Consider the following 59,570-nt stretch of genomic DNA (forward strand, 5'->3'; position numbering starts at 1 on the left):
AATCTACTGCTGGAGCCTGGGGAGTGGTGGGGGGGGGGGGTGGGGTGGGGTGGGAAAGGATTCCAATGGGATTCCTTGATAAAGAAAAGCCATTTAGAAACAGCGCAAATTAGGCCCAAATATGCAATGTATCTGGGGTGAATCAATCAGATTTTGAAAGGAAGGCAACACCAAGCCAATGGTTTAAATGATTTTTTGCTGTAGAATTTCCTCCCCCTCTCCCCCCACACTCTTCCAATACCGTGGATGAGATGTTTAACATCCAACAACAACAATAAATTACACTTGCATGCCGCCTTTCAGGTCAGGACAGGGCACAGATGGGTTTAACGTCTCATCAGACAATGCAGTGCGCATACACACATACACACCACCAAACTGCACTGCATTTGTTCACAACAATGAACAGGAAGGTTGAGTTCAGGTAACAATGAACAAACAGACACCGTCACAGATCTAATTCACAGTTAATTGGCACCAATTATGGAATAAGATGTTGCGTCCTGCCTAGCGATTCAATCCTCTCATACCTCAAACCGAGTGAGCGTTCAGCTCTCTCACTGTGTGCATTTGAAAGTATTGTTCTGTTAGATTGGGAATTGAGGAAGTAAACTCAGAACAATACTTTCAAATGCTCTGAGGCAGCAGAACACAAGAAAACACGGGTTTTTTAGAGCAGTAAAGAGGCAATTTCAGGACAGAAACCAGGAAGTGTTTCCTTCCCCTAAGGAGAATTAACGACTTAAAGAAGAATGACTCAGATTCAGATTCTTTCACTTCATGGCTGTGAGCACATTAAATTGGCTGCCATGTTGGTCTAAAATAAAATATAATAATAATCCTTGCACTTGATACTTTGACACCTCAAAGCGCTTCACAGAATATACTGTAAATAATAATAATAATAATAATCCTTGCATTTGATATAGCGCTTTTCACGTCGGGAGGACGTCCCAAAGCGCTTCACAGAACACACTGTAAAGTGAATTGACTGTATATTTGTGGTTGAAACCCGGCTGATAATAGCGCACAGCAGTGTGGATTGAGTGACCAAATCATTAATATTATTTTGTTTATTTATTTTGAAGAGATTATTACCCCAGAAAGCGATCCGGCCAATCGACTAACAACCATGTTCCTATTTACTGCTAGATAAACAGAGTCGTTTGGAGTAAGGAAACTTGCCTAAGGTTTCGCCCTGCCCGGGAATTGAACCCAAGCCCTCTCGCTTGGAGGGCGAGTGCTCTAACCACTGAGCTACAGGACTCGGTCTTCAAACAAAATCTCTACACTTTACGATCAAACTCCTGTGAAGCGCCTCGAGACGTTCTCCGGACTTGAAAAGCGCTGTATCAAGTGCAAAGATTGTTATTATTATTTAAAGAACAAGACACACCACACTCCTCCTCTCTCTCTGTGTGTGTGTCGGGGCGCGGTGTGGTTTATCGGGCGCTCAGTTCACTATGTTGAATTCATGTCGTGTTCTGCAAAGTACAATATTCCAATTATTTTTGGAAAGCGAGCTTCTGTTTTTAACATGGCCGCGAGAAAAAAAAAAGAGAAGTTCTTCCATCTCGCTCATTAAACCCAGAACAAGTTTAGGTTCGCTCGCTTCGTGTTTGAGGGGCGATCGTTAAAACCAGAGAAGAAACCAACAACTGAACCCGAGAGGTTAGGATTTTTTTTTTTTGGTCTCAAGAGGAAGCTTGCTCCACCGAAGCCAGTTGGTGGCCTGCCATGTGCTGCCCTCGTTATTCACCTCCTCAGCCTCGCGCTCTGGTCAGATATTCATTTTCTTTTAAAAACGCAAGCGATTGGGGAAGTGGTCGGAGTAGAGAGAGTAAAGCTTAACCCCGGCAAGGCGATGTTCAGCAGAGTTAATACTTTGGGTCTTTGCGTACGCTTACGTGAATAGATTATTAGGGTAACAACCCCTCCACTTTTATTTTTGAATTTGGTCACTGCTGCGCGATTTTGGGCAGCCGAGTTTCGCCCCCAAAATACACAGTCAATCCACTTACGGTATATTCTGTGAAGCGCTTTGAGGCGTCTCAATGACTTGATAAGGCGCTAAATCAAATGCAAGGACTATTATTATTATAGTCTCGCTCCCACCCCCTGAACTGGCCCCCTTCCCGCCACCAAAAACCCCAAGCCAGAAGCTGCTGTGTCTATTGTGTGTGTGTGTATATATATATATATATATATAAAAAACTCATCTGTTTTTCGCATGAGCTGCTCACCTCTGCCAAAAAAAACAGCAAGACGGCCACGGAATTATAATGTCACTAAAAGGAAACGCGATGGTTCAGCGAGGATGAGGGAGGGAGCGGTGAGAGGGGGAGTCAATCAAACCGAATTATCGACGGACGCAGAGAGAAAATAAAATAGTTGGTCTGAAAGACTAACCAAACAATTTGTCATTAGGTTGGGCTCCGCTGATGAACTGTTTGAGTCTGTCGTATTGCTGGGTGGAGGGAGGAGATGGTGGGGGTGGGGGGGGGTGGTGGGAGGGGGTGGTGGGGAGACTGGAAATCAGGCTGTGATTGTTGTTGGCAGATCCCAGCTCTGACCAAGTGGCTTCGATTCAGGAAAAGTGGCTGCGCTGTTGGCTCAGAGTCTCGTCTCGTTTCAGGAGCCAAAGCCGTTTCCTCAGCAACTCCTGTTGCCACTGTTTGTCTCGGATCGTTTCCGCAGAGAGCGCACACGCCCGTCCTGGGAGAGCCGCGAATTCTTAATGAAGCGATTCACAGGAGCGATGACTTGCATTTACACAGCGCCCTTCACTTGGGGTCATGGCTCAGAGCGCTGGACAGTGTCGGGGACGGACGCCGAGCGAGGGAAATGGGTAACTAGCTGACAGGGAAAGGTTTTCAGGTGGGATTTAAACACAGATTGAATTGAAAGGGAGTGGGGGTGGGGGGGGGCAGCAAGGCGGAGGGGTTGAGGATGGGAGTTCCAGATATCAGGGGTGTTGAACCGCCCTCGTCAACAGTTCCCTCGTTCACTTCATGGCTGTGCGCAGGAGCGTTGCTGTGTGCCAAATGGCTCGCCTGTAAATACACAGTCACTACCCTTGACAGCTCTATCCTGCGAAGTGCCTCGAGGTGTTTCATTACGACGACAGCTTGCGTTTATTTATAGAATGCCTGCCACGTAGCACAACATCTCGGAGTTTCACAATGACCTTCGAGAAGTATCATTTGCTGGGATTATTGAAAACCCCTTGAAGTGTTGAGTATTATCCACCACACTCCACCTCCTCCCGGCTCTCCAATATATCCTCAGTGAAGGACGCCAAGTCACAGAGGCCTGCCAGTTGGAGGGCTTTACCTTTCCAGCTATAACACCATCACACTCGGCTTCTCACGTCTCAGGAACAAGAGTCAGTGATGTTTCAGCCCAGATCAGCTACATCGGCCCACAGTCAAACAGCCTGAGCACATTCACTGTGAAAGGCTTCCTCCCGTAACAGTGAATGGAGACTCAGCCAAGGTACTGGAGGCCTGAAATGACTGCACCCCGGGATTCTCCCACCACCCCCCCTCGTACCCCACGATGGAAAAAGTTGACGAGGATTAAAACCCAAACTATAAGCACAGCACAGTCCCACTGACAGCCATGACCGAGTGACCAATTTTATTTGGGGGATTCTTGGCCCAGGACACCGGGAGAGAAAAACTCCCTTCTCTTTTCAAATAGTGCCATGCGATCTTTGAACGTCCACCTGACAATGCAACTCACCCCCCAGCACTGCACTGGAGCGTCACTGTAGACGATGCGATTCCGAGTCCCGACGTGGGGCTTGAACCCACGACCTTCTGACTCGGGAGGCGAGAGCACCACCACTGCGCCAGGTTGACGCGCCCGCAAACACACGCATTGGTAAAGATCGAACAGGAAGCATCGATTATAAAAAGGTGGCAATGGCTTTGATTAAAACATCAATTACTCAGCGCTGCGTTTGATATTTTCCCCCAGCGCAGCTGTGTGAGAAGCAATCCCTCTCCTCTTAAATGTGACTTATTGGTTTCACTTCCAAGGCTCGCTGGCTTTGAAACAAAATGAGTATTTCTCTCGCTGAGCCCTAACCGCCCACCCCACCCCACCCCCCTCACCGCAGTCCATGGCTCCCATGCACTGTGCGTTGCAGAGAAATTTTGTTTTTAAAAAAAATCGTCGAAAGCAATCTGGGCGGATGCGGCTTTTATTGAAGCTTTCAGGCTGTAATAAGGTTTTTTTGGTGGGAAACTGGAGATGGTTTGCCCGAAGGTGAATCAAAGACAGCCCTCGCTTGATAAATATTATGTTATTTCATTGCCAAAATGTGGTAACTGAGAAACATGGTAACAAATTGATTTCTCTCACAAACCAACTTGGGTAATGGTAATAATAATAATAATCCTCGCATTTGATATAGCGCTTTTCACGGCTTCTCGACGTCTCAAAGCACTTCACAGAATATACTGTAAAGTGAATTGACTGTATATTTATGGGCGAAACACAGCAGCCAATTGCCCACAGCAGTCAGTCACGCTCAGAGTCAGAAAGTTGGGGTTTCAGGTCGTAACAGTGTCCCACAAACAGTTGTGGATTGAATGACCAAATCATTAGTTTTATTTTTAGGGATAATTATCCCCGGAAAAGTGATCCAGAAAACCTGCCCGACATTTCGCCCTGCCCAGGAATCGAACCCAGGTCTCTCGCTTGCGAGACAAGTGCTCTAACCACTGAGATACAGGATTCCTCTTTGGGTAATTTGCATTATTCCACAGTATCTGTAGAACTTGTGCCAGATTTCATCTCATTTGTATGTTTCCTCTGGAGCATCAGCGGAGACCGTGAACTCAAAAGTTCCAAATTAGGACCTGAACTCGCAACTTTCTGACTCAGAGTGTGACTGACCGACCGACCCCTTTGCTTTGCACAGTTGAACTTCTCTTTCTCTCTCTTTAGCCCAGTCGGTCAGAAAGTGGGGCCATTGAGGGCGAAGGGATTGCTGGGTGCCTGGCTGACTAGGCTATGTCCTTGAAACGTTCCTTATAACCAGGACTAATAAACTGCTCTTCCACTCAGAGAGCGAGAAGCCCTGGTAAACACGGCCTTGATTCTCCTAACATACTTTCTGGGTTCCTTCCAAAAGGCACTACTGTGGCATTCTCACTCTATCTGTAAACAGGATTGCTAGTCCGCTTGCCCCCTGGGATATATATATAGGCTGCTTAATCGTATCCCACTGAAGTGCGACATATTTCTCTGAATCAGTGAGTGCGGTCATTCTACATTGCGTCTTGGGCCAAGGTCAGCCTGAGTAGCCTTCACTTCCATTGCACCAGATTAGAAATTCCACCCTTCCTCCAACCCTTCCTCTCTGACCCCACCCCCCCGCGCCCCACACACCCCACACCCACTGTTGAACTGTTTAGGACGTGCTTCTGATGTGAAAGTTAAATGTATTTTTTAAATAACTACATATAAAAAAAATGATTTCACTTCCATTGAATAACAAACGCAAGAAGGAGGAACGGTTCGGGGGTTCCTGGCGACTCAGGAGGTAAAGAGCGAGGGGAGTGCGTGTGTTTGTGTGCATGGGTGTGCGCAAAACACTGTGACATAACCCAGATACGTTCAGCGGAGTGATGCTCAATCGCAGTGGTTTTATCTAATCTTTGGCTCTGCAATGGACATCGTCCATTCACACCCAGGGATTGACTTGCCAAACCACAGATCGCCTTATTTGGCGCCTCTGACGGACAGATTGCCATCGCTGTTTTTCCACAACGTCAGTCGGGCAGGTTAAAAAAAAACATGCACTTAAACACGTGTCATTCGGTCACCCTCTTATCAGCACCACTTCTCACCCACTGCACATTCCCTCCCCCATCCCGATCCCTCCTCACCGCCATCGGTGGCTGTGCCTTCATCCGCTACACCCCAACCTCTGGAACTCTACGCCTCAATCCCTCTGCCTGGATCCCTCCCTCACTTTAAACCCTGCCTTAAGACCCACCTCTGGTCATTTCCCCCTTCCACCCTCCTCCTCTCCCACCCTCGGTATCCAATCCTGTCTTTGTAAATTGTTCCGAGGCATTATACACACACACACACACACACATATATATATATCTCATAATAATGCAATTGATATAGCGCCTTATCACGTCGTCACGATGTCTCAAAGCGCTTCGCAGAAAATTTTACGAAGTGGAGTAACTGTGTTATTTTGTGGCCATTTTGTATTTTGTGTTATCCAAGGTGAAGGGAGTTGTTGGGGATCAAACCCCACTTGGAGACTTCGAGCTCAGACTAACGCGAGAGACCCCAGCCCCCAGTAACAGAGGACATGCTTTTTTACAAAGCATTTCAGACTTTGAACAAAGCGACATCTAGATACTGAACACACTGATAAGACACGGGGAGAGAGGGGGGGGGGGTGCGGGTGGGGGGGGAAGAGCAGGATTAGTGTGGGAAGTGGGAGGGTCAATGGCTGTGGTAGATATAAGGAGAAAAATGAGGCGAGTGATACCATATGCTCCTGCTGTGAAACTGGTCGGAGACTGACACGTACATACACACCATCACTGGAAATTCCTTGGATTGGAAGGGGGTGGGGGGTGGGGGGGGGGTGGGGGAGAGAAAACAGAAAGATTGTCATTTTACATCTGAAGAATCTTTACCAATTCATTCCTGTGTAAACTCAGCAGCTGTGAAAGCACATCCTGCAGTGCCAAGCATCAACAGCTCTCAGAGATCTTCAGGCTGTTCTTACCCATATTTTATATACATATATATACACACACACACACACACACACAAATAAAGCTTTTGGTTTCCAGACGGCTTGGTTACATTGCTTTATCACTTGGCCTGAAACCAAGTGTCCTGTAGCTACTGACTTTATCCGTGTGTGTGTGTGTGTGTGTGTGTGTGTGAGAGAGAGTGTGTGTGTTGAAAGAGCAAAAAAAATTTGCACCAAAATCCCTTCACCCTTCCTGTTTTGCTCCCAAAATATACCGTCAATCCACTTTTACAGTATATTCTGTGAAGCGCTTTGAGATATTTCAACGTCATGATAAGACTCTATCAAATTCAAGGATTATGATTATTGTATTCAGCCTCTCCCCGAATGGTGTCTGTCTTGAAATTGCCCCCTTGCAGCTCAAAACCCCCATGTTTTCTTGTGTTCTGCTGCCTCAAAGTGTTTGAAAGAATTACTCTGAGTTTACTTCCTCAATTCCTAATGTAAGGTCTCGTACACGTTGAGGGAGCTAAATGTTCTCTCGGTTTAAATGTACAGTCAGAGAGGGTTGAATTGCCGGGCAGAATGCACACCCACATCTTATTCCACTGTTGTGCGCAATTGGCTGCCACGTTTCACCAACAAATAGTCAGTCCACTTTTACAATATATTCTGCAGAGCGCTTCGAGACGTCTCAACGAAGTGATAAGGCGCCATATCAGCTGCAAGCATTATTCGGTCATGACGCACTGAACAGTGGGATAAAGTTTCCCTTAAGGAATAAGAGAATTACATCATGGAGAGAGACGATTCGTGCTTGTGCGGATCAGTAAGTCTCCTCGAAAGCCCTTCAGAATATTGAAGGCCTCTCTCTCTCTCTCTCTCTTTGTGTTAGAGCCGTCTCTGGAAGTTGTGGAAGGGGTTGAGGAGGGGTGGAGTGGGGAGACTTAATCCTTGATGCCAGTACAGTGGGGGGGGGGGGGGGGGGGGGAGGGAGGAAGGGAGCAAGGGGGTGGTGGTGGGGGGGGAAATGGAGTTGGGGGAGGGGAAGGTTGTTTACTCTGGTTTGTCTGAGCTGCTCTGCAATCCATTGCTGGCCTCGGTCCAACATGAAAATTGGCAGTAAACAAAGCAGGGGAGATTATGCTAAGGTTTGATCGAGACAACCAGGATGATGCAAACTGAACACATCTACCCACTGTTTGCAATGACGGTCCTCAGTCAGTGATTTGCCATCAGGCTGCCAAACACCAGCTTAACACAGCTCCTGTGGGTTTCTCTCTCTCTCTCGCACACTCACTCTCTCTCGGTTCTTTCGCAGTGTCATATTACAAGCAAGCGGCTCGCCCTGCAACCATTTACTGCCTGCCCTGATGCAAATAATAATCATTGCATTTGATATCGCGCCTTATCACGTCGTCGAGAGGTCTCAAACGCTTTATAGAATGTAGCTTCCCACTGGGAGCTCTCTACTCTAATCCCATTCCGTGCTTTCTCCCCATCGGGTATGTGCTGTTGCTCACTCCCCCACTAGAGCTCTCTATTCTAATCCTCTGCTCTGTCCCTGTACCAAGTCATTCAATGTACCCCATTCCGTGTCTGCATCCGGTTCAGGTGGATGTTGAAGATCCCACAGCACTGGTGGTAAAGAGATGGAAGGTCCTCTCTCCCGATGTCCTGCCTGACAATCCCTCAGCTCATAGCTTCTTGCAGGACGCTGGCTACATGCAAACTTGCTGCCGTTTCAGCTATAAAGTACACACTCACTACATTTTACAGTAAAATCCTGATGACGTGATAGAGTAAAACTCCCATAAATTTGATCTGTATAAACTGTACAATCGCCTAAGCCCGAGTCCCGTTCAAGAGGTTATATCCTACGCAAGTTTGACATAACTCACACTTCGCACAAGTCACATTAAATGTACGGTTCCAACTGATATGACTTATGTGAGGTTTACTGTACAATGTTTTATTGGAGAGCGAGGATTACTGTTGTGTTTTCAGCTGCGCCGTGTGCTTATACCAGAGCCGGCGATTACGGGTTGTGACTGCGCTGACGATCATGTTGTTTGTTTGGAAGTCCCGTGAGCTGCAAAGGGGCGGTTGGGACACTGGGGGACCAGTCAGCGAGGAGGGAATGAGCGCTCCCACCCCTCTCTCTCTCTCTCTCTCTCAGGTCGCTATCTCACAGAGCAGAGTGTTATTCAGCTCCTGGCAAACTCTCACATCCCCTCTGGCAACACCACGATAACAGGAAGCATTTCGAAACTTTCACAAAACCAGTTTGGGCCGGATTCCGAACTCCTCTTTTTTTAAGTCAATGTTGTGACTCGCAACAGCATTGAGGAACTCAGCTCCGGCGTTGCTTATTTCCTTGCAAACGCATTCAAGGTCGTAAAGTCACCAACTGAACCGAGAGGACAATGCGACTGCGAGGGGTTGGGTATCTTTGCAATCGATGAGAGTAGACAACTGAGCCACGCAGTCTGAGGACAGCAGGGAAAGGGCGTGATTCCCCCCCTCCCCCCCAACGAGGGGAATTTCAGGTCCGTGGGGGTTCCGACCTCTGGAACGCTGCTCGGGAGAACGTTGGGGTGAGATCGGCGTTCCAAGCAATCCCGGAGTGTCCAAACACCGCACAACCAGGGACTGGCAGGGTGTGAAGCTCTTTCCCCTCCGTCCTGGGGTGAAGAGATTTAGGTGGGAGTTGAGGAAACTGAGTTGTTTAATCATCAAACCTCACCGGGTCTCGGTGCCAATTCAGCCAAAGGTACAGAACATCTCACTCATTCCATGGAATGAACGCAGAGCAACAGAGCAATAACAACAACAACTTGCTCTGTTGCCTGCGATGTCCACTTTATATAGCGTCCTTCACACAGGGCAGCGTCTCAGAGCACTTGACAGAGCAATAACCATATAAACAGGTCTCTTTCTTAGGTATCAATCCTTTTGCGGAACAGCGTACATCAAATTAGACTACTTTAGGCAAATATTTGCCCAAATACTGAGGTATTTTCACTTGTAAACGGGAAACTATGCAAAATACAAACTTTGAGCTTGTCGCAGACACAGAGTTTCTTGGCTTGATAGACTTCTCCCAGATGAACGTTTCACAGCCAAATGTATTTTTAAAAAAATAATAAAAATCATTTACCGTCTGTCTCTCTCTCTCGCTCTGTTGCATTTGCTCCTGGAATCCAAGCTGAATTCGATGACACTCAGCTCAGTGACGAATTCGATCCCAACAACAACTTGCATTTACATAGCGGCCTCTCAGGCAGGATAGCTTCCCAGAGCGCTTAATCCCAAGCCTTAACCGTCGGCAAACACAGATTGATGCTTTCAGATGCACTGGGATAGCAGAACACGAGGAGGCAGGGTTAGATGTTACACAAAGGACAATTTGGGGGGTGGGGAATAGACACCAGGAAGGTTTTCTTCACCCAGAGAGCAATTAACGAGGAACAGGTTGCTGGGAAGGGTCCCAGCACACTGGGATTGAGACTCATTTAACTAAACAGCTCGTTGGGAGGAAGGTAGGGTGTGGTTTCTGGAAGCATGAGATCAAATGGCTTTCGTCAATAATCTTATATTTTCGAATTATTTTATAGCGATTCCTATATGGCTTCCCCACTTCGCAGAACACATCCACACCTTTGCTCGTAGAAAGCCCAAACTTCACAGGAGCCAATTGTGCAAAGATACCTACAACCTTAAAGTTGTAACAGTTAAAAGAGACGGGAGGGAGAGAGAGAGAGAGAAAATGCGGGGGGGCGGTGGGGAGAAGAGAGGGGAGTGGGAGGGAAAGTGATGTGAAATGAAAGTGATGTGATCAGCATCACTTGTTACATCCCCTTTCTAAGTATTTGGTACAACAGATTCTGTAGCCTTTTGGGGGTATTTCCTTTCAAGAAATCAATGGGAGAGGTTGCCTGGGTGTGGAGCAGTGCGTTATGCAGTGCCTTTGGGGATCATTGGTAGTCAATGAATACCGAACCTAAATAGAGACAAGCTCCAGGTGGAGAATAAATCAGCAGAGAAAGAATGGTATTGACTGGGAAGGAAGCCACAGGCATGTTAATGTTTGGGAGAGGAGTGGGGTGAGGGAGGGAGACAGAGGTAAGGGATTGCTTTTGTTAATGATTAAAGTACCGAGTTAGTGGATGAATTCAGCGGCTGTTGTTGAAGCCTTCGTGCCCAGGCTCAGGGTGAAGGGCTTTTTTCTCCAAGCCCAAGACATTTGAAAATGATTCACAGTGACTGGCACAAGCTGCAACAGTAGGAAGAGATGACAGTCGGGCCTTGTGTTGATGAATTGTTGTGTAACATAAATTTGCAATCAGTGTGTGTATAAACAGCGTTCGGTTGCCAACAGGCGCAGAAGCCAATGTCTGAGACTGGATCCAAGTTCTCAACACATTGCCCACAGCAGGCGACAGGCGAACTGGTGTAGAATTCTCTTCTTTTAAGGGTTTGGATTGACCCAGAAAGGGGAGATGGGGTGGGAAGAGGGTGAAATTTGTGACAGTTTGTCATCCAGTGAGTTGTTGGAGGCAGCCGTGAAGCGAGTGACCAAATTTTATTATTTCAGGGGGATTGTCGGCCAGGACACCGGGAGAGAAACTCTCTTCTTTATCCGAATAGCGTCGTGGGATCTTTAACGCTCACCGGAACAGGCACAGACGGGGAACCCAGTTTGACGTCTCATCTGAAGCACGCGCCTCTATAAAATTGCAGTGCCACCCCCACCCAGCGCTGGATTGGGGCATCAGCTTAGACTGTGCGTTCAAAGCCTTGACGTTTGATGAATCAATAGGAAAAATTGACTTCCTCTTTGCATTCCAAGCCGAACAAGGAAAGTGGCAGGAAACTGCACTCAGTAGGAAGAGGAAACCTGGCAAATCAAACAGGCTTTGATCGAGTTGTTTGTTAGATAGACAGACTGCCGATACCTCATCCGTGCTGAATATGAATTTGCAACCTCCCCCTAACAAAGCTAGGGGGAGGGAGCAGAGGAATGGGATTAGAGTGGAGAGCTTCAGTGGAGCCCACAACCTCCTGACTTGGAGGCCAGATAATCCGCCAGCTGTTTATGGGACTTTGCCGTGCACAAGTTTCCCACATGACAGTCGCTGCCCTGAATAGCGAAGCGTTTGGTAGATGTTAAACCAGTGAATGATAAAGTTCAAGGAGGGTTTGGGTTTGGCCCACAAGATACAGTCAATTCGCTTTACAGTATATTCTGCGAAGAGCTTTGAGACATTGCAAAGACAGCACTCTATCAAATGCCAGGATTAGTATTATTAGTAGTAAAGACACATATTAAAAATGCAAGTTTTTTTTTATTTCAAAATAATAATCCGTGCATTTGATCTCACATCTCAAAGCGCTTCACAGGATATACTGTAAAGTGAATTAACTATATTTATTTTCTAAAATGAAACCATCATCTGTCCCATCTCTTACTGCTTCACTCTCCCCCCCCCCCCCACCCACCCACCGAAAACTTCTGGAGGTTTAATCTTTTTTATATTCTATATTCTATTAAATTGCCTCGTCAGATATTATTAATTTCAAGCAGATTGGTTTAGAAAAGAGTGGAATCTTTACTGTGATGAGTCTCCAGGGCAAAGGATCAGAAATGAGTTTTGTTTTTTCTGTTAAACTCCCCTCTTGCTGTTTGGGAAATCTCTGATTTATTTGACTCTCGTCAAATCGCCAGAGTGTGTGGAACACAATTCAACTGCGTTACCTCTGTCCTATCTGCAGGTTTTCTCCCGCTCACCCAGCAGAAGACAAAATACTGAGGAAGAAACCCATTTTAGTGTTACATTGACAACAGTGACAATTAAGTGCTTTTGGTTCGCTAAACTCACAGACCCACATTTATAAGGTACAAATTCCTTGCACTACACTGATTTATGCCGATGTGTCTGACATCTACCTGCCCCCACCACGTTCGCTCACTGCCACTGGCTCCTCTTCCCTCCCGCCCCATCCTGCCACAAATTAAATTCAAGATCCTTTCCCTCTCCTTCAAATCCCTCCATGCCCTCTGACCTCCGTGACGTCCTGCTACCCTACTGCACCCTCCACTCAAGTCTGCTTCGTGCCCCTCCACCTCCCTGCCACCTCTCCAACCCAGAGAACATTCCAGAGTGCGATTGAGTGTCTGTTAAAGGTCAAGTCATCCCAAAAGGAAGGAAGAGCGCGGGCCTGGAGACAGTTGACTGGATGACCGGAGGAAATTGGATGACAACACTTGACTCCCAATCATCGACCTCAGTGTTATCTGAGCAGAATAGGTTCAGCTGTAAATGTGCCGAAATGTACCCAGCTCTTGTTCTAACAAACGTATCTGGAATAAGAGTGCAGAAAGTGGAACAAATTTGGACCTCTCTCTCTCTCTCTCCCGTTGACGAAGCTCCATGGAGCGTGAACCCGAGGCTGCAAGTATTGCCCAATAATCCTCCTTGAACTTTGCAGAGCGCTTTTCCATTCGGCAGACATGTGAGCTCACAGGAATGGCATGTGGAGCAGGGAGGCAGGCACCTAGCGCAGTGATGGGCAGGGGTGGGGGGGGGGTTGGATTCTGAGCTCGGGCCTGAATGAAGGGAAGTGGAGTCAATGGGCGTGAAAGGCTCCTTTTGTGCAAGGAGGAGGCAGCAAGGCAATGGCAAAGGGCTTCCTCTCGCAGCTAGCTTCAACACTGTGCGTGCAAGGCAGCGAGACAGTTTAACACTGGTCTCAGAAAAAAAAACAACCACAGAGAAATAGATTTCAGTCAAACTACTAGCTGTTTTCCACAATCTCTGCGGTTACTTGTTGCAACACGTCAGACCGGACGGACATGCAGATTCACATTCAGCAACAAAGAGAATCAAATTCCACAGCTAACTCGTGAACCCGCAGCCTTCTCACTCATGGGAGAGTGTGACTGTCTGGACTGACCTGGGCCGACACCTGGAAACACAGCTCAGAAAATAACTAATAGGTGCTGGAGTAAGATGAGCAGCTCAAGTACAAGGTTGGGGGGGGGACATCTAGAAAGACGAGGGAGATGGGCTGACAGGTGGCAAATGTAGACAGATGCAGTGATGAGATTGGGGAAGGAAATTCTATGCTTTGTCTTTACTGTAGACAGATGGGTGGGGGAATGTGGTTGATACAACAACAACTTGCACTTATATAGTGCCCCCCCCTACACTGGGTAGCGTCTCGGAGTGCTTAACAGCCTGACTGAGTGGGTGGCCAAAAGCACAAGTCGAAGAGGAAAGTTTTCAGGCAGGACTTGATAAAGGGGAGAGGGAGAGGGGTGCAAGCCGGAGGGATTGAGGGAGTGGTTCCAGAGTTTCAGGCATAGTGGCTGAAAGCGTGACCTCCGATAGTGGGGTGGAGGGTGCGAGGGACAACCAGGAGGCTGGTGCCAGTCGAGCGGAGGTGCTGGGTGGTGGATTGCGGGGTGAGGAGGTCGGAAAGGTAGGGAGGTACCAGAGAGTGAAGGGATACCAGTACGTTTTGCTGTGGATCGGATCTTGAGATGCTATAGGGATAGAGTGCATTATCAGGAGAGATACTGAGCTTGCACAAGGCACTGGACGAGCCTCATCTGAAGCTCTGCATACATTTCTGGTTGTCCTATTACAGTGAGGATATCTTGTCGCTGGTGACGTTAGATCAATGCCTGGAGTTGGGCACTTGAGTCACGAGGCCGGAGAAGGTGCAGGGGAGAGTTTTGGTGAAGTGTTTCAAGCCGGTTTGCCCACAAAATACACAGTCAATCCACTTTACAGTATATCCTGTGAAGTGCTTTGAAACACCTTAACAATGTGATAAGGCGCTGTATCAATTGCAATTATTATTATACAGTCCCAGGATTGCAGGTTAAAACATTACAGTTATTAGGATTCGCTTTAACACCATCAACAAACCTAAAACAAAAGTGGGGGGGTTGGAGAGGGTGAAGGGAGACCGAGTCAAGCTCAGGGGAAGTGAACAGATTTCAGACTAAATGTCTTTCTGCACAGAGCCTGCGGAATAAACACAGACCGAGGGGAAGGCAGTGCAGGCAGGATTATGTCAGAATTCAAGAGGATATGTAGCTACTGTATTTGGCAAGGAATTCAATTGAGGGGGCCTGAGAGATAAGAGTGCAGTAGGATTATTTTTTAAAAAAATCCAATTATTTTCTTTTCACTTTGGGATCAGGAAGACGGATTAAGACGGTCATTCCCAGCCCCTGCCTTTTACCCCCGTCCCTTCCTTCCACATAATATTAGTATCAATGACGAGCAGCAGGGTGAGTTTATCAGGTCAGCGTATGAGAGGGTGAGGAGAGAGGGAGGGTGGGGGTGAGGAGAGAGGGAGGGTGGATGTTAATTTGATGCTCCATTCTTATTGCCTGAGGGTAAGCACCACCTTGTATAACAGTGATCTTATCCAGTTTAAAGCAGTGCACTCCACGTACTCATGTTGGCCTGAGTCCCTGGTATTTGGCAGCAGGAAATAGGTTTATTTCTTTGTTCAGTATGCTCCGCATAACTGCCTGTCACCACTCCATCCTTCACCGTTTCTCTCTCTCGCGCCACTGCTACAGCCTTCAACCCCAGCCAACCTTGGCTAAGGGAAGAAAGGGGAACAGAGGCAGATTCAAGTGACTCAGAACAAGGGCTTCTCATAACTGCACTTCACAAGTAATTATTTTTTTTAAGTGCACGTGCGCACACACACATCCACCAAGGTCCTTGTGATGCAGATAAAGGTTTAATCCATATGGAGAGTCTTTGGGGAGCAATTCGTCTCTCTCACTGAATAACAATGTGTGTGTGTGTGTGTGTGTGTGTGTGTGCGCGAGAGCGCACATCCTACACTTACGTTTGGTTGGTCCCCGAACTTTAACTTCCGATCAAACAGGACCTCGGTTCAACATCTCAACCAAAAAAATCCAACCCTACATCACCCTCTCTCTCTCTTTCCACTACCCACCTCACCCTCCACCACCACATTGGAGCATCAGCCTGGACTGTGAGCTCAAGTCCCAACTTAGTACTCGAAGAAGCCACTTTGCTCTCGCCCACCCGAAGGCGAAAGAAACACGATCGACCAAGCTAAGTCAAGCCGACAGCTGGAAATGCAGTTGACTTTAATGTGCTCTTTGATGAGCCAACAGAAGCTGGGTTGGAAGATTTTTCTTTAGAGTTTTGTCCAACTAATCTGCATGAGGCGGCCAAAGTAAGTAAAGGAAATAAAAAGGATCGCTGCTCAAGGAACCAGAGACCTGACATTCCACCCAGACTTACTCCGTGAGACCATTTTGTCTTAAAAATTGCAATGACAAACCGTGGAAAATTCCTTAATTCAACCTGAATTTGAAAGCAGAGTTCTCTGTGTACTGTGTAACATTAAAGCAAAATGGCCCTTGCAGGCTTAAAACTAGGTAGGATTTCAGGGTTTGAGATGTAGGCGTGGAGGCGGTTGTGAGAGGCAGTGACGAACTTCTCTCCTTCCATCTCCCCCGGCAAATAATAAATCTTGCATTTGATATAGCTCCTATTTCAAATGCGACGTCTCAAAGTGCTTCACAGGATATAGCGTGAAGTGGATTGACTGTGTATTTTGTGGGTGAAACGCAGCCCCCCCATAGCACACAGCAAGGTCTCACAAACAGAGGAGTGAGTGACCAATTTTATTGGGGGGGGGGGGGGATTGTTGGCCAGGACACCAGGAGAGAGTAACTCCCTCTCCTTTCGAATACTGTGATGGGATCTGTAATGTCCATCTGCGCAGGCAGACGGGACCTTGGTGTAACAGCTCATCTGAAGGGCAGCACCTCCGACAATGCAACACCCAATTGACGTTTGTAAATGCAAGTCCTGCATTGGAGGGTCAGCTTAGACTATGTGATTCGAAGTCCCGACATCCGGCTTGAAGCCACGACTGTTTGACTCTACCACCGAGCCAGGCTGACACACAACAGGACAAATCTAGTCTCCATTTACACATCAGTCTGAGCTGACGGAATTGAACCTATTAAGAGCTTCAATTCCCCCCGTAACAGCATCGAGTGGGTGGGGCGCTCAGGCAGGATCCACCCCAGCTCAGTCGGAATGTGGGAATCCCACCAGAGGGCTCGGGACAGACAGCAGCAACAGGCTTGGCTGGAGTCTGAGGGAATCAGGCCGGCTGACGGTGAGATCAGGCTCTAACAATAAAACCCAACGTGTGAGGGCCCAACCGCAGGGAGACTGAATCTCACACGATTTACAACAAAGACATTGCAGGGGCAGAGAGAGAGAGAGACCGCGAGATGGGGAGGGAAAGAGAAAAGGTAGAGCGAGGGAGGAGATAACGGCAGACTACAAGCTACGACTGGCCCTGGGTGAGGGAGGGGAAAATCATTTCCCGTGCACTAAGATGTCCTCAAGCCTCTGGGTGGAACCCTGATGAGGCTGCGTATTAATTGCCTCTCTTTCGCCCTCTCCCTATCACCCACAGAGATCAATAGACATCACTACCCTCTGGCTTTAGAGGCATCGGTAAACAGCAGGCAGGAAGGAGTCAGTGGATGCTGATGTGATCACAGCCCACAGAGAACCAGCCTGTGTCAATTGCACAAGGGCAGAGGGTAGTGAATGTCTAACGCCAGCGTTACAATCTAGTCTTCATTATTCCCTCCCCCACAACCACTCCACACACACCCCCCCCTCTACCCTCTACAGGTTTAGACAAGGAAGTCCATGACTCAGCTATCTGGAATGCGTGTCCAACCAGCTGCAGATGTTAAGACCGAAAGCTTGACTGCACAGATAAAACCCATCATACTTCTGGTATTTGCACCGTTTGTAGCACTGCACTGGTGAGAGAGTTAGTTAGATATAAATAGAGGTGCTAGCTGATCGGAAACGATCAAAACACGCAGCAGCACGGACAGCAATAAACACAACTTGCATTTACACCCTTACACACCTCAAGAGCGCTCGACACCCAGACATGTTGGGAGCACGTATCAGGATCGTGACTGTGGGGTGTTATACAACTTTGACGTAAAGAAGCACTTTAAACCTTTCAGGGATTATTGTGTTGTTTAATAATAATAATAATCCTTACAATTGATATAGCGCCTTATCACGTCATCGAGACTTCTCAAAGTGCTTCACAGAATATATTGCAAAGTGTACTTTGAGGGCAAAAATGCAAGATTTTTTTGCAGGCGATAAACTAAACGATAAGAGTCCAAGGAAGGGTTAAATTCATAAAAGCTTTGCTGGAACTAAAAGCTATTAATATTAAATAGCTAAATTAACTGGGAATAAGGCAGCAAATTTAACTAACAAGCTCCGATTACTTCAACATTTATAATTGCACTGTCTGGATACACGGAATTAAAAACTGATATTTACTTTACTTGATTAAGTCTATTGTCTTGTTTCAACTGAAAACCTTATCTCAAAACTTCAGTGGCAGTCTGATTATTGCGGCTTCGTCACAGCAAAGCTAATTAAATAAATTAGATCCAATCAACCGCACAAAAATAAGCTTCAACAAGCATCACAGTGCAAGCCATGGTTGATGTGGGGGATGTTTTTCACTTCACATACTGCTCAAGTTAAGCATTCATCCATTAGCTAGAAAAATATTAAGGTGAGAACTGGGATTCCAATACACATCATTCCCATTAAATGTAGTTATTTTATGCACAGCATCCTCTCTCTAAATTTTATATCTTATTTTTCGAGTGAATTATTACTCACTCTTTGGCTCTCTTCCCTCATTCCTCCTCCCACTTCCAACCTGACATTGCAATGTCCAATCTAACTGCTAAATATTTACTCGCACAACACGGGGGAGGAAAAATAAAATGATGTTCCTGGAGCCTCGCTTGCAACGGAAGCAGCCGACCGACCGCTGCCATCTCTTCCCCAGCATCGCAGTTCGTTTCAATCTGGCAAACCATCAGCAAGTTACATTTACACAGCGCCTTTCACATTGGAAGAATGTCCCAAGGTGCTGGACAGTCAAGGATTTGGACCCGAGCTGAGAGTTGGGATCAGGAGGGTAGGGATAAAAAAAAAACAGCAACAATACGAGGCGCTCAATTCCAGCCTCTGATTCAGGGATTCAGACTCGAGAGGTTTCATTCGCAAAGTGGTCCAGTCTCTGAACGGATCGGCTGACGCAGGCTACATTTTGCCACTCCTGCAGGTTTCTCTCTCGCGCGCGTTTGGGTAATTCAGTTCATTAATGTAGAATTAGTACTTCCGAGAATTAACTTTTGGGGAGAAATCAAGCGATACTCAGAGGCTTAGGTTTCTGTGAATCATTTCAAGCCACAGTGAACGCGTGTCAACATTTTGTTTAAAAGCGTCATCATATCAGCAGCAATCAGCCATTGCCTTTATACATAAGAGACGTCTGTGATGTGATAAAGCGCTATATCAAATGCAAGGATTATTATTATTGCAGATTCAAAACCCAAACTGTGCAAAATGTATCCAGACTGCTGCAGAATGGGATAGTCACACAATTATTTTGCTAACAAAATGAATGCACGAGATTAGATGCTGAGCTCCAGGGAACCACAGAAGCTGGGAACGCTTGGGAATATTGATTGAGGAGTGAACTTACTGAAGTCTTCTCACTCCTGGTGGCCAGAGATAAGCTGGACACCAATCACTAATCCCTTGAATCCAGTCAAAAGGTCCACAACAAAGAGATCATGGCCGTAAACTGAGACGTGTTTTGTGTAGGTGTGTGGGGGCGGCCGGGGTGGGGTGGGGTTCAACAGTCGCTTAGATTTGATCACTTTTTGCAGAGGTTCATTAACTTACAGGACAGTTGGTACCAATAATAAACATTTATACAGCGCCTTTAATGTCGTGCAGGCTGCCTAGTGATTAGCGGATTCACCTCGTGAGGTGAAACCAGAGGCAGCCTCGCTTACTCTACACACCTCTGTTTACCGAGAAGCAAGCAGGAACCCAGTTGGTCAATTAGTGGATCACTTTCCAGGAGTAATAATTCCTCCCTGCTCAAGAAGAGCACACACACACACACACACACACACACGCCACAAAAGTCTTTAAAGTTGTCATCCGGATTTTAATCCTCCCCATCTTTCACCATCATGGGCTCATGGAGTACAGTGGGGTCTGGGGGAGAGAATCTGGTCAGATCCAGGCCACGATTAATAAAACTTTGACAGCGTTAAGCAGCTTCTTAAAGGTGGCCTTGAAACCCTTTTGAGTAAAACCTCTCCCAACACCTGCCCTCAAAACACTCTTCACTTTTCCCCGGTACAGCTACGTACGGGTTGGACTTTAGATATAGAAACTCAACCTTTTGTCTCAGCAAATTAACAGAAACAAGCTGAAAGACAAATCGGCAATTTATCCTCAGAATTTCTCAGGACCTTAAAGCGGGGGCAATATTGGTGGCAAATTGCTGCGGTACATAATTGGGATTATTGCATGCGTGCTTCTTCCTTTGCTCAGCTTTTGATTTGATACTCATGCATCATTCACAGGGAAGCAGCAATTTGTTAAGATGCGTAATGACTGGAATAGCGAGGGGCTCATCTGGCCATTATTCAGGATCAACGGGCTTCGAAATTGAAATGAGCCATTAAAGCTGATTTAACTGCTGTGTATTAAATATACATTCTGAAGCAGTGATATCTAACCCACCATGTCACACATGGTGTGCTGCACAGAACCTTTCAGTCCACGTTAACGCTAGCCTTCAGTAAGCCCATAAGCACGTTAGGGTGGGTAAATGGATCTCAATGGTACATCGTGTGCAATGTAGAGCTCTGGAGGGAATGAGGGGAAGGAGGGTGGGAGTAAGCATTTGAGATTGAAGTTAACCAAATGCTTATACAGTACCTGGGCAGCTCTGCGAACAAGAGCATTACTGGCTCATCTCTAGTCCTGGTTTTTAACCTTTCTCCCAATGAGATCAGCGCTGTTCCCCCTTGCGAAGGACCAGCTCTGCTTGCTAGTCTTGATTTAATGTTCGTGGTGGGGAAAAAAAAGTTCAGTCGCACGTGTGTCAGCCTGACTCAAGTCTCGTCTCCGAGTGAGAAGGTTGTGGGTTCAAAACACCACATCAGGACTTGAACACATAGTCCAATCAATGCAGTGCTGGGGCTGTTGCGTTGTCACAGAGCATGGCACTATTCGAAAAGAGGAGGGAGTTTCTTCTGGTGTTTCGGTCAACAATTCCCCCAAAATCAGTCATTCCAATGTCTTGGCTTTTTGTGAGATATTGCAGTGTGCAAATTGGTCATCATGTTCACCCCAAACAAGTCACTTCACAGAACCTCACTAATCCGGTCATTCAAATGACTGGGCAAAAGCGACCTACTTAGTGAGGTGACCTGATGACTGAAACAGGTCGGGTGATTCAGGTCGCTGATGTAATGTTAAGGGCATTGGTAATGGGCGAGGGCGATACACACTCAACAACCATACATGGCGATCTCATTAAAAACAAAGGCATCGTCACATTCGATACAAAAGCTGTCATGTCGTCAGCCTACATTTTGAGAATGAATCCAACTTGTGTTCAGCCAATGCCATAGATCACTGCTGACGTCTATGACTTTTGCTCTTACTTGTTTTTGATCCGACTCCACTCTCTCACGGAAGGACAACTCAGGTTAGGCCGCGGGAGGCCGGCCGAAGTCGATTTCCCGCTCTCGCCGCTTCCGCCATCCCAACACTCCCCCGCCCTGCGCATGCGCGACCGGAATCCACTCAGCCCATAGTAGCAGCGTCGAGGAAACAGCGCGAGAAACCCCAGGCCTAGCGCACTGTGTACTGTACAGGTTAGTGGCTGAGGGGGGGGGTGTTCGTGCCGAGTTTGTAACGGGGAGGGCATTGTAGCGGCTGCAACCAATGACCGTTGTCCTGAATAGTGAGGTGCCCGTTTACTGAAGCAGACGGTCTATCTTTTAACATCGGCAATGAAAAGAGACCGAAAATGTGCCCGCAATTGTGAGGTGGTTGGATGACTGAGGTGACCGCAAACCGGGTTTCTAGTGTATATCCTGTGAAGCGCTCTACAGGCATGATAGGCGCAATACCAAATGCGAGGATTATTATTAGTAAGTTGTCATTGCTTGTGCATATGGAGGTGGGCCAGGATTCAGCAGCTTTTGATTTTTGTAACAAAAAAGCTAGACTGTTGACGACCTGCGAATTGGGAGCTACACATTGGGCACTGGGTCCAAAGATTCTATTGCCTACCACAGCCATCACTTTGATGAGCACAAAATTCTCCAACATATACACAATGATCTAAATTGGCATTCAACACAGCATTGAGTGTTCGCATTCAGGCAGAATCACAGTTTACAGACACACAGGCTAATTAGGCAGCATCTGAGTCATACACACAGCAAAATTAACCACTGCCAGTCTAAATCATTGATGACAGTTTCTCAGGGGTGACAGAGCCCCATGACAATTAGATGCTGCCTTTCCCCAAGAAAGACCATCAACTCCGAAACCAGTTATAAATGGTCCAGTGTACAACATCATTTCGTCAGGCACCTCACAACAGTTTCTTCGGGTTTGACAGCCAGGTAAATGCTTTGGTGGGGGAAAAAAAAACTGTGCGTAGTGTTAATATAACGGAACTAATCAGATGCCACTTGAAATAGAGACCACAAAACAGTTATGCAAAGAAAATTAGATGATCATTCAATGTTTAACTGAAGGTGGTTATTGCCAAAACACGCACATAATTCATTATGTATGAAAAGGTACATGGGAGGGAAATTGCATTTCATTCTTTCCATCGGGGCTATAAACATATCAATCTAATACTGAACCACTCACTGAATTTGCACCTCGGGATTGGCTACAGATCTCAAAAGGTCAAATGTTGCTGAAGAGGTCCAACTTATAAACTTTATAAAGCATGGAATGCCTCTCGCCACCTCCAATTCAATCTTATTCTTTCTCCACCGGTTTCCAAGTGAGTGTTTGCTGATAAATTGCCGTTCGTTGCCACAAAACCAATATTAACAACTTGTTCCAATTATGAGGATCGTGAAGTTGTTTGACTTTGCTCGATAAGCAGGGTAAGCAGATGTCAATTGCACTCGCGTTTACAGATTGGATTCAAGCCCTAACTCTGCCAAAATTCAACATCTGTTTGTGGAATTGAAACACTTGTCATTTTCAAATTGGTCACCGGCTTGCGACAACCCTTACTGTAATTAATGGGATGTTACTGTTTGCAAACCGCTTACCTTTTGATTTCAAATATAGAAGACACTACTTTACAGTAAAATTTCAAAGTCTTTACGTGATAAGGCGCCATGTCAAATTTTTAAAAATCCCCAAACCCGGGACATCATTTTCTTGAAAACAAACCGACCCTGGGTCAGTTACTTGCGCTTGAAAATCTGTTCAGTTTAACGACGGGGTGAGAATCATTCAATTTGAAGCTTGGTTTACCTGTGAGGCAGACAGTGCTCACGATACTTAGTGGTATTTGATAAGTGTTCAGACCTCAACACAGCCCAATGTATTTTGCAAAGTATGTAACTCATCCAAGGCAATCTATGAACAGCATAAGGTAGTTTGCACAGAATAAGTTCAACAATTAGTACTTCGGCAATTTATATGGGAAGTTGTCTCATTGTAGCTTCACAGTGCACAGACAGCCCGGACGACCAATATAACAGCACATGTGTGAGGAAGCAATTCCCCGTCTTTAAATGTACAACTCTAGCTTCTATTTGTGCCGTTGCTTGCTCGATCCCCTCCATTCCATGCTACTGAACATTTGCATTGACTTATTGGCTTACCTCAGCAATCTCCCTCCTGACAGGTGCAGTGATAACCAGCAACAGAGCAAAGGACTGTAATCAATGAGGAGGAAAACTGTGGTTAAATGAAACAGGAGCCTTAAACAAGAGATTCTTAAATGCCATGAGAAAGTCCACTTTGCAGAAGGATTCACAAGGGCAAGTAATCACAAAGGGCAAGAATGGAACATTTAGGTTGGCTAGGAAAGAAATGGATGACTTGAGTGAAAAAGGTTCCAAATTTAGTCATTTATTTATTACAATACTATGCAACTAGCTACAGAAAATAAAAAAAATCAGCTGATCTTGTCCCCTTTAGACTGTTTGCAAAAAAATTGCAGTACTTAATGGACCTCAGAAAACGATTCAATTGCAACTTTTTTTTAAAAATATACCTCATACACTTTTGAGATCTCCTTTGATATTTATTGCACAACATTGTGTAAAAAGCAGTCATTTCCACATTGTCCTGGAATATAGGACACAAGTTACCTGTACAGTCAACTAGTTAATCTACCGCTAATGATCCAAAAATTTGCATCATAAAAAAATATTGGTTTTAAGCTGGTGACTTGATGTAGACAGACATTCCAGTTTGAACAGTCATTTTATTGCACGCATACAGTATCTCCTTTGGGTAGGAAGTTACATACAAGTGAATTCTGAATTTTAGCTATAAATACTAATTAATATATACACATTTCCAAACAACATCACTTTATGCATCAAAGTTGCAGGCAGAAACTCACTACACTGTCTGCTATTCCTTTAAATTCTAGACATTTTAATGCACTCTGTGAAATCTTCAGTGTTGAATTTGTCTCTCCACCCCATCTTACATAATATAATACAGGCTAAAGTGTGTACAAAATACTCGGGGGTTTTACAAGCTAATTTACAGCAGATTACACACTGAGTAGTCCCAAGGATTAGTTTATTAGCAAACAGTCCTCAATTTCTCTGCCCCCCCCCCCTCCCCCATAGAACCAAACTTGGTTACACACTGAACTAGTCAGTGCAATTGATTCCCCCCTGCCCCCCTCCCCCTTATCATTGCTCGTGTGCCTCTGCAAACAAATACCTTCTAAATTGGTTAAAAGAAGAGAGGTCAGGTCTGACATTAGTACACAGACAAAGTGCTGTAGCTGGTAGGCAATAGACAAGACTGGACAGGAATCTCAAAAGAAATGTTACGTTGTTCCCGACACTGAAAGGGATGGTACACCTCATCCTCCAAGGTCCACATCATTACCAAAAGCTGTTGCTTGTTTTATAGCGCAGTGCAAGTCAGTCAACAAGACAATACAGCACATAATTGGAGCAGCTTCCAGTGCGTTTATTTTGTGCGTGTGTGTGTAACCGGTCGGTTTATTTTGAGGGCAATTCGCGCGCTCTTCAAAAATAGGTGTTAAGACCAGTGAACCAGGTGGTCCATTTGTCGGTAAGGGTTAAAACAGACTAATCAGCAGTTAGTAGATTTGTACTATAATGTTTATTAAAATAAATGCAAGGGTTAATAGAAACAGCAACACCATGAAATAAAACGCAAGCATGTAAAAACATTTGTAACAAGAAAACTTATTAAATGGATAATGAGTTAACAAGTCAGAAAAGGCAACACTCTCAATGATATTATTTTGAATCTGCAATGTTTTCTGGCTATCAAAACTGCAGGGACCTCAATTCAGAAACAAGTTGTAAATGGCATAGAATATACATACAAAAATGAAGATAGAAAAATACATTATAAACTTGTAACAACGGTGGTAATCATATTATCATACATGTGTAGGCAATATGTAAAATATTGTACACAGCATATGTAATTTCTTTTGCAACCAACCATTCTGTAACAGCAGTGTCTTAAGAGCGATATGTATATATATATGTATGCTCTGAATGTAACTGAGGGTACAATAATACTGTCAAGGAATCGATTTCAATGTTCAGAATTTTCAACAAAGTAACACTGACAAAACATTGAGTTTATGAATAGTGTGTATATGTATATATATATAATTATATATAAACTCAATGGCTCGACAAAAAAAAAACCTGAAGGGCAGCAAGTAAAAATATTTTTTTTTTAAAAAAAGATCATAATTTCAAATTGTTCTGATGCTTTTTTTTTGTTCTCAAGCCAAACACTGCAGCATTGTAGTCGTTTAGTGATAACAGCTGGTCTGTTGCCTTATTAATCAATTTAGCGAAAACCAAGCCAAGCTGGCCTTAATTTCGCAAGTGGCCATTACAAAACATTATTCTTTTGTTTGCTCAAAAGGCTTCACTTTTTATCAATAAAAATGGCACTATGAGAAAAAAAAATTAAGGGTATATAAGAAACAAATCAGGAAGACACAGATGGTGGCACAAGATACAAGCTACTTAAAAATCTTCCTCATGTGAAAGGCGCTATACAAATGTCATTTTGTATATTATATGTGTTGCATAGAACCAATGAACTGAATTCTTCAGATAGGGCAGACAGTGTAAATATTACTAGAAGCTTTACACACATCTGTCCTCATACTATTCTACCTTCGTGAACACTTTTTTTTGCCAATGCTCTGTCCTTACCCCACTTAGATGATGGGCTGGCAAGCATCAGAATTAATTCAGCAAACCATATATGTTGACTATTACAAAATGACCAGGCGTGTATATAAGGCACTTTTATCTTTCTTTATACTTAGCTCATTCCTCACCCACAACCCCATCAAACCCTAGATACTGTTTTGGTCTTTAGTTTCTTACACAACCGTCCAGAATCACTTTCAATTCTTTTTTGTGTTTTTTGAAAAAATTTGTTACTGCAAGTAAGTATAAAAAGCTAAGTTGTCAAAAATATATATTTCTTCACCAGCACCCTGTAAAAGTATCTAGTTTTCCTCTGTAGTTTAAATGCGCTATACTTATCTACACTTTTATAACATGTATATAGCAAATAGAATAGGCAAGCATGGCTTTCACATCCTTCTGAAGTATTTACGAATAGGAGAAAATTAAACAGACCGTTTTTGCATCCAGAACAATGACACATTATGAATATACCTCAGTCAAGGTGTGCTTAGATGGTTCTCTTCAGTGAATCAAGCTCAGATGCTCAAACAAACTAGCATATTACATAAATGTAGGAAGCCCAGACTAAATAGCACAAATAAACTTGGAAAAATATGCCAGGCACCTTTGAACTATTGCGTATATGTAAATTACTAGGTAACGAGAGATGCTTCAATGGTGAAAAAGTAATATGTGACCTCTTGAGGTACATGTTTGAAAAGATCAATGTTTCGGTGCATCTGGATGGTCTAGTACATTGGCAGTAGATCTCTGAACTTCCATTCAGTGACTGTTTCAACCCCCAATTTTGAAGAACATCTCAACTTGCCTAAACATTTTCGAGGCAGTGAGGGTTTAATCGCTGGTCTTAAGCTGGAAACTAACTTGAACCCTTATCTGTGGCACTTACCATACCTAATGGCATGTCCATTAACAGAAATATATCCACGGCAGCTGTGAACAGGAAACCATCCCAGACTCCTGCCTCCCTGACAGAAAGACATGGAGGGAAGGCTATGCTTTAATACAACCCCCTGTTCACCACGCCCCAAATCAAGTTGCATTCCCCAATTTTCATTGCTTCATTTTTCTATGTTTCTCAGTTATCATGACCCAGAAATTTTGTTCAGTGTATAGTAATACTAAACGGCATTCTTGTCCTGATGCAACTCAAATAACAGTCAGAAATGAATTTCACAAATTGTCCCTACAAAAAAAACCTAAGGTACTGTACACAAGATTGTTTAAATCTTTTTGTTCCGGACCACAGAGGTTAATATTACTTTGTAATGATGGTGTTGAACTCTTCCCCAATAAACTTGACCCAAGGTTCATCCATAATGTATCATAACAAATGCATTCAAAGATTTTGTAACTACAACGTAAATTAAATCAGATTTCCATCACAAATGTCCTTGGCAACCTCCTGTACAGAGCTCAATCCCGTCAGTATTGTTAATGAGATCTTTCTTACCATTAATTGGCCAGAATCTTTAAGAGACGATCACTGAGGAACAGTGGTGAGGGATGAACTGGACTTATTGCTTTAGTATTATTCAGTGCAGGTTCTGGCACCACACATTCACCCAACCAGAAAAGCGGTGGCTGGAACTTTTTTTTAAAAAACGCTGTTAGGTAACAAGACGAACAGACAGTGCCGCAGCTTGCTGCATTGAGACAGGCAAGCGTAGGCGATAACCAGTTAACTGATCAGCAGGCAGGCATGGTCAGGTCATCATTGGGCGAAGAGTTCAGAGGTCAAAGTCATGGGTTAGTTGCCTGTGGCAGCTGGTAGTTAGAAACAAGAAAAAAAGATAGAAAAAAGATATTAGTGTCAGCTAGCGAAGACTGGATGACATCATGAAAACTAATCATATAAATAATAAAAACGAGCATTTTTTATTGATAAAAGATTTACAGAATGTGGTCAATCATGACATCTAAAGTGCCATGATCTGAACATGAATGCATGTCAAACTTCCACAAAATGGGACAGATATACACAAAACTAATGGTTAATATCAAGGCTGGGAAGAATTTCCATACAGTACCCGTCCAGGACCAGCATAACGTTAAGACAGGTCGGTCCATCAAAAGACACTAATGGCCACAGCTTTTGACAATGAAACCCAAACAGCAAATACTAATGCAAATAGATGGTTTTACTTTATACATAACCCTCTATCTTTGACATTCCCCTTCATCCGCTCTTGCCCCCGCCTCATACCACATCCTTCCATGCAGCATTACACTCTTCAGTGCTCGCCAAGAACACCTGTGATTCCCCCTTCCAGAAGGCCACCAACACCATAATGACGTCTTCCCGACGTGAAAGGCACTATACAAATGTAATTTTGTTGTTTCATACAAATGGAATGACTTGAGACTCAAAATCCCTTTGGAAATGCTGGGAATTTGAGGAATCTGAACATTCGATAACCGTTTTGAGAGCCTCCCCAGCCACCCGCCCACATTCTTTCCACAAGAGACACAAGCCTGTCTATTATGTCTCTTGCATCAACATCAGCTAGATGCCGTGCTGCGTCGTCAAAAGTAAATAAGTATCACAGTCTCAGGGAACACAAGTGTTCAATTCTGGTTAATAACTAGAAGCCTGTAACATTACATACTGAGTATTGTTGAGATGGTGATCCTTTGGCCTCGTAAAATTTGAAAGGAGGTTGTGGTCCTGCCAGATTTTTGTAGGGTCCAGGACCCAGGACAACTGGATTCATCCAGCCCTGAAGCTCTAAAAAAAAAGTTTTGGGTGAGGAGGGGGGGAAAAAACAGCAAGAGAGTTCAAAATACTTTCCTATTAGTTGACTGCTATTAAACATTAGCATTTAACTGCAGGAAAATGCAAGAGCAAGGTTACATTTTTACTTTTGATCAAAAGTGTTAGAAAAACATTTGGCCTTCAAAAATCTTTTATTGCTATTATACAGTAGTGTATCGATGCTACATTAATACAACATTCAATTCTAGGGCTAACTGGCTACTTCATGGATTAATTGGCAGAAGGCCAAGTATTAATCAGACGCCAGCAAAAAGGCTAAATAAAATTGTCAGCAACTCCACACAACTCGTCATTTCACTGTACATGACAAGATGCTAAGATGTAAACAAATCTTAAATAACATAGCACTGCATTCAAATACAGAGTACAATGCTGATAAGGTTGATCCCATTTTGTATACGGTTTAAAAAACACATTCCCAAAGACTAGACAGATAAAGTAAATCACTTTTTAATTGCCCCAAGCATTATTATACTGCAGACACATATACAGCTACAAATGTGCATTAGATACATAAACCTGGAATTTAGAATACAGACTTTACACAATTTACAATAACTCCAGTTCAATTTCTACTCAAAATAGGGATTTTTTTTCCATCGGTAAATAGGAAATAATTATTTGTCCCCTTCCCTCCCCACACCCCACCATTGTTGTGAAGGTGAGCTTCATAATAAAAGAATCTAATTTGGCAAAGAGTTAAAATGTCAATGATTTAATTTACCCGGGGCAAATTGAGACATCTGGACCACTGTTACTTTAAGACTTAACTCGGATTGAAAAACATTCCACAGAGACAAAAGTAGTGCAATTTATGAAATTTTAAACACCTGAGGTTACAACCAGTCAAACAGGTTTCTGAATTTATAACAGTTTGAATTAAGATTCAGTCAGTGCTGTATCAAGCAGATTTCCAGATGAAGATTGCAAATCTTTCCTCGACAGACCCAATTTACAGCAAGTTTAAATAGCATTTACTCCAAACTATTTTAAATGAGATGGATGCCTTGCTGAACTTGTTTACAACAGCATTGTGGTATTGCCCTGGGTGCGATTGCAACTGATCCGCAATACTCCCACCAGAGAATAGTGCCATTAAGAGGTTTGTATTCCCCCTTAAAAAAAAGGCGAGAATTTCAGGAGGGGAAATAAAATCTGTTTTGTTTCAATATTAAGTTGAGATGAATACCTGTAAGCGTTTTAGCAGCTTGATAAAACTGAACTCCTGGAGCATAACCCAGCAAGTGTTTGCAGATAAACCTGCACGGTGCATGTGGCCAACTGTACATGATAATGTTGCATAGTGACAAATGGAAGTACAAAGCAAGTATCCAAATCAGAGAATTCCAATTACATACAAGGTTATCTGATTTCCATTTGCCTGTCCTCACTTGTGTATACTGATCAGGTTACCCGTAGCATATTTAGGAAATGGCAAAAGCATTTATTATTCAGTGATTTGTGCAATAGTATTCTTCGCTGGTTATGAGTTTTGTAGCAGTAGTTGTTATAGTGCGTCATTTCATGCATTACACAGAGCACAACCTGCACTTACAAAGCCACAGTTTTCATATCAAACAAAGTAAATGCCATTTTGGCTATAAAACTAAACTAACCTCTGTCTGCGGTCACAATCCTTTGGTAAGGATGGACACGCGAATCATGCCTCCGAACTTTAGTTGCCATCGCACCTAGTTAAATTGCAAGCCCAAAGAGGATTAGAATTTCACTTAAAAAGAAAATTAGAAACTCAAAATGGGTGAAGTACACAACTTTAACACCATATAAGCACAATGACTGATAAGTTATGCAAAAGACAGTTTAAATTTAGGTAGTTTCCAAATAAATTGCTTTACTAACTGCTTAGCTCACAGTATTATGTGCTGGGGCTCATTTAAAGTGCAGAAGCCACATTAACCGAGCAAAAGTTATGCCTTTTTCAACCCACGTTGAATATTTGAGCAATATGATAAAGGGTGCTTTTACCACTATACATACTCCAGTTATTTCCTTTTTTAAAAAAAAACAGGGTATTTAACCAATATGAGCTGCACTGTCGAAAAGCAACATTTCCCATGTTACAGCTTTAGTATTCCAAGATGCAAGATTTGATCAAGAGATGATTCAATCAGCAAGTGTGCATTCTCTTAATTTAAATAACTAAACCCCAATTTACAGGACAATTTACAATTTTTCAAACAATCAGCAGTAAAAATTATCCCAAATCCATTCAGCTTCTATTCTTCACTGACATTAAAAAAATTCTATTTATCCCCTTTTCCAACCTCCCTCCTGCAAAATAAGTTTGCAATTAAAATCTACACTCCCGGGTTAAAAATTAAAACAAGAAAATTTATAGTTGCATTTTTTTGGCTAATACAAGGCTCAGGAGAGTAATGCAATATGCTGCTGTTAATGTTCAATGGTGGTTTGCCTGACTGCAACACCACTGCATTTACGGGGAGTGTGCTATTCTGGTACAAATGATTTACATGCAACTGATAAATATAGCTCGCATTTGACAAAGGGATTCTGCAAATTCTTTCCAAACACAGGGCGAGTACAGGACTCAGCTCTGCAAACTGGGTCCTGAATCCTTTGTGAAATCTAGTTATTGCAGTCCTAGTCCCAACCCAAGTACAAGTTCCGTGAGATTAGGGAAGCCCAGCACCACAAATAGTTATTCACTTATTTTACTCTGTACTGCACATTGTTAATTAAGTTAGCACCAGTAAATGTTCAAGGAGAAAAACTGTGGGCATATTTTACATGTAGTGCAGGAGAGAAATCTGGAACCACAGTAAAACCCATCAGCATCCACTGATAAGCAGTTAGTAAAAAAAGAGTACAAAAAACAATGAGCCTTGCACCAAGCAAAGATTGAAACACTGCAGATTTGGATCATGAGTGCCAGTTTGGCAAGTGTCAGTGTGTTACAAGGGTTGATCAGTGGTTAGTGTGCACGTGTGATAAAGATCAGATTTTGGATACCTCTTGCTCTGTTATCCCAGATAAAAGAAATTTACTGAGTGAGCAGCATTTGCCACTTGATTGTACCAATAGAAAAGGGGTCAGGATCAGCATTCCCAGTTTTATATTGGTTTTCTTAAGACTAAGAAACAGTAAACTTTGGGGGGGGGGGGGGGGAGAAAAGGATCTTTACCCAATTAACAGGAATGAAGATAATACTAACTTAAGTATTGATCCAGACAGACAACCCTGCAAGCATTAGACCAAGCATTTGTACTCTAATAGCAACGATCTTCTCTTGAACTACCAGGTTAGAGGTTAATCTGATCCACCAAAGTCTTTGTATAAACAAATGCTTCTACTAAGGCTGACTCACTACATCAAAGCTACAATTGCAAGAGTAAAACCTGAACCAAGATTGGACAGTTTAGAATTTTTGCTCATGTTTACAGGAAAGCACCACTTTCCAATAAGGTCCAGATTTTTTTTATTCCTTTGTATGCCCAGATCAAGAGCAGCTAATGCAGCTCAGAGCTTCCTCTGAACTTAAAGCAATGCATCTGAACTGCAAGCTTGAAAGAAAATTAACAAGTCACCAGGACAAATTCGTTCTCCAAATCGGTTAACCTGTCATCCTCAGCATAACTGAATACGGGTACTTTGTATTGGAAATAGGACAGGAACTGCATGCTTAAAAATCAATTAGGTTCCCCAAAGGCAAAAAAGTGTAGCAGCTTTCATCATGTCTGTTTGTTTTGGGAGTTCAGATTCTAAGAGTTGATGGGATCTAAATGGATATAATCCAGTACACCACCCATTCTTGTAATTTTACCATTTTCATGTCGAAATTCTAATGCAGCCCTGGGGTCAAATTAGAAATCAAAAGCACTCATTAGAAATGCCTTGTGAGAAGCAATTCTGAACAAGAATACAAAGGGACTCAAAAGGCACTGTATAGAAATATAATGAGATTCTGTTGCACCGATGGAAATCTCACTTCCTTTGTGGGAAGGCTGATAAACCCCTTTATTCTGGTACTTTTTTAAAAAATCGTCACCATACACATCTTGCTGCTCCAAATAGTGGTTTGATGCGATATGTAATGTGGCATTCATCCAATCAGGTCTTCAGTGTGTTCATTTTTCAACATCTCTATTAAGGAACACTCACCACAATAGAAAGTGCTTTGGGTACTTTGATCACTGACTATGTCCTTTAAGTCTTAGATATGTGGTGTGGTAAAGCCTGCCAAATACTGAACACCCTGAACCCAATATAACCAACGTTACACTGCTCGTGTTTCAATGTGCTTGGTCAAGCTCTTCACTTCTTCTGAAGTTATTTTTTCCTGAGGATTCAGAAATATGTCCCATGCATTCTTAGCCTTTTGTTGGAAAAGCCATACCTAAGAACAAACCATCAAGATAAGATAGTTAGCCAGTGGTTCCCATCATTAGATGGACAATCCAGCAGATAAAGACAATACATTGTGTTCATTCTTTGATTCTCACAGAACTGCAAAAAAAATCTTCTGTTGCAATCTATAAACAAATATCCTACCACCCAACCATGCTTACCACACACAGGAAGGCGATCCTCATTCATTCTTATCCTATGCTTGCCTTGGTGCTAATCCCAAGGACACAGCAAAGATCAGAACATTAAAAGTCTAGTTTAAAAAGGCAATGTTATTTAGTGCAATAGAGTGCAATCCCTGAAGGAATCAGGTAGCAGACTTTAAACTGTACAAGACAAATCTGATTTAAGTTACAATCATGGCTTCTAATCATTCCAGGAGTTTAAATAAACAAATTATTTAAAGTTTAGTTTCAAGATGGACTTCTTTCAAACCACCACCAAGTGAGGTCAGCATTTGATAGCTCTAATCTTTAAAATGCTATCCTAATTATTTCCATAACAGAAAACCAAGAGCGAGAAGCTTAAAGTTCTTCATGTGCATTCACTAAAACTATTTTGAAGCTTCCGATCAGTGAAACTGCTATAAAAACATAAAAGGACCCAGTCAGCAGGAAATGTGCTGAGTCAGATTGCTCTTGCAAAACAAAATTCAAGCATTTTTATGCACACAAAAGAACAAATTAGATTTTTAAGATGGTGATTCTCATTTGGGTATAAATATCATTTGCACCAGTCACCCAAATATTACATTCCTGGCTTTATAAATTGAAATTTGGAACAACTTCTCCCAAGAGCATGGGAGAAGAAATTAGCAAATTAATTCTCCACTCCATTGACTAGTTAGTTTTAAAGAAACCGGCAACCATCCTCTCTTTACACAAAGAGTAATGGTCATCAGGTGCAGTATAGATAACAGACCTCCTGTCTGCCCAATGATCCCTGATATCTGTTTCACACTAGATATCTGTGATGGATATTTCCTGGTAATAAAGACTGAATACTCCAAAGTAAAATCCCTGGCCTCAAATGAATCATTGGCATTAGTTATTTCGCTTTTAACAGAATTGACCGTAGATTATTGTTCAACACTAATTTAATTCTTGGAACACATTTTACCAGTAATTACATTTTTGTTTAGTTAACCTCATAGCAATGGGTGCACTACATGACTTAAATAGTTTGAATAGCAGCTTGTGTAGCAAGCAAACGGATACATTGCCTTTTTAATTTTAATGAAGGACCACTAAATATGAAAAATTAGAACCAGTATAGCTACCAGCTGTTATACCAGTAAACTTGCACTTAATCACCTGGGTTCGCTCAACACAATAAAACTCTAATTTTATAATTAACAAGTATTTAAGAAAGTTACTGCATATTAAACAACCGCCAGAGATAAAAAAAATTATGTACCTTTTTTAAAAAAAATGTGAGCTGGCATTTCACATTACCTTAATAATCCTCAGTTCACTGCTCCCTCCACCATTACTTCACTCAATGCTTCCCCAAGTGCCTAGTATGGGAAACCCTACCAGTCCAGTGCAGCATGCCAGAGTACAAGACATCATATGGTTATTTTGTCAGTTCTTCAGATTCTATTGTTAAAGGGCAATGCATAATATCTAGACTGCAACTGGGATTCGGCATACTAAACAGTAACCCAAGAAAGCAATGCAATGCCAATGGATGCAGAGAATTGTATTTTATGAACAGTCCAGTTTGTTTTACTGACTGATCAATAACATTTACTTCCAATTTTATAAGTGGTCAATAAAGGAAATAAACTGGTCACAAGCGTCCTTCCGTGCAAATTTAACTTGTAAATAAATCACGAAAGGCCACTGAATATAGTATTAACCCCAGAGTAAGGAGGCATGCAGATGAAAAAGACTCTGGATAAATTCAGCCCTACATTTGAGTTTTTTTGGAGCCTATGAAAATTCCAGCAAATCATACTTAAGCAATGCAATCCAACATTCCTTTGAGAAAAAAGATGTTGCAGAACTTGTAATTGAACAGAAGTGATTTAAGAGTTTCAGGCCAAAGGCTTAATAAGATTTGAGCCTTGAAATATCAAAAACTAACATCCCACATTTCAAAGTCATGCTTACCTAGAACACTACTAGCTTCCATTGGATACTCCAGGAGAGATGCAGTTGGTGCCAGAGCATATGGGTAATCATAGGGTGCTGTGTAGATTATACCAGCCTCTGGTGAAGGTGGTACTAAGGCAGATGGATGAGGGGTTCCATTAGGCATAACTGCAGTTGTCTGGATTGGCCTAATTATATTCATTATGGCAGGACCAGCTGGCGTGGAGGCACGCAAGGTTGCTGGAGGAAGCATAGGGGCACCTGGTGCAGTGATCAGCCGCGGACCCTGCGGCGTTGCTGCAAAAGAAAAGGCAAGGGTAGCTGCAGTAAGCAACAGGGATCAAGAGGGGAGGAGAAAGGTAGGTGCGCAGGAGACAGGAGGGCAAGATTTACAGGAAGAAAAAGGTTTGACAAGGAAGGAAAACAGGAAATTAGTCCATGCAATGATCACGTGAATTCACACAAGCACCCCCAATAGCAAGCTGATTTCCCGTTACCAGTTTAAAATCAAGCAAAAATTTAAAGAAAAATTGCACAGTGCCAACTAAACAGTGAAATACTGCATAAATAACAGTAGACAGATCTGCAATATTTAACAAGTCATGTGTGAAACAGAAGCTAAAACCAAACACAAAACATGAAAATGTTAATGCCATGAACTATTTGGTCAGTGAGCATGTTGGCAGCTAATTCAGCACAGCATTCTAACCTGATACCTTCTGAAAGGTATTAAATCAGCAACACATACATGATAAATTACAATGGGAGCTTGACTATTCTGCAGTTAATATTTCCCCTAGTCTTTGTGCATCTTAGCCATATACAACAATTTCCTGGTTGTGGAAATGGGATAGCCAAGTCTTTAATTCAAGTGTTAAAAACAGGTAAATCATCAGATTAAAAATTGCATATGAATTGCACCATCATTTCATATTGAGGTCAGGCCATGGCATTGGCATTTTTGTGTGTTGTAGTATTGGAGCCTTAACACCTTATCAGCTGCATTTGAATAAGCAATACAATTTACATAATGTACTCAAAAGAACACTCATTGGTATACATGCAAGGTGATGCCACCTGCTGAATGGCAATTCTCAAAACACAGCAGTAACCTAAATGGTTTCAAACAATGTACGCAACCATTGAAACTTGTATGTCAAATATTGATGTTTAATTAGCAACCAGTAATTAATTCAAGCATGGATATGCCACACCAAATAGGTGAACATTTTAAGGTTAGAATTTCTTTACAATTTTTTTTAAATAAAAGTGTGGCAATAGCAATTCTAAGGTACAAGTTCATAATATTGTGGTTAAAAACTGGATGTTTGTTTATATTTTTGATGTCAACGGGCATCACCTTATTCATGTAGCTAGTATGCCTGAATACATACTGTGCAGAATCATGCAAGCGTTTCTTTAAACAAAAACCCATGAAGTTTGCACTCAGACACCCAAAGGAATTCAAATACAAAAGAATACATTTAAAAAGATGGATGAAAGTCAGGTGCGGTGATATTTCACTTACAAAAAAACTACAGTATTCTATTCTGCATCTTCCCACTGATAGCTAGCAGCATAAAATTGAATTTGTTGAAAGAAAACTATTTCAAGCTGTTACAAAGCATCTGTGCCTCAAACAAGTTTAAATTGGCTTTGTTAAGATTTTGGTCAAGTTAAAATACATTGCCCAATTACTCTCAAATCAATACACACTGAGGCTCAAAACCATTAAGAGAAGATTTACTCACAGCTTTCTAGTACAATGTTTACATTTCAACAAGTGAAAATTTAAACAGACATAAAACTAAGATGTGTAACATCTTGGTGTAGATCTGGATAATTTGGTCAGTTTACAATTCAAGTTTTAGCAGAAAACTACCGTTCCCGAAAATATTGACCTACTTTTCAGCATTTCAACCTTTTTTTGAATATTCTAAAACAAAATTGAACTTCATATCTGTATAGAATAGAAAGGCAATTCATTCTTGTGCTAGGAATTTTTGCATTAAATGGGCTGGTAAAAATCTCATCTATGCTACACTAAGGAGCTTATTGTATTGGTTTACTTTCAGATGTCTCCTTCAATGCAAAATGGCCTGTAGTTAGCAAATAATAATCCTTGCATTTGATAGAACGCCATATCACGCCATTGAGACGTCTCAAAGCGCTTCACAAGTACAACTACTGTAAAGTGAATTGACTGTATACTTTGTAGGCAAATGAAAAGATTAAAGGGGAAACTGTCGCAAAATTACTCATCTCGTGCATGACCAGAGGAAATAAATGAGTTTTTGTCACCCCTCTGAAAAGGTTTAAAGAAATTCCAATATTTCTGCAGAGCAGTACTGATCGATCGGAGGATTAATTCCTGCTCCTGATCACTACCCAGTAACCATGGTCCAAATGTACAAATTTTGATGTTGAACGAGAACATGATCCAGCAAGGCTGCAAGGCTCTCCTCCCCGCCTCGCTACCCAACGTTGAATAAACCTGATCATTCTGTCTAGGTTTGCATAGAAATAAATGGCTACTTTGACAATGTACCAGAGGGCTGCTGGCACGTTTAATATGCATCCCATCAGGAGTCAGCACCATCAGCAGAGGATGAGAGGAAAATGTAAATATAGTTACAAGGAATGGATTCAAGTCCAGCTTGGAACTGGATTAAGCCTAGCTGTTCAAGTGAACATATTTTATCCCATTAATCTAAGTTGATTCAAACCAAAATATTTCAACTAAACAGATTTCTAGCCTCCTGTATTTTCCAAATGTTATAATTTCCTCCCGATGTGAAAGGTGCTATATAAATGTAAATTTATATGCACCACACACAGCACATTCTAAGACATTTGCATCAAATAAACCAGCTAATAATATTCAGTAAATAGGCAAAAACACATGTAGCGAATGTTCTCTTACGTGGTCTGATATTGGCATCTCTGTAGGTCCCATTAAGAATAGCTAATTCCATCAGTTGCATCTTCTTCAAATTGTCTTCACCTTCAGCCTGCAAGGAATAAAAAAGCACAATGAGGCATCACAAATTGTACAGGCGAACAACTGCCTTTACAGTGTTTTAGCTTTGCATTCTGGTCAGGCAACAAATATCAAAGTCCATTACAATAATAGGTAGCAAAAGTGATATCAAACTGTCCAAGAGTAGGTTGTATTTTTTTTAAAGTCAGCCAAAAAGATATGCTGGAGCACCACGATATAATGAGATTTACTTGCGGACGAACAAGAAAGCAACTGCAAGTTAACTCTGGAGGGTTTTATGCCCGGTTAGTTGAGGGATGCAAGTAATTGAACTTTCCTAATATCAACAGCCAGCACTCACAGGTCATGTACAGTACAACAGTTCCTCCATTCCATCCCAACCTTGTTAGAAAAGGATTACCTGCTGCGCCAGAATGATCTATCTATTCCATTCCCTGAAAGAGGCAGAATATGGCGTTGCAGTAAGACGCACCATAGTTTACTCATCAGAAATAATCGTACTGGGAAAAGCCAAAATGATTTTTTTTTGGGGTGGGGGAGGAAAAGGCTTGCTATCAGTGGTTTGATATCAGTTCTATTGCATCATTGCAACCATTTAGTGTTGCAATTATGCAATACTTTTTTTTAAACCTACTGCCAGTCTACACCTCAGGCACCACAACGGTTCACCACAGCAAGCTCAGCAACCACTGCCGTCGAACTGCACAAACCAGATTCAAAACATTCTAACCAAAGTATTTTCATTTTTGTGCCTTTCAAGGTTTACTGATAAAAGGTACTGTTGCAAACCTCAGAAGAATCATTTGTTTGTCAAAGAAGATTAACCACAGTTGACCACTGAGTATCTGAAGTCAATCCACATAGAAGTCTAGGTATCAAAAATACTCAGATACCTTATTTTGCCTCAAACTATCTATATTAGATTTAATTTGCCATTTTTCTGCCTTATCAACCTATCTAACCTTAAAGTTCCTTAGAACCTTCTTTATTGTTAGCTACATTTCCCTATTACCTATTAACTTAGAAATTGTGTCCCTTACACCAGAATCCAGATAATTTATATAAATTGTCAGCAAAACTCACCCAAAACCTGTTTCAAGCCATTCAGACTGTTCATTGGTACTCAAAGTACACATATAGATTCTTAGCCACATAGTGAATTAGTGATTAAACTGGAATTTGTAGACAGTAACTCAAGAAGCCATAAAACAATTTCCACGTAGTCTAGAATATCTCTAACCAATTAGCTGCATCCCTCCCCCCAGTTAAGTATCAGTGAGTAGCTTAAATTTAAAATCAGTTTTGCTTTCATGTCCCACTAGACTCTCTCACATCAAGCGTACTTTTACACAAGCTATGGTGACAGGGATGAGTTAGTGTCGCTAGGCTGACTGATCTTCAAAGAGTTCAGATGCTGTGCACAGACATGTGGCGCTGCTTTCCCTCACTTGATAAATTTGTAGGTTATAAAGTTAAAGCAGACTCAAGGGGAAGATATGCCATTCAGCCTTTTGGCTCTATTTCACTAACTGAAGGCAGCTGTGCTGTAAACAATTGTAATACCTTTTGTAGAGTAAATGGCTGTTTCACATATAAGATTTTATGCAAAGAAATGTGGTGATAAGACTGCAGCAACAAAAAAATGAGCCATAACCATATTGGAAGATCATTAAGAAGGGTCTGGTTACACTACCTTGATGGTGCAGGATTTTTGTCATACTTTTGTGGTGCTATCCAATCACTACTTGGCAGAAGCAAACTGCCTAAATTTCTACTTTTAAAGGAGAACAGTTCATTATGCTTAAATAAATCAGGAATGCAAGCAAGGCAAAAATAGATAAGCTTGCTACAAGACAAAAGTGTAGATATTCGGTCTTAGAGATTTAGAGTTTTTAGGTGGTTGCCTGGAAGGTATGGCTGAATTAGAAGCCAGAGTAATTAAACCTCTGGTTCTTCTCTTCCCCACACCAGCACCCACCCCGGCTAATCTCGGGATAGATCAGGTTCTGTAATCCCAGAATCAAAAATGAGACGTTTTCTAAATGATGGGTAAAGGCATGTTAAGACAATGCAAGCCCTGCGAGTTAGAAAACAGGAAGGGACATTCATTCTCAAATGGAAATTGGTTAAAGAAATTACAAGAGACTCAATTATTCTTTGTGAACCAGATGATGTTTCATTTATATTATCCAAAACAATGCAACATTCCCAGTGAACTGTTCACAAGATGTTAACAGAATTAGAAATGCATGCATATGCGATGCCTCATCCAGTTCCAATTTCAACCAATGTAAAATCAGCAAAGAAAATCAATTTGTTCTCCTGAACTTCTGCATGGTTAAAGCACTGGTTCACATGAAAAAGAAATACGTTCGGACAAAGGGAAAATGGTTATAAAAAATCTACGCATTAGCCAATGCAAATAATAGTTTTTACTTTTTTTAAAATAAAAAGGACTTTGCATCCCATTCTAGAAAACAAATTAGGCTGTTTAGCAAATGTTTTCAGAACAGAAAGTTTCTCCATTCTACAATAACTCGTCAGTCTTTAGTCCAACAAGGCACAATTGACAAAAAGTCCACTCACTGCAGTTTTAGTAAAAAATGATGGATTTAAGCAATATTCATAGAGAATACAGCTTAGAAGTTATGGTTAAAACATACAGAAAACAGATGAGATAAAGGGAGACATCCTGACCAGAGTAACCTCTTTGCAACTTTTACTTCTCACTAAGTCAAGAGTTGCAAATGGAACTTTCCCAAACTGACAGGAACATTTGGAGAATGCATTAAAGCATTCTGTGTTTCTTTGAATGGCTAGTGTATGGACTTGACAGGAATCTCTTAGGGATTGGAGTCAATTTCACTTAACTCCGCTTCAAAAACACTAAATCTACAGTAAATGGTAGCTTCTGTGTAGCTTCTGTGAACATCTCTGGTGTCAAAAATGATGCATTGTTTTAGCTTTTTCATGCACACTTGATTTAACAAAGTGAGGAACGTGGAAGCCAACATTATCAAAGCACTTCTAGATGAAGCGTAAAAGCCAGATTGAGTAATTCTTTCTCTACTCTGTACCAACAATGCATCTGAAAAACTGGAACTATCCTGGCAAGAATCAGCAAAATGCATGAAACAAATTTATCTACTATAAGCAAATAATTTCTCCCGTATTGATCCAGGAAAACCTGACATTACTGCAATACTCCTGCCTGCAAACATATGGTGAACTTAAGACTAATCAAATTTGTGCCGTTTTATGCTCTGCTTTAAGATTACTTGCTTTTCTCGAAGGAGCCAGAACACACATCCACGACAAATCTATATTTCAGTTTGCTGCCAAATGTATTCCCAACAGTGGGAAAATTGTTCCCACTATTCTCAAACGGAATTCTAAAATTACACACAGGCCACAGCAAATAATCCATTCTACTGATTCAACATTTGCCGAATTACTATTATGCAAATCAGGCTTTGAAGCAAATTAAAGCTTTACTTGCATTGATTTTCTTTTTTAAAAAAACTACATCCGCCATGCTTTAGAAAATTCTTCAGTTGCCTATTAATGCAGTACCCAATCACTTTATCAAGCTTGGAAGAGTATATGTTTACATAAATTATAAATATGAAGACTAAAAGCTAGTAGAAGGGTATGCTGTATACAACTTCAGTGCTTTAGCTTTTCTGTAAATAAGAATTTTTTTAAAAAAAATTCACCAGAAGAATTGCTCAATCTACAACGGAAAGTTTGCGGAGAGAAGAAAATTCCCCTCACACATCATATACAAACTGCAAATTGTACTATTCCTACCTATTCCTGCAAAATACTGTAAAATGTCTAGGTTCAACTATTACAACCAATTTATTGCACTATTCATACAAAGAGTAGTTCCAGCAACCACCTTATTAAATGCACAATACCAATTAGATGCTTATTCAAACCTGGAACGATCGTGCAAATGAGAAAGGTAATCTAGGCTCAACAAGAAACGTAAGAACATTCCAACATTATAATCAGTTTTGGAAGTGATGTAAGATTAGCATTAGTACTGAATTTTAAATCGGATCTTGAGAAAAAGTCTTTCAGCTGACCTTAATTTCACATACTGAAAACAAAAATAAGACTGGATTGTACAGAGACAGAGTAACTTTCAAAGGTTCAATTATAATTTTTCAACTTAAACTAAAATGAAAGCTGTGGGAAACAGTCATTTAAAAGCAGCATACTTAGTAAGCTTCACAAATAAAGCAACTAACTGTACATTAGTTCTATTAATGCACTTACAAGCATGTAAAGTACTGTGTCACTTTACATCTGATCACCATTTCTGGTCAGATTGGATCTCCATTTATCCCAATGTAATCAGACAGTATCATTTATTTTCAATAAATATAATGGCTTGTATAGTTATTTCTGTTCCCCCCACCCACATTAACCTTACGGTTCATTGTACACATCAGAGGGATCCAATTTTTAAAAATCTTAATGCAGCAGAACAGTGCAAATTACACAGATGGCAGCCACAGCAGACGGCAGTTATTGATTAAAATGTTCATATTTTTGCTGACTAGCCTTTGTGCACAATCTCCCCTCCCTAGGCATTCAGCACTCAATGTGTTTATATAACAGAGCTACCCAATAGTAATTATATTTAAGCATAAGAATGGCAGGCTTGAAGATCAACACTTTCCTGCTCTAACTACACACTGGCCCCATGGTCAACAACATTAGTCCATATAGTGGGACTGAAGTTATATGGCTAGTAACTATAAGCCAGTTACCAATGGAATTGAAAGTAATATAAAACCCTTGAATTTGGTGTGCAATGAAAAATTTGTATAAAAATTGTTGAGATGATCATGCATGAGTTTACAGAGGGAACAAGCATGATGGGCAAATTAAGTTGGACTGAGTTTCAAATAAATATGGAATAAAGAGACCTGAATCAGTTAAAAGCCAGGTTGCCTACCATGGAAATTCTACAACAACAACAAAATTACATTTGTATCGCGCCTTTCACATCGGGAGGACGTCCCAAGACTCTGCACAGACAGAGTTACGGACCCGAGCTGAGGGTTGGGGTGGGGGCGGGGGGAGGGCGCGGGGGGAGCTGGGAGATCGAAAGCACGAACGAAGAGGGTCTTGAGGTGGGTCTTGAAGGTGGCAAGCGAGGGGACGAGACGGAGGTACTGCAGGATGGAGTTCCAGAGGGTGGGTGCAGAGTGGCGGAAGGCTGCCCCGCCAATAGTGGGGCGAGCAAGGTGGGGGACGTGAAGCAGGCCGGACCCACTGAGTGGAGGGAGCGAACGGGGTGGTAGGGGATTAGGAGGTCGGAGAGGTAGGGAGGAGCAAGACTGTGGAGGGCTTTGAAGATGAGGACCAAGATCTTGAACTGTATCCTCTGTGTGATGGGAAGCCAGTGGAGTTGGGCAAGGATGGGGATGATACAAGCATACACCAATATTAGTGATGAAATCATCCAATTAATAAATAAGTTAATAAAATTATAGCAGCCAGTAGAATCTTTGGTACTTATGCAGAATCAAATCTGAAAAAAAACTTCCACACAAAAAACACTATTTTAGTCAGTGCAGAACAAGATGTTGGCAAGTTATTCAGTCTTAATGTAGGCTGCGAATGCTATGGAATGTCATAATACAACGGCAGTCAAGCCATTGGCGTTACCACTGAAACGAGCTTCAATAAAATTGACTTCAAAATTACATTAATACTCTGCAACCTTGAAAGTACAGTTTTGGAAAGATCAGTCAAAAGTACACAAACCATTGAAATAAAAAATCTAACCACCTGAAATGTTTTTCAATGAAGCAGTCGTAGGACAGACTTGTACTACCATGAATAGTTGTATATGAACAAACTGATTATATAGCTTCAAAATGAATCTCATAATGTTAAATTGCAGTAAAAGATTTAATGGACAACTTCACACAGATGAATGACGCGCCACTTAATTCACTGTTAATGCAAAAATGCCAAATTCATTAAAAAACAACACAGCAGCACATGGTGAAAAAAACTCAGCAATATGCCCAATATCACAATGGTGTACTTACTGGCACACTTGATCCTGAAGAAAACTGAACTAGTTTGGCCTAGTTTTCATGATTAGGGATATGCAGGATGATTTAGACAATCTACAACAACATTTCATTTAATGCTAGACCAAGGCTAGATTCAATTCCCTTATGGGTTAGTGGTTCTTAAACACTAATTCTACCGCAGATATTGGATGCTCGCGAGTTTTTTCCCTTTTTTTGCAACCATTTTTGCAAGAATAATTCTCCTATTTGAGAACTAATTACATGATCAAGTTACCATGTACTCACAGTTCATTAGGTACAGTGAATCTCATTCTGATCATGTTTCACAGAAGGCTGGTGACATTCAGTATTTAGTGTACTAACTACACAATAGGAATATGCATCGATGAGTGCAATCCAAATAACGCACAATGTCATGCAAAGTTAAAGATTCACACTAATCTCTCTGAAGCTGCACTGCTTTAATTCCTTCTTTCTCTGGGCACAACTAGGAAAACCTCTGTAGGATGCCTTTATCCCTCAGAGACCAATACCAGACACTGAGAGGTATTTCACATCATGTGCTTGCATTACTCAATATGTGTTTTAATGCAGAGAAAAAAAATCACACTGGAAAGTGTTCAAGAGTAGAGGATTGATGCAACAGACAATATAAGTTAGGGAAGCTCAATCTTATTAAAACAGGGAATAATCAGGAAGAAATGTGGATGAGAGAAAGATAGATCTAATCGATATTACAGACCTAGAAAAAAGGCAAGTTGCTTCTGTAGAAGCAATTCAAAACCACTAAGGTTGTCTGCAGTGCTCCGGGACACTACCAGGGTGAAGGATACTATACAAATGCAAGCTGTTGCCTGCAGCAACACTAATAAACTAAGTCTTCTGCAAGTTTTGTCATTTTGAAAGCAATAATGCAAGGTCACAGAAGTCTTCCACTCAATACTGTATGTGTATGTGAAATGCTTACATTTGAAACCAGTTGTTCCAAGGTTAAAATAAAACCGCATCACATCAGCACTTACGGCAATATTTTCAAGCACCACCCATAGGTAAATTTTACTCAAACACATACTATTTGCTACCAAAGAACAATCTGCATGATTATATATTACATATAAAGCAAGCAGACAATTCGGTTGATAGTGATCAGCAGTGGCAATCAGCAAATCAGCTAAATACTTCAGCTAGAGCATCGCCACCAAAACAGCACTGATTTACTTACAGCAGGCACAAGTAGTTTTTTAACCTCTTCGACAGCTCTCCGCAACTTCGCTTCTGCTCGGTTTTGTGTGTCTTCAACAGTTATTAATACATGGAGCTCTTCATTTAGGTGCTCCCAGTTTGGCTTGCCTCGATTCTGTTCCTCCTACAATCAAAACAGTTTTTTTAAAAGAAATTATTGAACAAAAACTAAGGTAATAGTCAATCTTAGAAGCTGATTTTAAGTGGATTGTGACACTTCAGAAAGAACAGTAATCAATGCAAACAAAAAATTACTTTTCATAAATAAAACCGAAGAATCATGGATCTTTCTATTGAATTGGTGAATCAACATTCACAACAGTGCAAATTTATACAACATTTAAATAAACGCTTTGCGATCACCCTCCAACTATTCAGCTTGTAACATTCGTTAAGCCAAGAGATGCAATTCAAATATGCCAGCTAACCCTAGCAGAGAACCACTCATGTAGTTGGCAGATACACGCACAGGGCTATTCTTGTTCGTTAACTCTATGTCCTTGACATTCAGTTAAATACAGCAAGGTGAACGTGCTCCAAATATCTTGTGGTCCAGTTTGCAACTGACACTGCTGTGTAAGGATAAGCTAATCAGTGACCGTACATTTGTTAAAAGTATTTCAATTTTTTCAATTTAATCTTCATGCTGGTATGGGTATGCATGCTAATTATTTCAGGAAAATACTAGACAGGATGCGAAAAAAGAGCAGAGGAATGTGATTTGAAAGTAGATCTCTGTCTGGGAGGAATGATAGCACCAGCACAGATCGGCTGAATGGACTTCTTTGCTATTAACCTTCCATGACCAGTGTTATTCTAGCTGCAGCTTTAAACTTTAAGAGCCGTCAGTGTACTACAAATCCCAATACTCAGAGCATGGCTGACATTCAAGATAGTTTCCAGTTGATTCTTCACATCACTAATGGGTATAACACACAACTGCCTCAAAGGCAACCTCCTACTGGGTTTGGACTTCAGTAGGAGGCAAACAAACTGAATAAAAATTCGCAAGATCCAACAATTTTGCTACTACAAACCTAGTGAAGCCAGACAGTTAACAAGTATACCATTTCAGAACAGAACTGGTTAGAAATTGAAACTATAGAAAATCAAATATCAGGACTTTTTTTTAATATGATGTACCATCATAAGGAATCAATTTTGTCACACCACCTTAAACATAAACTGTTTAAAATGGAAAGTAATGAAATGACACGGATAGAACTCAGGCAGAGTGACGTATTGCAAAAGCTTCTTGTCCTGAAGTCACAGAAAAACATTTTCCCAAGTGAATGCTGTCAGAGAAAAAGTACAAATGGAAATCAAAGTTGAGAAAATGTAACCATACTAATGATTTGGCTTTAAATGTTGATCAATCTTGTGAAAACCATTTATAGCTTTCTGGTTCTAAGTCAAAACAATTACCAGCTTGTTCAATTATTTACCCAACAGAATTCAAAACAGACAAGTTTCTAACAGATAACAAAATTGTGCAAGTTTAGTTACAAATATTCACAGTGCAGTGGAGGGAAAGGAGAAGAGGTCAACGTCTTAGAATGTGGAACTTAGAGAGGGAGAACAAATAAGAGAAAACCATTGCAAATTTGCTAAAAGCACCACAAATTATGGCTGCTGAAGCATTCAATGTGATTAAATAAATACTAAGTCACAAAATTCTAACAGTTCCTCTTTTCAACTCCACATGCAGTGGCTAAATGAAGTCTCTTGTCTTCAATAAATAGTTGCACAGTAGAAAGTTTTCAGTACAAGCCAAATTACAAGAATGTCCTGTCTGTACTACACCACCTCCACTCTTAAGGTTCCACCTTTCTTGATCAGCCAGATCAATGGTTTCTGTGTAGCTTTAAACATTTTCTTGTACACTGTCAAAAAGCAGAGCAGCCCCATTAAGTAGGAAATCTCAACTAGTGTCTTTCAGTTAAATATAAGTAGTCAGTTTGGTCGGTTAACTCACAAGGAATCACCCTCCACCACCGGAATGGAAAAACAACTCTTGGGGAACAATTCATTTGCCCCCACATGGCTAATTCTGGTCTAAGAATGGAGCACTATTTGCATCCTTAAGAAAAGTGTTTTTTTTTGAGTTGCATCAAGTTCCCACTTTAGTATTGCAAAGAGCTTTTTCCTACTACCATGAGTAAAACAATTAATGTAGAAATGTGTACTCTTGCTGCAGATAACATAGCCATTGTTCAAGTTATTCATCCACTCAATTATAGATTATACATTCCCAGGATGACTGTTCAGCAGATTGAGTTCATGGAGTTGAAATGAACAAAGAAAGTGTATGTATTCAGACTGAATGACCAATTTGGGGTATCTGAAATGGCCGGTCAGGCTGAACAAGCTCAATGATCCAACAGTATGTAGTAATGTCCTGAATCATAGAAAGACATGGATGCTTTCTGAGCTTAATTTCTCTCCCTTTCCCCTCTAAAATTTGGCCAACTCATAGGTACTTGCAGAAATAAAGGGCTGATAGAGAGGTTAACCAATGACTCTGTGACGAGTACGAGATTGATGTGGTAACTTTATATGATGGTCAAGCTGGTGACTTGAAATTAAAAGGCAGAAAACACTGGACCTGAAAATAAAGATACCCATCATGCTGCCCTGAGGCTAATGTAGTATTCTGGTGGAAATTACATTGGTGAGCTCAAACTGACTAGGATCTTGTGCAGCTGATTTACACTTCTCTTTCCTCACTTTGGTCATAAGCAATCTGAAAACCTAAATAGATTTGTTTTGGCAAAAGAACCTGGATGAATGTTTACGCTAAACACCAAATTTTTAACAATCTAGCATTTACTCCCATTAAATTTACCCCATCAGTTATTTGGAATGCTGATCAGTCAAAAACAAGTCAGATCCGGATGAATTGGGAGTATATCAGTTCCATAAGAAACTTGTGTATGTAATAGGCTAGCAATTTCCCAATTATTTTAGAGTTCCTCCATTTAAAATCCTAGCTATTTCATGTAGAATCTAAAAAAAACTATAGGAGCCTGACAATTGCATCAACAAGTAACTACTACATGCATTATTATTATTACATGTAATTCAGATTATTGGCCAGGAATGTAATAGTGATCTAATTTTCTGACAAAACCAGTTTTGACTCTTGCACAATTTTCTGGAAAACTGTTATATAAGTTATATAAACGGCAAAGTCAGCAAACCAAAGCTTATTCAGCGAGTCCCGACTCGTCGTTCCTTGTGCACATAACCAATTTTCAAATTGATTTTAGTTTATCCTTAGCAATATACTGCAAACAGTCTCAGTCTTTAGAAGAAAAAAACAACCCCACTCCCTCTATAGTTACTTAGCTTGGGTGTTTTTCGTACAATTGGACTGACAAAAAAATGCAATACCAGATTTCAACCCCCACATTAACATAATTTTCATTCTTCCTGTAAACCACAATGTGCCTTTTGAGCCTTAAGAGTATAAGCTATACTTTCCTTGATAGAATTTAGCTAAACACATGCATGATGCCACACCCATGGGAGAAGCATGTACTTTCAGGCAAACATTACCCTAAATTCCTAAATTTTAGAAAATCTAAACTCTAAACTTGGACCATGAAATCGACATTGACAAAACTCAAGTCTTAAAATTAAATGTCTGGTTCAGAATGTCTTTCCAGAACAAAACCTAAATGCAAAGTGAAGTCAGTTATTGGATTCTCAAGTCGTCAGTTTAAATCCTCCACACAGAAAAACTATTAACTATTCATGTGTGGACTTTCTTTCACATGTATGACGAATTTCACGTTGAGTCAATTCATTTAAAAAAGGATATAATCTTACAAAAAAAATCTATTTGGCAATCAAAATGTACAAACTGTTGGCAAAAAATCCATTATGGAATCAAGTAAGCTTCTTCCATCAAATACTACATTCCTATTATAATCCATCATTATTCCTGGCCTGACATTTATCTCCACCTGTTCTGGAATACTTTCATTTAAATTCCATCAACAATATTCAAGAACATTTTTGGGACCATTAAATAACAAATAACAAAACTTCTACTTCAATACAAATGAAACAACTCACCAAATGCATTTAGCAACATATTTAAGATATACAACTCTACAGATATCAATTTTCTTAGCGGGATAGAATCTAACCGTAGTGCTTTCAGTTCCCTAACGAAGCTAACAGCTTTCACTATATATTAATGTGTTCCCCATGAATCATTCAAATTCCCTAAGTGACCAAATTGTGACACAATGAAAGCACAAAGTGACCAGATCTGCATTTATGTTTGCCCTTCCACTCACTTCATGCAATCCCCAATTAAACATTAAAAAGTCTAGATGAAATATGCTAAGAGCAGAGAGAAAAACAGGGCCACCTATTATGCACTTCTTGAAGAAACTTGTAATATCCTGGGGTTCTTTCTGAGCAGTGCGGCAGCCACCCAGTTTGTGCAGAGTTTCCACTACAGTGGAAGAAATCAGCTCAGTTAATTTGAAATATATGATCCTTGATACAATCTGGCTGCTGGAACTTAATGTCAGTTAATCATACAGAATATCACTGGCCTATCTAGATAGGCTAACCCCTCTGTCAGTCAATGGGCATATAAAGAGTCCTCAATTTGTGAAAATTACTCAACTTCTAGTGCTTTAAACGTAATTGCACAAAATAAAGCCTTCACACCAACTACATTAACATTATACATGCAAGAACAGTCCCCTGTTAATACAATATCCTGTAGAATTTTTTTTAAAAAATAGATTACAGAACTAACAGATGTTCTTTAACCACAAACCACAAGAGCCACTGGTTCTGGTAACAGAATAATATTTAGAACAAATTCTAAAAACAAAAGCAGCTTTCTGGTTTTAACAAAGTAGATTAATTCCAATGTGATATGTTGCCACACAATGTCACCCGTTCAGGTTATATATTTGTTCATAAAATGGAAAATGAATAAAACATTCCTATCTGTGTTCAGTTATTTCTGGCACACAACTAACTTGTTCAGGCATAACTGACTTGTATGAAAATAAGGAGTTCTGTATTTGAACATCCTACACATCAGCTGTTCCACTAAGCGACTAGGAATAAAATTTCAGCGTTTCGTTAATGCTACTTCATCCTAGGATTCAGCAGGGTGAAAACCAATGCCCCAGTCTCACACAATTATAATTTCAATGAGAAGCCAATTAAACATTACATTTAAATCTACAAATCTAAAATCACAAGCCAACAAAACTTCAGTCCACAGCAAAAGGAACATGATAGGGGGTATGGCAACTTTCAAGTCTCTTAATCAATGCAGATAATCAACTTATCCACAGCCAAATACGCAAACTGAAACCACTTCATGCCCATTCAACCACTAAAATACCAGAACAAAACACAAAATACTGCAGATGCTGGAATCTGGAATAAAAACAGAGAGAACTGGGAAAACTCAGCAGGCCAGGCAGCATCTATGGAGAAAGGAAAGTGAGTCAACGTTTCGGGTCCGCGTTCTGACGAAGGATCTCGTTGACTCACTTTCCTTTCTCCATAGACGCTGCCTGACCTTCTGAGTTTTCCCAGCTCCCTCTGTTTTTGTACTAAAATACCAGACCTTTTTTTGCTAATGTGCCACTGAGCTATTGAAGCTTGCCGAAAATTACACCAAATTTGTGAACAATCTCAACAGCCTCCACATCCCACTTGCAGGTTCACAAAACCAAAGCGCGATTTGCATTTCACATCCAAACACCTCAAAGGGTTTCTCCTGTAAAAGTGCAGGCAAACCAGTATATACAGGATCAAATCCACCAAAAGGATTCAGGCATTTTTGGAAGCATAATGTGATTAGGAAATACCACAAGCTAGATAAGAAAATGGTGTAATCATGAACTTGTCATGCAATGGATTTTATTCTACTTTCAATGGGGGTAAAGAAAAATATTATAATGGTTATTCACCCACCAAGCCTATAAGAGTTGTCTTACCTTCTTTTTATCCCGCATTGAACTTTTCCCTCTGACCATTATTTTGCAGCCAGTTTCTGCTTCCAGTTGTTTTGCTGTGAGCCCTCTGGGGCCAAGGATTCTGCCAACGAAGTTAAACTAGGAAAAGAAGAAAAATATTTTGAATCCATTGTAAATGAAAGTTTTCCACATTTACAACACTGATTTAAACCAACAGGATAACAGGATTCTCAGACATGTAATTTATTACTTGCGACTATACTTTTAGTTTTGTTTACTTTTGACTAGTTCTTGCTGGTACAACTAAACTGAATGGGAACACCAATTATGAAAACAGAAACAAGAAATGCTTGAAGCTGAATTTTTGTTATAAAGAGTGAAAATGAGGAAGGGAAAAACAAAGAAAAGCAATGGCGAGCTGATCAAAGATGCATTGCATTCCACTATCTACATGAGTTTCCAATAGCTTTTCCTCATTCCATCTAGATCCCCTAAAGGCATTTGTAGACCTTCATATTGACAAAGTCCAACAACTGGAATAGATTGAAACACCTATATCACTCCCCACTTGGGCTGGTCAGCAGCAAACAAGTGCTGTGTTGATACAAGGGTAAAAAATATTGCTTTAAAAAAACTAGGTTAATACAGCATAGTGTTACAACAGCTGCAAGTAAACCCAGCTCACACATAAACCCATTCTAGGTCACAATAAGAGTAAACTAAACTTACAGGGAAACTTCACAGCATGGCATGTGAATGCTCTAAACTAATGAACGCATTTGCCTGCTATTTATAAAGGCAATGACCCACTTTGAATTTATGTAATAAAAACACCTTCCACAAATATTCTCCTCCAAATAAATCCTGCAGCTGCTCACCCTAACAAAAGCACTGCAGGTTACACCAGAGACTAATTTGAAAGATGCCAACAGTCATTGGGCATCAAAATACAAGAATTGCATCATTATCAGATGCATTTTAATGCACAAATCTTGACACTGCTCAGATGAGGGAAAACAAAGATTTTACTTATGCTTAGTCAGATGCAGTCAGTGAATACAAAATTATAAAGCTGTAGAAATATGGTCAGAGCAGCTTACAATTATCAGGAGGCTTTTCATTCCAGTATTTCAGACAATTATCCGTACATTTGACTATTCACTATTCATGACACCTCCTCTTGCCAGATACTTCAATTCCTTCACAAATTCTAGGAGTCACTAAGCTCTTTGTCCATAATAGAAGTATGTCCTAAATGCACGGTGCCTACTAAATTTTGGAATCGCATTGATAAATTTTGATAAGGCAAAAATGTTAACTTGGAATACTTATGTAAAGTATTGCTGTTCCTAACTCACGCAACCTAGATAAGTGACAGCATATAGCATTAAGAATTTCTGTTGCAAGTTTTTGCATTGACTCGCTGACAAACTTAGGTCTAACCCTCATTTCTATGAACAATGCCAAAGGCAACTAATTTTATCTCCAATATAGATGATGCTGAAACCATCATTTCAGTGAGCGAATAGTGAACTTGTGGAACAGACTCCCTAGGGAGACCGTTGAAGCAGGAAGTGTTGATTCTTGCAAACGCTGATTATGAATAGTTTTCTTTCAGGAAATATCTTTATGGGATATAGCACATAGATAATTTGGGACATACGTTTAAGTGATCGACAGGAAGATGGAAGGTGAACTAGATGGACTTTGGTTTTTATTCGTCTAGCATTTCTTATGTTTTTATATGTTCATGCCTAGTTGCTTCCTCTCTGGGTGAGATGATTGCCTACAGTTCTCTCTGGAAAACTGTTCATCAGTTGGCTTCAGTTTAGTATTGACTGAAGCCTGGGAACAGGTGTACGTACAGTTCACCCTCTTTGTTGTGAATCCGACAATGAAATCAAATGGGAAGAAAAAAGGGGGGAGCAGCTGCTTTCTACACCAAATAGTACTGTTTATTTAAGCTTCTGTTCTCTTGATGTGAGGACTGCGTGCTATACTAATTAGTCTATCGAGTCTATAGAGGATACAAGTTACTTCTGGCTGTTCACAAATGGTTCTCGCCACACTGAGTGAATTTAGGACGTTTTTCTAAGGTACCCCAGTTTTGACACTTGTACAATCTTACACAGTATCTCAACGAGTCACAGAAAAAATCATAATAGTAGTATTGTGCATTAGAATACTATTTGGGGAAGAGAAGGCTAGAGAGCTGTTTATGTGGAATTCTTGCAAGAAGTGCTGGCTGCGCCATGAGCACAGTAAAGTCATGATAAACATATGGAAAATACTTTCAAAAAGTAACTGAATGTGGTAACGATTAACTGTGAGACCAACTGGCAACAACAAAGGAAGTGTTAGTTTTCACATTACCTCCCACCATATTATGACTTAATTCCCGATATTCAAAGCACTAAATTAACAGCATATTTTCTCTACTTTGTGGCATTTGGCACAAACCAGTTCAACTGCTGGGGGGGGGCATGATAGTATTGTATCCAACAAGTGCTTCCCCGAGTCCTAACAGCCTAGTTCTTAGCTAAAAGATTGACCATGCGTGTAACCGCATGTTGAATTCCTTAGGAGTAACCATGTGCAATTTAATTAGTGAGCACTTCAACTAATAGTGCTTCCTCCTCCCGGAATCTCATACTATGATTCTACCCCTATATTTAATATTGCAGAACTAGAAGACCTTGCCGGTTTTCATTAACTCAGAATACTGTGAATTTTAATGATCCACGATATCACTGAAATAAATCTTCACCATCACAAAATAGGTCTTGAGCAGTTTTACTTTCCTGAAACCAAAGATGACAGCAGTGCTTGCTAAACTTGCCGAACCTTAACAAGGAAAACAGTTGATCAGTGATCTAAAACCCTTTAGTAATTAATAACAATCCTTGCATTTGATATAGCGCTTTTCACATCTTCTCGACGTCTCAAAGCGCTGCACAGAATAGACTGTAAAGTGAATCGACTGTATATTTGTGGGCGAAACGCGGCAGCCAATTGCGCACAGCAGTGTCCCACAAACAGTCGTGGATTGAAAATGACCAATTTATTATTGTTTTGGAGGGATTATTGAGCCAGCAGACTACTAAATACATTTTAAATGAGAGGGCTTCATATCTTAACCGGCTCCCAGCATTGGGAATACTTTTCCGAATCCAAATTACTATTCACAGGCTTTCCTAAACCAACCCTTCTTCCATTCAGCAGGCAGCATTCCAACAAGCTAAATCCAGATGCTTTACAGTCTTCAAACCAGCACTTATACTCAGCAGCCTTGCTGAAAGCATACCCAAGGGGGTTAATGATTAGCCTGTACTAATCATTCTGCAGACTGCACTTTGCATAGCTACATGCCTTGCTAACAAACTCTTTAAGGCAGATGTTACTACATAGGTCACAGACTAAAACTAAGATAGCAGATAGATGAAATATAAACCTGTTAGTGGGACAATCATAAAACAAAAGTAAACTTAATTTACAAGTTTTAAACACTGATTTTTACATTAATAAGAACCTAAGCCAAAATTCCTTAGTTGCACGTAACTGACAAGCCCAAATGAAAATCCATTCCAGATTTTGCACTCGATGTTAAATGGCTACTCAAAACTACAGAACAAACAATAATTTTTGATGAAGACTGTGAGAATGAGACCATCTAGGACATAAATGCAACATACATTTTGCATTACAAAGTGCAAAATAAATGTACCTTTTGAGGGAATGTTAGCCCAAGTTTGGATTCCGTAAGATAACAGCACCAGAAAACCGCAAATACAAACACTTCATTATACTGAAACCATTCAAAATAACCAGTTGGATTATTTTTAAATTATTCTATAAACAGAATAATATATCCTGGAGTGTTGCTTGTGGGTATTAACTTCAGTTTGGAGGCTTCACAGTAAACTAAATGGTGGCACTGATACTTGAGGTTCCATTCGTCCAGTGGTCAATAAACTAAAGCATTTGAGCCACTGGAGTGAACAGGAGTTTGTCCTCTCCTGTGGAAAATATCCACTGCACCAAACAAGACCTTCTGGAAGACAACTTGGCTACAAAATGTGGATTTTACAAATCTACACCAGCAAACAAAATAAAACCTGCAAATTGTGCAATATCCCACAAGAGAGGGAGTTATAAAAGTTGTCATGCAGTACAACTAAAGAGGTAGTAAAAAAAGAAAGGAATATCATAATGAAAATACATGCAGTCCCCTAAAGAATGACTCACCACATAATGCCCCTCCATTCTCTGCAAATGTTTGATTGCTCTATCAAAACTCCCCTCAATCACAATACCAATGCAAAAATGAAGCAGAGTGCACATTACCTCTGCTTACCCAGAAACTGAATTCAAACCTGAGGTGGCGGGGGGAAGACTAGCAGGGAGGATATTATACCAAATCTGAAGGTACCATTTAGTATAAGGTTTGTGCATGCAATACCTTTATTCACTTATGGAGCCTGAATTATGCAACCAGAGTATGTTGACTAAAGCTCATTGACTCAGCCACAACTGAGTCAAGAGATACGGTTTCTTCTTTCTTATATTTCCTAAAGACAGTAGTCATATGGTCATCATACATTAACCTAGGCAGCATTTTTTTTACAGGACAGTATCACAACAATCATGCCTGATCTTATCAAAATATCTACATGTGCATTATGTACTTACACCAGGGGGTCATCAGATAGGGATCAGGTACTGGAAACCTAACTAATATTTCCTCTTCGCCAATCAAGTACAGGGACCGAGTCCAACGTAGGCCAAATTTTAGCCTAGATATTAATCACTGGGTAACAATCACAACTACAAACTTTGGGACTTGTGCAGATATTTTATGATTAATGACATTCTTGCCAGACAGTAACTTAAGTGCTCAGCAATCCCTAGACAATTCAGAATGACGCAATTCTGCATTCTTACTGTAGAAGTTTAATCACGTAATGCATGGCTCAATCTAATTACATCTTAGAATTTAATGCTCTCAGGAAAGCTTCAATCTAACCAGAGGGCAGTTTTTCCAGAACACATTCTCTAAAAAATCTAATCTCAATTTATAAATGATTTGTCATCTGTGATCCTAATCACAGACAACAACATGCTAAATTATAATTTGAGCCGGATGAGACAGAGAAAAAGAATCCCATTAGTGCTCTTAATTACAGACACATTAGTGTCACGAATATTTGCTCGTCGTTGACAACAATGAATTGAGGAGCAAATGGCAAAGAAAGGGAAGAAGTCTACCAGCAATGGGAAGAAAAAAGTGCAACATTACATTTCCTATACAGATGGGGTGGGGTTTAAGAAAAGCAGACCTGTATATAAGATCACAAGAAATGTAAACTCCAGTTTTCACGGACAACACTGAACAACCCCCAACGACAACTTGCATTTAAGTAGTTACTCATGAACTCCCAACTACCCAATTCTATTGAATTCCTTTAAAAATCTCAACTCTCTCATTGGTCACTTTAGTGGCATAACTATATCAAATGTACTATATCGTACTATGACTATAAAAATTACCACAAATACGACTGTTATTGCTGGAGATTTAGGAATATTTTAGTATCATGATTTGGGCAACTCCTTGCATTTGATAGCACTTTTCACGTCTTCTAGACGTCTCAAAGCGCTTCACAGAATAGACTGTAAAGTGAATTGACTGAATGTTTGTGGGCAAAATGCAGCAGCCAATTGCGCACAGCAGTGCCCCGCAAACAGTCGTGGATTGAAATTATCAATTTATTGTTTTTTTTGAGGGATTATTATCAGGCGTGTGAAGTAAGGAAACTTTTCTAAGGTTTCACCCTGCCGGGAATCAAACCCAGGTCTCTCATTTGCAAAGCGAGTGCTCTAATCACTGAGCTACAGGACTCCATAATTATACAAACTATGAAATTATTTGTTGCTGTACCAGATTTTACAATAATTTATCATTACTTAGGCTGATTATATGAAATGGTAGTAAAACTTCACAAAAAANTTAGATATACTTACATCAGGATATTCCTTCACAGGCACAAACAGTTTCTCTTGTAACTGTAAGATAGCTCCTGAGGGCTCCGGTAGATGTATTGGCATATTTTCTACAAGGCCATTCATTGAATCAGTATACATGTCCTTTCGCACTCTGCTTATTTCTGCAAAAGAATTTAAATATTTTTTTAAATACTAAAACAAAAAGGGTTCAAAACTAAAAAGGTGTGAAACCAAAATGATCAGAAGCAAAAAGATCTTGAAAATCTTTCTAAACGCATAAAATTAACTTAATTTAACTTAAACCCAAAGATACTACAGTGAACATGTGCTCTACAAGAAGTAATGAATGCTTCCACTGTTCTAGTCCTCGCTGCAAGCTCCCAGTTTAGAATCCCATGGAAAAGAAATGCTCTGTGCAGCTGTTCCATAAACTACAAGGGGCTCAAACTTCTACTCTACATGCCTGGGGCCACATGAGAATTTGAAAGTTAACACCAAAAAAGACAGCAAGTTGTGATCTCTGATGTGGTGACAGATAAGCTGCCAATAATGATAAAAAAACAAAACATGATCTCATATAACAGAACAAGATCAATCAATTCCTCAAGGCTCAATTTACTAAAATGAGCAATACCCATGTGATAGCCAATGGGATTATGACCTACAATCCTACTGTATGCAAGGGTTGAAATATGTGAAGACTGAATAAGAATATATGTAATTATCTACAAACCAATTAGGTAAGTGTGTTATGAAAATATTTAAAGAATACAAGGCAAATCTAAAATTCAAATACATCTTCAGAGGAATAATTTACTTGAGGCATATACAGATGCTGGTTTCTCCCTGCAGGGAATCAAGGTTAGTAAAAATACATATGTCCCACGAGTCACTAAGCTCGAGTCCCTTTCTATGTGAAAGCTTCGGTTTAGAAAGCCGCAAAAGGAAAACCAAAACACAGAAAGTAAACAACAACAAAACTTCATTTGTATAACGGGTTTCATGTCAGGAGGTCATCCCAAAGAGCTGGACAGTCAGTTTTTCAGACCCAAACTGGGGATCAGGATTGGTGAGGATGGAGGGCAGATGGGAGGTGGGTAACCGAAGGCAGGGTTGAAGAGTAGGGGGCAAGGCGAAAGACTGCAGGATGGAGTTCCAGAGGGTGGGGACACTGCTATGCTGCGTTTCACCCACAAATATTCAGTCAATTCACTTTACAATATATTCTGTGAAACGCTTTGAGACATCTAGAGGATGTAAAAAGCACTGTATCAAATGCAAGGATTATTACATATATATATCTAATGTAACCAAATACACCAGCAATATTTCACAACACAATTCACCAAACTGAATGAGCAAGAACTATGCCATCAATAATACCAACTTGAACCACCAAAACCAGCACGCAAGACCTCACTTTAATGCCATGGCAGCCAAGAGGCATTTACTATTAGTCCATACTCTGTACATGGAGGAAGACAATTATACTGTTGTATCCTTTAATTCCAAATAACATGAAACCTTTTCATAAAATGTCACATTAACAAATATGTCTCCAGCCAATTCACCAAGATGGGTTATATCAACCCATAGTTGAGCCAGATATGCCAAGAAAGGTAAAACCAGCAGCCTTGTAAGAATCTTGAAAAGTAAAAGCTCTAAAGTTTATTTCATAAATATACTCATGGAACAATAATTTCTTGGGCGCAGACTTGGGTGTTGTTATGTACCAAACAACAAAGTGGTAGTTTAAGCATTCACTATTACAGCCACCAACAACAACCGAGCAGAGAAGGAAACTATGTGTTGTTGATGTCAGACAATATCGCCAAGTGGATCTTGGCGTCTGGGGAGGGGGGGGCAAGAGAAAGCAGAGAGAAGGCACAAAATCAAAGTG

General features: G+C 41.0%; 1 protein-coding gene and 1 non-coding gene across 4 annotated transcripts; both read right to left on the reverse strand.

Moving 5' to 3' along the window:
• Nucleotides 1–1,193: 1,193 nt before the first annotated feature.
• Nucleotides 1,194–1,267, reverse strand: trnag-ucc. Its single transcript has one exon. It is a non-coding gene; the product is annotated as a tRNA-Gly (tRNA).
• Nucleotides 1,268–23,973: 22,706 nt separating this feature from the next.
• On the reverse strand, nucleotides 23,974–57,831 carry qkia (QKI, KH domain containing, RNA binding a; the record flags this gene model as incomplete). Of its 3 annotated transcripts, XM_042338849.1 has the most annotated exon segments (8): nucleotides 23,974–27,908; nucleotides 28,751–28,869; nucleotides 30,534–30,608; nucleotides 35,418–35,720; nucleotides 38,323–38,410; nucleotides 45,685–45,828; nucleotides 51,689–51,805; nucleotides 57,689–57,831. In XM_042338849.1, coding segments are annotated over 8 exon segments (1,013 nt in total), but the record flags the coding sequence as incomplete, so codon positions are not given.
• Nucleotides 57,832–59,570: the final 1,739 nt, after the last annotated feature.

Source organism: Callorhinchus milii, unplaced genomic scaffold (assembly GCF_018977255.1).
Source record: "Callorhinchus milii isolate IMCB2004 unplaced genomic scaffold, IMCB_Cmil_1.0 Scaffold10, whole genome shotgun sequence".
NCBI classification, from domain to species: Eukaryota; Metazoa; Chordata; class Chondrichthyes; order Chimaeriformes; family Callorhinchidae; genus Callorhinchus; species Callorhinchus milii.